The sequence below is a fragment of the Adiantum capillus-veneris genome, chromosome 10 (assembly GCF_014529385.1).
Source record: "Adiantum capillus-veneris isolate H3 chromosome 10, ASM1452938v2, whole genome shotgun sequence".
Classification (NCBI taxonomy): Eukaryota; Viridiplantae; Streptophyta; class Polypodiopsida; order Polypodiales; family Pteridaceae; genus Adiantum; species Adiantum capillus-veneris.
Window position 1 is genome coordinate 15,408,772 of NC_140940.1, and position 72,089 is coordinate 15,480,860.

The window sequence follows — 72,089 nt, forward strand, 5'->3', positions numbered from 1 at the left end:
CATTAATTTCCGCTACTCTCAAACTAAATAGGCCAATTCCATTACATCGGTATCAGAGCATTTGGTTTCTCTTTTCTTGCTTAAGAAGAGAGGTCCTTAAGTGGCCTATAAATGGTTGATGTTGTTAATTATATTAGGGTAAGTGGAGCTGGGATCTATTATCGGTTTTGTTGAGCTCACTATGTGGGGGATGGTGCACACCTCGGGAGCTTTGGACTTAATAATGGAGTCTTTTTAGACTTGCCTATGGCTTTACCATTATTGAGCCATAAGAAGTCCGAAAGGAGCTAGCCCTTGGCAACTCTGCTATGTTAGACCTACTCCTCTACTCTCTATAATTAACCACTTCGAGCCGTGGGTGTAGATACTTAAGAGCCGATTTTCAAAGGCTAAGAGGAGTGGCAACTAAGGTTTTGAATTGCCAAAGCATACACTAAGTACATACATAAATTTTGTTAACATGGCTAAAAATAATCAGGAGAGTAGAATGAACATTGATAGCTTTGATTTTGCACATGAAGGTGCTTAATGATGATGCTCCCATGTTTGTGAATTATCTCGTCACTAGATTGCAGCAAGCTATGGGCAACCCTGCTTTGCAAGCCGAAGTTACTCAACAACTTCGTGCTTATGGAATTTCTCTTCCTCTCCAAGAGGAGAGAGAGCTTAGGAGGCCTCTTGAAGAGACCCCCAAAAGAAGACTCTCTCCCATTCGAGAGGAGGAATCCAAAGAGCAAGAAAGCAATGAAAGTTTAAGTTCCTTCGAAGATGTGGCTCCACGAAGACGACGGTCTAGACGATTGCCCACTCCTCCCAAGAGGAAAATATCAACACATAGTCCTTCTCCTCATCACTCTGAAAGGCAAGAGAGGAAACAAAGGAAGAAAAGGGCTAGGAAGAGGTCACCCTCTTCTCCTTCTTCTTCACCGTCCTCCTCTTCCGACGAAAGTTATGGCTATTCTCCTAGAGAATACAAGAGGGGAGGACATCGCAAATCATTTCCTGCATGGCGAAGGTCACAAAAGCTAAAGAAGTTCAAGGAGGGAGGAAAGAGTATCTCTTTTCTCACCTATGATGGCACGTTGTGCTACCGACAAAGTGTTGGCCTTCATCCAGCAATTTGATGCGGCCTTTGGAGATGAGGGCTTCACAGAGTCCTCCAAGCTACGCCATGTAGCTATCCACTTTCAAAAATCAGCTCGTCAATGGTGGGCTAGGCTAGCCTTCGTGGAAATGGTGAAGCCCCAAAGACATGGAAAACTCTACGAGGTTCCATCATGAAGCAATTCCTTGCAAGCGATGCAAAGGACAAAGTGCTTACCGAATGGCCCAGCTTGAAGCTCCTCTCCCATGAGTCTATCCACAAATATGTAGACAAGTTTTGGGATTTACATCTCAAGGCTACTGTCTTTCAAAAGATAGACTTTGTCGAGCAAAGGCAGCAATTCTGTGCATGATTACCTGAAGATATGGCCGAATACATCAACTCTCAACGGCCTGGTACTATTAGCGAAGTAATCCATCACACCATGGTTGCTTCACGCATCAATTTCCATCAAGGGGCTAAACGTAATGTCAAGCCCATGGAAAAAAAAGACAAAAACGAAGCAAAGGGGAAAACCAATGTTTAAAATACTTCCCAAGTCAATTCCAACAACAATAACAATCGGTCCAAGGAGAAGGGAGTTTACAAAGGTAAAAACAAACTCTCTCCTGAAGAGCTTGAAGCTTTTCGCAAGGACCATAAGTGTTTCAAGTGTGGGGAGCAAGGACATGGCTATTGTTCTTGCCCCAAGAATGAGACTCCTAGGGCTTCCACCATCGAATCTCCAAAAGAGGATGCTCATTGCAAAGGATCATCACTTTCCTATGCTTGGGGAAAGGTAAGAGAGCATGATGCCTTCATCTTGTTTGACCCTGGCTCTACTCTCAGCTTCATATCAACAGAGTTGGCCACCAAGTTGGGCATTCAAGATTTTGAGATGAGAGATATAGTAGTGGCTGATGCAGCTTTCAAGGGACAACAAGCCTCCGTTACTCCCTTGATTGGGAAGTTGAGGCTTCATGTCCAAAGCTATGTCGACAAAGAAGACTTCTTTATCTCTCCTCTCCAACATGAGGATGTTATCCTAGGGGCACCATGGTTTGATCGCATGGCTGCCAACATGAAGTTCCCTGAAAGGAAAATCTACTTCATCTACAGGGGAAAGACCATGTATATAGATGCTAGTGAGCGTGGTCGCACTATTCCACTTGTAAATCCTCTTGCTTTTGATAAGTCAATGAAGAGCTCAGTTTCTGCGTACATGATTTTTGTTTATATTACCCTCCATAGTTCCAACAGGCATGACCAAAAAGTCTCGAGCTACAACCCCATTGTCATAACTGACATAAGTGTGCCAGATTCCAAAAACTGCAGTTTTTTTCTTATTGACACCCTTGACTTGGATAATACTCTCAGATAGAGGTGGCTTCCCTAACTAACACCACACCCCATATGATAACAGATTATATTTAGCACCCGTGTCCAATAAGGCATTATATAGCACTTTTCCATAGGTGCTATTTAGCTCAATAGGGTATCACAGAGGTGTGTCAGAGTTCAACCAATCCTCGTTGGTTTCAACGTGGAATGCATGTGTGACTCCAAGGTTAGCCTCTCGTTTTCGTCTTATGCATTGTTGTCTCTCCTTAGCCTCAGCTTGAGCTTGTATCTTCTTCAATTCTATTTGTACCTTGGCTGCCTTTTTTGTATGGATGGCAAGTAGCTCCTCTTGGTTTAAAGGATCATAGTATCTTTTAAATTTGCTCCCATTAAGGAATCCAATGGTTTCAACTCCATCAAGAGTCTCCACACGAAGGGTTCCTTGTGGGGTGATCTCACATACTCTATATGGTCCTTTTCCCGCGTATTCAACTTTTTCTTTTCATTACGTACTCTATACATAAGGAATTTATCACCAACATTGATATCTTTGTTCTTTACATGACGGTCAAACCATTTCTTCCTCCTATATTTCTCCACAAGTGCATTTTGCACAGCTAATTGCCTCTCTTCATCTAGCCTTTCAAGGATATATAATCGCTCAACTAAGGGATTACCATCCCAACCTTCTTGAGAAGCTACTCGAAGACTAGGAACGACAAACTCCCATGGCATAACCGCTTCTTGGCCATACACCATCTTGAATGGTGTGCAGTTAATGGCAACTTTGTACGCAGTACGATAAGCCCATAGAGCTGATGTAAGCTTTAAATCCCAATCTGTGCGATGAGCTTCCACCGTTTTGGTTAAGATAGAGATTAAGGTCTTATTGGTGCTCTGAGCTTGGCCATTTGCTTGTGGATAATAAGGTGTGGACTTATGGTGAGCTATCATAAAGTTGGTAGTGAGTTCTTTTATTACTCCATTTATAAAATGAGTACCATTGTCACTCACAATCTCAAAGGGACAACCAAATCTTGTAATAATGTTCTCAAAGAGAAACTTGGCATTTGACCTCGCATCGGCCTTACGTGTCGCCCTGGCTTCCGTCCACTTTGTCACATAGTCAGTGGCAACGATAATATATCGAGATTGAGTGCTACGAGCTACCGGGACTAATTGGGCCTACAAAGTCCAAACCCCATTTTTCAAATGGTTGAGTCACTTTAACAGGATGTAAGGGCATCCTATCCTTTCGTTGTGTGATCTTGTAACGTTGGCATTCATCACATCCTTTTGCAAAAAGTGATGCATCCTTGAATAAGGTAGGCCACCAATAGGTTGATTGCAACACCTTTCTAGCTGTTAGTTCCCCTGAGAAATGTCTGCCGGCTATACCCATGTGGGCTTCTTGCAGTATGTCTAAATACTCATTCTCACGGGCACAACGTCTAAGAATATCATCCTTCCCTAGCCTGTAGAGTTCCTGCAATGAGAGAGTAAGGTTCACATTCCTTTAATAGTTTTTGAGCTATGTCTTTACGAAGCTCTTTGGGAGGGAAACCATTAACTAGGAAGTTCACAATATTCTCACTCCATTCAGGTATGGTTTTGACTAAGAATAGAGAAGTATCGGGCAACTCATCATTGACTCCAGTAGGGGCTTCACCATTGGGTATGTGAGACAAATGATCTGCCATGACATGTCTTTTACCAGGTCTCACCACAACGGTAAAATCAAACTCAAGGAGAATTAACAACCATCGTGTAATTCTTCCCGTGGAACAAGGTTTATTTACTAGATACAACAAGGCTTGATGATCAACATAGAACACAAACTTGTTGGCCAGAAGGTAGTAGCAAAATTTCTTCACTGCATAAATCATACCTAAACCTTCTCGCTATGTAGTGGTGTAGTTTCTCTCTGCATCATTCAACTGACGACTTGCAAAGCTAATGGGGTAGTCCAGTTTATGTTCTCCTGGTTGAGCTAGAACACACCCAATAACAAAGTTCGATGCATCAATATGCACATGAAAAATTGCATTCCAATCGGGCACTCGTAGAATAGGAGCACTAGTCAAGGTCTTTTTTAATGACTCATAAGCATGGTCACACTCCGCAGTCCATTGGAACTCAATAAGAAGCTTGTACAAAGGACGAGCTATCTCGGAAAAGTTTAAAATAAACCGTTGGTAATAACCAACATGGCCCATGAACCTTTGAACTCCTTTATAGTTTGTAGATGGTGGCAATTCAGCAATGGCTTTAATTTTGCTCTCGTATGAGGAAATCCCATTTTTTGACACCATATGCCCTAAAATGACTCCATGTTTAACCCAGAATTGGCGTTTGAAAGGGTTTAAGGAGATGCGATACAATCTACACTTCTTAAACACTTTTTGTAAGCATGACAGATGTTCTTTCCAAGAGGAATAAACACAAAGATCATCTAAGAAATCTTCACAAAACTCCCTCAAATATTCTCTAAAAGAAGTGTTTATTAATCTTTGAAAGGTAGCCGGGGCATTGGTTAAGCCAAAAGCCATAACACGAAATACGAACACTCCAAATTCGGTTATAAAGGCTATTTTAGCTTGGTCCTCTAGCGCAATTGTGATTTGATTGTAGCCAGAGTACCCATCTAAAAAGCTATAAGCTTCCTTCCCTGCAACTCTTTCAAGCACATGTTCTGAATATGGCAAGGGGTAATGGTCCCTCCTAGTGGCGGCATTGACCTTCTTGAGATCCACGCACACTCTGAGTTTCCCATTCTTCTTTGGCACAATCACTATTGGAGGCACACATTCTGAGTGCTCAATAGGGTATATGAATCCGCATTCCACAAGCTTTTCAATCTCTTCTTGAACGATTTTTGCATATTTAGGATTCATTGGGTAGGGTCATTGCAGAACTAGTTTAGCCATGCTATTCATGGGGATTGTGTGTTGCACCACGGAAGGTGGAACACCTTTCATATCATGATATGTCCAGGAATATATATCCCTGAATTCCTTGAGAAGTTCTTTAAGTACACACTCCTTAGTCCTGGTCACAGATCCTGGGCAATGAAAACAGGTTTAGACTCTTCTCCTGGGTCTGCTAACTCTATTTCCTTAACTATCGTTGGACCGTCATAGACTCCATTTCTCCCATCGATAGGTTTTCTTTGAGCCTGTGTATACACAACCTTACGTTCCTCTCTGATATAGGATTTGAAATGTTCAAGTGTGCAGGGTGTAAGTCTGTGGAGTCCTGTTGTTCTGTGGACTGTGATTTCACTTCTGATTCCTTTTGTTGTTGAGCTAACTCTTGATTTTGTCGTCTCCTTACAGTACGGCTCAACTTTGGCTTCTCTGTAGCCTGTAGTTGTGCGATGTCAATGGGTTGTGGACTACACCACATAACGCTTTGAAGGTATTCACCCCAGTTATCTACCAAATTTCGATGAGCATCACATGCCCCTATATAATTAAGCCATTCTACGGTAGATTTCTTTTCACTTATTCTAGCACGCACATTTGCTCGATATCGTCGCCTCTTATATCTCTTACTCTTCTTGTTTAATTCTCGATTACGGCCGATCTCTAGTGAAGAGTCACTAGATGAATCACTACTTGTGTCTTCTGCTCCCTTGGATAGATTGTCATCTAGGTTACCACTGGGCCCTGAATGGTTTGTCCCCACATTTTCACTAAGATTTAACTCAACTTCTTCGTCCTCAGAGTCAATCTCAACTGATGATTCTGACCCCAAATCATGTGGGCTATAGTCTTGTGAGGCGCTAGTGGTTCCAATGCCAGTCAAACTTTCATCTTGTAGATCATCAGAAGCTATATGCATTGCTTCTAGCATATTTAAGGGTACAAGTGGTCGTATTTCATCCCCCTCAGGTGTTACCCAGGTTGTCCCCCTATTTCCCCAAGTGTCTATGGTTGCTGCTAGGTGGACCCAATCCACATTGTCCGACTCAGCCATCCCCGGTAGTACATCCATATAAGGAGAATCTTTCCCAACATCAGTGTCCGCTTTACACGTGTAACAATACTTCAATGGGGCTGAGTGAACTGTGGTGTCAGATCTATGATCAATTATAAACCTGTTTCCTAGAGGGTGTGCTCGACCTGTTACAAGATCCACTCGAATGACAGAATCTTAGAACTGCAAGTAGACATGGTTTTTAGACCAGTCATGTACCATTTTTGCTTCCCTCATGAAAGGATGTCCTAAGATCATCTCCGATGCCATAGTGTGTTTGGAGAAATCCATAACAATGAAGTAATCCTTATTTTATGTCCAAAGACCTTGATCTTGAGATCTTCTAGCATCCTAATAGGTTTAACAATAGACCCATTGGCCATCTTCACTACTATGGTTGTGGTCACAAGGTGAGGTCTTCCCATAGTTTCCCATCAATTTTTAGTCACAATGCTAATCCCAGCGCCACCATCAAAGATTTCCTTCACAGTTAATCCCTTAGTAGTGATTGGTATGGTCGCATTGGTTTCATCACCCTCAAAGTATTGTCCCAACTTGTTAACAGGTATTTCTATAACAAGGTTCTCACTAGGTTGGGTTGTGGATCTAAGTGTTCCTCCTCTATTGGCATCTCCCTAACTCCATCCATTTGTGCAAATTGTGGTAGCCCAAACTTTAGTTCTCCATTGAGGAAGGCTCGAAGAGCTGAGACTAGCTAAGGGTCTTTATATAGTTTGGACATAATGGTGGTTCTAACTTCTGAAGACATGAAATCCATCAATTTGGCAATGTTTAACAGCACCTTTTGGACCTCAGTCCCTTGACATGGGGAAGATGGGATCTCCATTTCTTTGATAGGATCAAGTAGTCCCTCTGTAAACATTCTTTCCATCAAGAAGTGAGTACGCCCAACTTTCCCATGACTATAAGTCACTTTCTTCTTGGATGACACTAGGTATGGCTAAGGGTCTGTGGTCTTGGTGAGGTTGTTGTTGTGTAGGGAACATGGTGTCTGTAATCTGGATCTTCCTAGGTGCTGGTTCCAAATCCCATTGGGTATCTTCTACCAAACTCCTTAATTGCTTGACTCGCTCAATCTCCTCTGTAGGGTTTGGATAAGTTCCAATCTTCTTCTTGGATCCTGGCCATTGTGGCTCATGAAGATCTTTCTTGTTGGTTTCTATCTTAGTGGTCGTTTTGGTCTCCATGGTTTCTCCTGAATCCTCTTCAGTGCCGTTCATATATACAGGGTCGTCACCAGTCCCTATGTTGGTCTTTGAACTGGGGTCTGACTTCGCTGCTTTTTGCGATCTCTTCCTTCGTGTTTTCTTCTTTTTTTGAGATTGGGCAATTGATGCCGTGTCTCTTTTCTCAAGAATATAATTTTGTTTTTGGAGCATCGATCGTGTGAGTACTTTTACTGGTACCACATGTGTACTTTGTGATGGCTCCTCTGTAACTTCAATCAAGTTTAATGGCGTGATCTTCGGTGCATTTGGATTATTTGGACATTGGGAAATCAAATCATCTATGCCACATCTATTACACATGAGTATCGGCATTGTAGACGTGCTCGCTTGATTGGTTTGCATTAGTGTGGCATTCTTTTGTAGCCTAATAGGATACTCGGCTACACGATGTGGACCTCCACACTCATAGCATTGAAGAGGTGGTCTCTTAGCAATGTAATTGATATTTTGGCCTCTTGCTGCAAGAGAAGCTACTTGATATACAAGTTTGACTTGTCCCCAATAGTCCTCCATGTAGTATTGTGGACTTTCTTCAAGCACATCCATCCCATAGGAAATATTAGGATCTATATCTTCCTCACAGCCTTCCAAATGAGAAATAGATGACTCACAACCCACTTGATTCACAGAAGTGATTCTCGGATGTGGTGGTTGCGGTCCTAGCACTGGAGGTGGTAAAGGTGTTGTTTGAACAACATTTTGGGCCCTAGGGACCATGTGTTGTGATGTTTGTTTAAGAGGTGGGGCCGGCATCAATGCAGGCACTCGAGGTGTGTGTGTCCATGCTAAGGTTTCTCTATTGGCCATCGCGTGCTTAAATACTATGCAATCCTTAGCTTGATGACCATACCTTCCACATGCATTGCAATTCCCATTGAATTTACTCTAAAAGGACATTCACTAGTACTATGCGGTCCATAGCATACTGAGCACCATTGTTGCTCCCTTCTTGGATACATATGATTGTTCTACGGAGCATGATTGTCTCTAAGACTCTCTTGAATAGCCTTGGTGAGATCTGCTAAAGTCATCTCAGATATCTTTGGCTCCTTAGCAATAGGCTTTAGGGTCATTGGCTGATGCCCTGATGCTTGTGAGCTAATAGATTTAGACTCAACAGACACTCTTTCTCCTTGAATCATTAAATTATCCTAATTGGATCTCATTGGTGGTGACTGCTTCCCAAGTGGTGATACCTCTAATGACAAAGCCATTGTAGATATCCTCATGTTGTAACCCCCTAATGAATCTATCAAGCAATTGGTTATTGTTGAAACGCTCATTTGGATTACAACGAGAATTCAAATGGTTCAAGCGACTTATAAACTCTCTCACCCACTCTCCTTCCTCTCGTTGGGCTTTCTGAAGCTGAGAGGCTACACCCCAAAGTACTCCCTCTCGTATGTATTCTTTTAAGAACAGTCTCCTAAGAGTAGGGTAAATCGTTTTTTCTTCCACCCTTAGGGTTTTATACCAATCCCCAACTTTTCCACTTAAGGTTAGGCTTAAAGCATTGCTCTTATGTAGGTCATTGTGTTTCTCCTAGAGAATTGCATATTTGTTCAAACACTTCGATATGCTTTCTCACATCCCCGTCTCCACTAAATGTTTGTGTGAGCTTGGCTATTTGTACTGCCTTACTTCTAGGCTCTCTATCAGGCGTGTTACGCATATTCTCAGCAATAGATCGACCTATAGCTTGAGCAAATGTTGCCAAGTCACCTTAGTGAGCAGGTACCGTGGGTGGAGGTGCTCCAGAGACTACATGTGGAGTAGGTATTGGCATTGGGCTTGGCGCATAGGAAGCCCTTGGGTTCCACGTTGGGTACGATGTTGTGCCATGTGGTGGTCCAAAGTTCATATGTGTGGCCCTAGGCATAGTAGACGTCGGATGTGACATGCTAATGCTAGCCGGTATAGTCTCATGGATGTTAAGTATGGAGCTTGATTTACCCTTGTAATTTTCTGTGGTAAAAGCGCACATTTGTAAGGCCCCCATTATGAGGAGAAGCCATCGTGCGTGAAGGAAAATCACTCACCGAAAACCAAAATTTTCACGGACAAGAATCAGGGGCAACTTTAAAGGCCGGAATATTCTTTTTTGCCGGAATATTATGGCCGGACGACGGCCGAAAAGTGGTCGGAAAACAACCGGTCGGTTGGTCGGTGGCCGGTAGTCAATGGCCGATGGCCGGTGGTCGGAAGTCAATGGCCGGTGGCCGGTGGTCGGAAGTCAATGGCCGGTGGCCGGTGGCCGGTGGCCGAATTCAAAAGCGGACTTGTCTTCTCAAGGGCGGCCACACATGGGCGGATTGGAGGGTCCGATTTGGACTTATTCGCACAAGGGCGGCTACACATGGCTGTCTCTCATAAGAGAGGGCAGCCCTTTTGGCCTATAAAAGGAGGCCATTTCTACACACATTTCATAGTGTGAAGTTGATGCAACAAGGTGAGTGTGAGGTGGTGAGAGTGAAGCAAGGCGGGAGCTCCATTAAGGGTATAATCCCTTTGTAAACTACTTCTTGTTTTGAAGTACTAAAGCCATTGAGTGGATGCTTTCCCGTGGACGTAGCCCACATTGGGTGAACCACGTATATCGTGTGTACTCTCTCTCTCTCTCTCTCCCTCTCTCTCTCTCTACTCTATAATCTCGTGTATATAAATCTGTCTCTCTCCATTAAGTAATCTACTCGATTATCTATTTAACTACGTCTTATTTCCTAACAACTGGTATCAGAGCAAGGTTTTCTCGTAGCTAAATTATCTCAAGGAAAGGATTCCTTGAATTGAGTGGGAGTTATGGCGGAGGAAGGGAAGCTCAAGATTGAGAAGTTCAACGACAAAAACTACCAACATTGGAAGATGCAGATTGAAGACTATCTCTACCAGAAGGACCTCTATTTGCCACTAGGCGGTCTTGCAAAGAAGCCCGCAACAATGGCAGATGAATCATGGATTGTCCTTGATCGAAAGACATTGGGAACAATTCGGTTAAGCTTGGCGTCAACGGTGGCCTTCAATGTTTCGGAGATGAAGACCACGGAGGACTTGATGGAGTCACTTGACGACTTCTACGAGAAACCATCTGCATCCAATAAGGTATTTCTTATGAAGCGCTTGTTCAATCTAAAGATGGCAGAGAATGGTTCAGTTGCAGAACACCTAAATGACTTTAACACAAACATAAGTCAACTTAGATCAGTGAAAATCAATTTCCATGACGAAGTGCGAGCTCTCCTTATACTATCATCTCTACCGGATAGTTGGGACAGCCTTGTGATGGCTGTAAGTAATTCTATCTCTGGCACAAATACTCTTAAGTTTGATGATGTTGTGGGTGTTCTCCTAAGCGAGGAAATGCGAAGGAGAAGCACGGGAGAATCATCAAGTGCTGCACTATCAGTGGAAACAAGAGGAAGGCTTAAGGAGAGGTTCAAAAACCAAAAGGGTCGTGATCGCTCAAGGCGGAGCAAGTCACGCACAAAGTCAGTTCTTGAATGTTGGAACTGCGGCAAGAAGGGCCACGTCAAGAAGGATTGCTGGTCCAAGAAGAAGAAGGAGACAGAGTCTCAAGACAACAAGCCAACATCGGAGGCCAATGTGGCAGGTAAAGTAGAGCAAGATGCTCTAATTCTCTCATTAGACAATGTCTCTAATTCTTGGATAGTAGATTGCGGGGCTTCATTCCATGCGACACCACACAAGCAACATTTCCAAGACTACACCAAAGGTAATTTTGGGTATGTATACTTGGGAGATGATGAAGCTTGTGAGATTGTCGGCAAAGGTACAGTTTCTGTCAAAACTGCTAACGAAAATGAATGGAAGCTTAAAGATGTTAGGCATGTTCCTTCTCTTCGCAAAAATTTGATCTCTACAGGATAATTGGACGATGAAGGTCACAACATTGCATTCGGAAACAAACGGTGGAAGATCTCAAAGGGATCTTTGGTGGTTGCCAAGGGTGAAAAAGTGGGTACACTTTACTTGTGTACTATTAGCACGCAACCTTCAGCTTGTGCAGCAACTACAGAAGTTGACAGTGCGGTGTGGCACTACCGACTTGGCCAAAGGAATGCAAATCCTTCAAACAAAGAAGCTTCTACCAGGTTTGAAAGAAGTGGACTTAGAGTTCTGTGAAGATTGTGTTTATGGTAAACAAAAGAGGGTAAAATTTCAAAAATCAGGAAATGAAAGAAAAAATAAAAAACTTGAGTTGGTTCATTCTGATGTTTGGGGTCCTGCAAGTACACCATCACTTGGTGGCTCATTGTACTATGTAACATTCATAGATGATGTGACTAGAAAAACATGGGTTTATGTCATGAAGAATAAATCCGATGTATTTTCCATATTTCAAAGGTGGAAAGCCTTTGTGGAGAATGAAACAGGTACCAAGGTTAAATGCCTCAGATCCGATAATCGAGGCGAATATTGCAGCCAAGCTTTTGAAAGCTTTTGTGCTAGCAATGGCATTCGGAGGCAAAGGACAACTCCAAGGACACCTCAACAAAATGGGATTTCGGAAAGGATAAAAAGGACAATCATGGAACGAGCACGAAGCATGCGGCTACATGCAGGCCTACCGCTTGAGCTTTGGGCGAAAGCTGTAAGTACGTCTGTGTACTTAATCAATCGGTCACCCTCAACGGCATTGGATGGGGAAGTTCTTGAAGAGGCATGGACAGGTAAACCGGTGAATTATGCATTTCTCAAAGTGTTTGGGTGTGAGGCTTTCATGCACATAGATAGAAGCCTAAGATCAAAGTTAGATGCAAAGTCCAAAAAGTGTTTCTTCATTAGCTATGGAGAAGGAGACTCTGGGTATCGCCTATGGAATCCTGAAGATGGTAAAATCTTAAGGAGTAGGGATGTAATTTTTAACGAACAAAATATGTACAAAGATTACTTGGAAAGAAAACAAACTATGTACAAAGATTACAGGTGATGAGTACATGGAGCTTGAGGACGGTGAAGACTCAAGGACTGCAAATGGTGACAATGTGCAACAACGTCAACCAAATGAGGAGCCTCAACCTATTCCCCGAAGATCTACAAGAGCAAGTAGACCTCCAGAAAGGTTTGTTTCTTCCTTCAACCATCTCTTGATCTCAGATTCTGGAGAGCCGGAATCATATGAAGAAGCTATGCAACATGAATCCAAAGAAGAATGGACGAAGAGCATGCAAGTGGAGATGAACTCACTACATCGCAACCAAACATGGGAGTTGGTTGAGTTCAATGAAATATTTTCTCCTGTTGTAAAAATGAACTCGATTAATGCTTCAACCAAAGGGGTATAAAGTAAAAGGTAAGGAGAAAATGGTTTGCAGATTAAAGAAGAGCTTGTATGGTTTAAAGCAAGCATCAAGACAATGGTACTTGAAGTTTGATCGATGGATGTTGGATCATGGATTCACAAGATGCAACTCGGATCACTGCGTCTACACGGAGAATTTGGGAGATGGGAAATTCATCATCCTAATGTTGTATGTTGATGACATGTTGATTGCAAGTGCTAACATGCAGGACATCAAAGACCTAAAAGAGGAGCTGTCCAAATCTTTTTCAATGAAAGATTTAGGTGCTGCAAAGAGGATACTTGGTATGACAATATCAAGGGACAGGACGAAGAAGACAATAAAGCTATCTCAAGAAGATTACATCAAGAAGGTACTAGAAAGGTTTGCAATGCAAAATGCAAAACCAGTTTCTACACCTTTCGCTGGTCATTTTAAACTAACGAAGGATATGTGTCCAAAGACACAAGAGGAGATAGCCTATATGTCTAAAGTTCCATATGCTGCAGCGGTAGGTTCTCTAATGTATGCTATGGTCTGGACAAGGCCAGACATTGCACATGCAGTGGGAGTTGTGAGTAGGTTCATGGACAACCCAGGTAAAGAGCATTGGCAAGCTGTGAAGTGGATACTTAGGTATCTAAAAGGGACAACAACAAATGCTTTGTATTTTGGAGGAACTGATATTTTTCTAGAAGGGTATGCTGATGCAGATATGGCAGGTGACAAAGATACTCGAAGGAGCACTACCGGCTATGTGTTCATGGTTGGAGGCACAACAGTAAGCTGGGCTTCAAAGCTGCAGAAAGTGGTTTCACTTTCTACCACGGAAGCAGAGTATGTAGCAATGACGGAGGCAAGCAAAGAAATTCTATGGCTTCACAGATTCTTAGAAGAGCTTGGATTCAAACATGACAATTGTGTCTTGTACAGTGATAGCCAAAGCGCTATCCATCTTGCAAAGAACTCAGTCTTTCATTCAAGGACAAAGCACATTGAGGTGAGATATCACTTCATGCGCACTCTTTTGGAAGAGGGACAACTAAAGCTAGGAAAGGTGCATACAAGTGAAAATCCTGCAGACATGTTTACAAAGGTGGTCAACAAGGAGAAGTTGAGCTTTTGCTCGTCTTCAATCGGCATTCAAGTATAAGAAGCCAGAATGGAAAGCAGTCACAGTTTGGTTTGGAGATCAGTCTCTAAGTGGGAGATTGTTAAGTATGGAGCCTGATTTACCCTTGTAATTTTCTGTGGTAAAAGCGCACATTTGTAAGGCCCCTATTATGAGGAGAAGCCATCGTGCGTGAAGGAAAATCACTCACCGAAAACCAAAATTTTCATGGACAAGAATCAGGGGCAGCTTTAAAGGCCGGAATATTCTTTTTCGCCGGAATATTATGGCCGGACGATGGCCGAAAAGTGGTCGGAAAACAACCGGTCAGTTGGCCGGTGGCCGGTAGTCAATGGCCGATGGCCGGTGGTCGGAAGTCAATGGCCGGTGGCCGGTGGTCGGAAGTCAATGGCCGGTGGCCGGTGGCCGAATTCAAAAGCGGACTTGTCTTCTCAAGGGCGGCCACGCATGGGCGGATTGGAGGTTCCGATTTAGACTTATTCGCACAAGGGCGGCTACACATGGCTGTCTCTCATAAGAGAGGGCAGCCCTTTTGGCCTATAAAAGGAGGCCATTTCTACACACATTTCATAGTGTGAAGTTGATGCAACAAGGTGAGTGTGAGGTGGTGAGAGTGAAGCAAGGCGGGAGCTCCATTAAGGGTATAATCCCTTTGTAAACTACTTCTTGTTTTGAAGTATTAAAGCCATTGAGTGGCTACTTTCCCGTGGACGTAGCCCACATTGGGTGAACCACATATATCGTGTGTACTCTCTCTCTCTCTGTCTCTCTCTCTCTCTACTCTATAATCTCGTGTATATAAATCTGTCTCTCTCCATTAAGTAATCTACTCAATTATCTATTTAACTACGTCTTATTTCCTAACAATGGAAATAAGAACTTGGGTGTTGTGGTTGTGGAGCATAGGTAGTTGAAACAATGGGAGGGGTAGGGACTACATGAGTACGAGGACCCATGGGTGTATACGATTGGTACACACTTGTAGGTACTGTTGCAGGCATTGAGCTACCATGTAGCGGTGCTTTACTAACAAATGAGGTCCATGGCGTGTTTCTCGCCATGCCCATCATTGGGGTAGGCATGGTAGCCGTGGTGTCATCAAGGGAAAGATGAGCTAGACTTGGAATGAAGCTATCACTTGTGGGCTCAGATTGCACTGAGACCCTTGGCGAAACAACATATGGAGGATCCATCGGACTTACTGAGGGAGTCAACATTTGCGATAAAGTCGGTTGTTTAGTCTTTCCTGTATCCAAGAATCTCATGAGACCCGTTGAAGGCATGTTGATCCCCTTGTTCTATCTCTCTAACTCAATCACCCTATGGATGATCTCACAAACTCTTTGTTGTTGATCCTCCACACTAGTAGCGCCCATTGTGGATTGTAGGACATCTAACCAACCCACATGATAGGTGTGACTTGTGTATAGGTCGGTCAGAGTTTCCATTTGTAGCTCGTACTCCCAGTTCTCATTTCGGAACACTCCATCTAGGATTGAGGTGCTAGGGGTGTCCTTTGAGCTAGATGCAATGTTGCTTTCTAAGGGTTGGCCCTTAACGGTTGCTAAGTCAGGAGTACTCGATTGCTCTCTTAGCAAGGATATTGACATAGGGGCTTTCGCTTTTAACTCTCTTCGTTGCTCCACCTTGCGTAAGCTCTCGACTTCCTTTTCCCTCGCTGCAAGGATATATCGCTCAACCTCTTGCACTTCGGCAAGGCTTCTACCATCGGGTAATATGACCTTGGAGGGAAATAAATCTGAAGAGTCAGGAGGTGCAGTGAATGAAGTATTCACGTGCACATTCTCTAAGGTATAGGGTCTGCGTTGGTCACGAATAGAGAATTTACTTCCCCACCCCCCTCATTTACATCATTAGCTCCATGTTCGGAGCGAGTGGCTCTACTAAAGGTTTCCTTCAAGCGGCTAAGCACGCTCGGCCCGGACCGCGGGCCCATGGCATGCATGTCTTTGCTTGAGCTATCGGGATTAGGCATTGGGAAACCTTCCATGACATCGTAGTCAGAGGAGGAGTCACTAGCCACTATGTTCGGGTCTTGGTTTGTACTACCTTGGGTCCCTGCCGAGGGCCTGGAACCTAAAGTAGGTGGATATTGAGAACTCGCGTAAGTCAAAATTCTCTCTAGTTGCTCCGTCTCTAGCATACGACGAGAGCACAGATGCATGTGCCTTTGGCACCCTACAAGCGTCGGCGAATAACCTCGAAGATTATTTGCTTACCTTTTTAAAGCGTCCGTTTTCACTCGTTTTTTTTAAATAACGTTTTTAATGTTTTTTAATGTTTGATTTTTTGATTAAAGTGTGTGATGGCTCGTAACGAGTGTATCACTTAGAGGGTCGCTGTGTGCTTTACAACACAATTTTCGGGCATCTGAAGTTCCGTTGGTCCTCAAAAAATCAATTTTTAGCTACATGTGAAGCTAAAATTCGTAATTTTAAAAGGCGACTGAGGCCTAGGCCTAAGCGTGAGCTTGGGCTTGGGTCTGGGCTTGGGTATGGGAGATATTCCCGATCCCGGTCCTATCTTTAGATTGTTTTATTTTTTTTAAATTTAATTTAATTTAATCTTTTTATTATTATTATTTTAAGGATAAGGTCGCCGCGGCTTGCGCGAGAGCACATACACACTCTTTCTACCTACTTTTAACTAATACACCTACTGTTACACACTAACACACTCTATTACCTCTCACAGATCTACTTCCTACTTACTGTACATTACATTACACAGAAAACTAACAACCTTAATACATAGAGAATAAACACAGTACCTTTGAAAACTCCATTAACAAAGAAAACTAACAACCTTAATACACAGACAATAAACACAGTACCTTTGAAAACTCCATTAACAAAAAAAAATACAGTATAACACAAAATCCTTCTTCTCAACACACACACCGTTCTTCTTTACCTTTCCTACAATTGAAATTGCACCACAAAAGAAGCACAGAGTGCCATTCAAGCTTAGTGTATGGCATTACCCGGCAACGGCGCCAAAAATGTGCGCGTATGTTGCATGTGTCAATGCAAGGAACTTGCGGATACACCGCATGCTTGCCACAAATGGCTCCAAGCACACAACAAGCCTAAACTAGTTAGCTCAAAGATGACGATGGTGTGTCACTCACTGCTCTACGCTTGCTTCGTGGAGGATTCCTTGCCACGAAGAAGAGGGAGATGCCGCTACGCTGCGCTCAATCGCCTCGCCACCGTCGTGCCGCCGCAATGCTTGATCGCACACTCTCTCTCTCTCTCTCACGCATACACACACACACACAAGGAGATGAAGAAGAAGAAGATGGAGATGGAGCAAGAGCACTCTTCAATTGCACAAATCAGAGAATTAGGTTTTTTAGGTTTAGATTGACTTTTATATGGGTTCGCCCGTTCACATTTGGGCGCCCACACTTAACCAATCTTACCCAAACGTTATACGTTCCGGTTTTAGAGTGCGCCTCTCATCGGTGATCACTCTTAACCATTCCTATTGGACCGACAAGCCCGGTACCTCACTCTACCAAGTAAATAGTGCAACGTCTATCGTAGGTGATAGGGTGTCCGTGAGCCGTGAGGGTTAACACTACTACTTGCTTGCTTTTATTGGAGGAATCAAGGTGATGCTCTTGGATAGCCCAACAATTGATCTCCTTGCCTTTTCTGACTTCCTCTCAGAAGAGAGAAATTTCTCTCAGAAGAGAGAAATTTTCTTATGGTTTTCAAGCCGCTTTAGATTATGTCATTGAAGAACAAACTCTTCCATTATTGAGAACAGGAACGCCCTCCTACACTTCTAGGAACTCTTCTTCTGTGTACTCTTTTCGGTTGTCTTCCTCCAATCGTCCTTTCCCATTCCTCTTAGTTACCATCAAGTTTTTTGGGTTGGAATCGCAAAGAGCTTCAAAGATGTTAATATAGAGGAACAGGTTTTTTGGAGTATCTAGTGGGGCTTCTTTCATCTACCTAGTAACCCTTGCCTAGGATTTGAACCGCTTGCATGAAATATGTAATGGAAATGGCCTATTAAGTTTGTGAGTAGTGGAAATTAGAGAAAGTATTTTTGGGAAATTACTTTGAGAGCATAGCGGGTGAACTTAATTGATGGTAGCAACATAAACATAGCATTTAATTAACTTGGCATGACCAATAATTTTGCAAGATAGAGAGTTTAGAGAACATGACAACAATTGAGGCTAGATTTATGTGGAGCCGATCCCCCCTCCAATAGGCATTTGTATTATAGTTTTTACCATCAAGAGAGACTTGTTACAATACAGTCTTTGTGTTCCTTATGATGTAGGTGATGCAATGAAGATGGAAAGCTTCATGCATCACGAGCATAACATAAAGTTTGTGGAAAGCATTAACTATCCCAAGCCTCAGTCGCAAGACCTCAAACACCTTCGAAGGTGGAGAGAGCTAGCAGGGAATGAGGGTAGGGAAGAGGAAGAAGAAATATTTCATAGGAGAAAGAATTGGTTCCTCACTTATCATCACTCTTCTTGCTAGCATACATAATAGCATAGTAATGAAGATGGACAAAATGGCAAGCTTAAGCATTGAAGCATGGCTCTTGGTTGGATTTGAATTTCATAGCTAGGAGTGTTGGTGTAGGCTCTCAACCTCTCTACATGCTTGGAGAAGGAGAGGGAGCTCTTGCACTTTGCACAACACACAATGAGTGTGTGTGCATGTGTGTGGGAGAGTATACCCCCCAAGCATGCCCCTAGCTTCCTTTGTCGACCCCCCCTTGTAGCTCATGCTTGACGCTCATTGTACCCCTCCGGCCCTAACCAATCACAAGCAAGAGTCATTACTAGCAACAAGGGTAGTCTTGGGACAAGTGTCCCCCTTTCCCCTTTGAGAGAGAGGACTTGATAAATGCAAGAACAACTAATTAAATCTTCTAAATTATCATTGGACCCCTTGGGTGGCCAACCAATAGGCTTTAGGCACACCATGAGGGCAACATGAGGAGGAACTTGACAAGTGTCCCTTTTTCTTTCTTTGTACCAAGATTTCCTTGTGTGAGGCTGTGTGTGTTCTCTCTCATCCCCCCTCTTGTAGAGCTCGCCCCCTCCTTGTAGGGATCATTGTTGACTTTTGCACACCTTATCCCCAAGCACCTTAGTCAGCAAGCATGACAAAGCACCTCAAGCCTGGTGTTCCCACAAGCACCTTAGGCTCCCTAGTCAGCAAGCATGACAAGCACCTCAAGCATCTTAGTCATCAAGCACAACAAGCACCTCAAGCACCTTAGTAATCAAGCACGACAAGCACCTCAAGCTTGGGCGGGGTTCCCACCTCAAGCTCAACCCTAGCTTACCTAAGGTCAAAGGACTTTTTAACACTAACCTTTGGAGGTCTTTAATGAAGCTAACCCTAAGGTCTTTAAGCTCCATTAGCTAGCCTTGCTCTTTGACATAACATCTCTCATTTGGACCCCTTTTACCATTGGCCCCGTGTTGAGATAGATCTATAAGAACATGTCTATATCCTAACCCTTGTTCCCGTTTATTCTCCCACAGTAAATGATCAGTTTAATATAAGAAAATCATTTGGGATGGTTAGATATTAGATTTTATGACATTAACTCTCTCTTAAAATCATAGTCGTCCTCGACCATGAGGTAGAAGAGATAAAGCCTTAGTCATCAGTCAATCTTGCTTAACGGGTAGAGGACCCTTTTTTACCCTATGACATCTTTCCAAGATGGATGACTAATCCATTTGGTGCTTGGGAGACATAGCTGCCGCAAGCATGTCTGGTCTTTAGTCCATTTCATTCTCCCAAGTAGAGTGACAAATTCTACTTGGTGTTTGAAAGACGTCGTCATCACAAACATGATTCTAAGCACACATACTATTTAAATTTGTGCAAAATGAAAAGAGAACTAGTCTTATAAGAAAGAAACATTGGTCATTTAAAAGAAATTTGAACATTTTCTTACTCTAATGTAGAATTGTAAGCATTGACAAGGTTCATACTATCCTTAAGCTGTATTCCTTGCATCCATCTAGCATCTTCAAAAGGATAATTTTTGAACTTAATACGATACCATCGGATAATCTTACCATGTCGTAATACCTTGTCTTCATGTCGAAGGATAGCTTTGGGTTGTAACACCTCTTCTTGGTCTTCAACTGTAGGAGGGTCTTCAATAATTGGTTCACTTGGTTGCTCTTCTTTGTAGGGCTTAATTAGGCTCACATGAAAAGCACTGTGTATGAGCCAATGGTTGGGCAACTTGAGTTGGTAAGCCATTCATTGATGGGCTTCAAGATTTGGAAAGGACCATAGTATCTTTTTGATAGCTTAGCATAATACTTTTGATGGCCCGTAGGATTTTTGCCCGTTGTTTGCCTCAATTGAGCCTTGGGAAACTTAAGTAAGACCCAATCATTTGCTTTAAACGTTAAGGCCCTTCTGTGCTTGTCAGCAACAACTTTTTGCCTTTGTTGAGAGATGGATATAACCTCCTTAATCTTTTGAAAAGTTCTTGTAGGTCACGGCTATATTTATCGGCAGCAAATATCTTCCCATGTACTTTAAGTAGTAAGGGACTTTTAGGTCTTCCCTCTTTTCTCGTAGAAGTATGTACAGTATTATTGTAGGCATACTCTACAAGAGGTAAGTACTTTTCTCATTATGAGCGTTGATCTACTTTTGTAACATAAGTCTTTAGTAGATCGAGTATCGGAAGATTGGCTCTCACTTTGGTCATCCTTTTGTGGGAGATAGGCTGAAGAGAAATTCAATCTTGTTCCTAGATTTTCAAAGAGACCTTTCCAAAAATTAATGGTCATTCTAGGATCTCTTTTTCACATTATGAATGTTGATAATCCATGGTGTTTGAAAATATGTGATATGAAGAGAGTTGCCATTTGATTTTGGCATACTAGACATTTTGAAACATACTCTTGTATGTCCACTTTCATGGTAGGCCAATAGAAGTACTTTTCTACTCCTCGGAGAGTAGGTTGAATGCCTCTGTGCTGTGCATAGGAGGAGCATGGGATTCATAAATGAGTTTCTCACGAAGGGAGTGGGTAACACATAGCCTATTTTTGTGGAGAAGATAACCATCCTGCAGGGTGAATGGTTCGTCTTCCTTCCCACAAAGCAAGGGCTGACATTATGTCTCTATAGTCAGGGTGATCAGTAGCATACTTATCTATCATGGAAGATAGATAATTGTGAGTAGCTATAGACACCACATTAAATTTTGGTCGTCGTGATAGTGCATCGACCACTTGATTGTGGTTACCAGCAATGTGAACAATATGGAAATTAAATTGCGAAATAAAATTTTCCCACCTCATTTGTTTGTCAGAAAGCTTGGTTTGCGTCATGAAGTACTTGTTGAGACTTTGGTGGTCGGTTTGTAGAATAAATGGAGTCCCCAATAAGTATTTGTCTAGGGCATGTAGAACAACTAAAAGCTCTTTCTCATAAATGCCTAAGACACGTTCATCTGTATTGAGCCTTCGGCTCTCATATGCTATGGCATGCCTTCTTGAAGCAAAAATTGCTCCAAGGCAATCGCCACAAGCATAACATTGGACCTCAAATGGCTTTGAGAGATCTGGAAGCATGAGGACTGGTTGGGAGCCAAGCTTCTCTTTGAGCTTGTCAAAAGTATTTTTCTCCTTAGCAGTCCATAAATACTTAGTTAAGTCGTGTAGTGGTCCTGCTATTTGAGAAAATTTTGCTATGAAGCGTCTATAGTATGCACACATACCAATAAAGCTTCTTAGCTTATGTAGATTCCTTGGATTAGGCCGTGCTTTTATTACCTCTAACTTTGATGGATCCATACAGATACCATCTTGAGAGATAATATGACCTAGGTATTGAATCTCTTGAAGGAAAAATTTGCTTTTCTTTTGGTTGAGAAAAAGCTTGTTCTTCCTCAATGCTTGAAAAATCACTTGGACATGTTGCTTATGTTTCTCCAAAGACATGGAGTAGATGATGATATCATCAAAGAACACTCTAGTGAATTTGCGGTGGGGTCTAAAGATGTTTTTCCATTAGATGATTGAACATAGCTGGTGCATTAGTCAAGCCAAAAGGCATGACTAGATATTCATAAGAACAAAAATTGTGCGAAACGCAGTCTTTAGGATATCTTCATCCACTATCCTTGTTTAATGATAGCCACTTTTAAGGTCAATCCTACTGAAGTAGGTAGAACCTTGTAGCTTATCAAACAGACCTTCTACCCGAGGCACTGGAAATCTGTTTTTGATAGTTATATGGTTTAGTGCTCGATAGTCCACACACATACGGTATGTACCCTCTTTCTTTTGCACTAAAAGGACTGGAGAACAAAAGGGAGACAAACTAGGTCTCACCATCCCTTTGTCAATCAATTCTTGTACTTGCCTCATGATCTCATCTTGTTGAGCTTGAGAAACTCAATAAAGAGGCTTGTTAGGTGGTGACCTTCCTAGAAGGAGCTCAATGCGATGGTCATCATCCCCTCGTTTTGGAGGTGAGTCCATAGGGATATCATCGATCGATGAACACATCTTGGAATCCTTTTAGAAAATTAGACAAGTTTAACTCTTCTTAGTTCCTACCATTTACGTTAGATGAAACATTATGATCTTCTAGGGACTCTTTGACAAAAATCATGTACTCAAAAACTGAGCTCTTCATTGATTTATCAAAAGCAGGAGGATTTACAAGTGGTATAGTACGACCACACTCACTAGCATCTATATACATGTTCTTTCCCCTGTAGGTGAAGTAGATTCTCCTTTTTGGGAACTTCATGTTGGCAGCCATGCGACCAAGCCATGGCACCCCTAGGATAGGATCCTCACGTTGGAGAGGAGAGATGAAAAAATATTCTTTGTCGACATGGATTTGGACAAGAAGCCTCAACTTCCCAATCAAGGGAGTAACAGAGGCTTGCTATCCCTTGAAAGCTATGTTAGTTGTTACAATATCTCCCATCTCAAAAGCCTAAATGCCCAACTTGGTGGCCAACTCCGTTGATATGAAGTTGTGAGTAGAGCTAGGGACAACAAGATGAAGGCATCATGCTCCCTTACCTTTCCCCAAGCATAGGAGAGATATGATTCTTTGCAATGAGCATCCTCTTTTGGACCTTCGATGGTGGAAGCCCTAGGAGTCTCATTGCGAGCATTTTTCTTGGGGCAAGAATGATAGCCATGTCCTTGCTCCCCACACTTAAAACACTTATGGTCCTTGCAAAAAGCTCCAAGCTCTTCAGAGAGAGTTTGTTTTTGCCTTTGTAAACTCCCTTCTCCTTGGACCGATTGTTGTTGTTGTTGTTGTTGGAAGTGCCTTGGGAAGAATTTTGGGCATTGATTTTCCCCTTTGCGTCATTTTTGTTTTTATTTTCCATGGGCTTGACATTCCGTCTAGCCCCTTGTTGGAAATTGATGCGTGAAGCAAACATGGTGTAATGGATTACTTTGGTGATTTTGGTGATAGAACCATGCCATTGAGAGTTGACGTATGTGGCAATCTCTTCAGGTAATCCCGCACAGAATTGTTGCTTTTTCTTGATGAAGTCTATCTTTTGGAAGACAGTAGCCTTGAGATGTAAATCCCAAAACTTGTCTATATGTTTGTGGATAGAATGATGAGAGAGAAGCTTCAAACTACACCATTCAGTGAGCACTTTTTCCTTTGCATCGCTTGCAAGGAATTGCTTCATGATGGAAACTCGTTGAGTTTTCCATGTCTTTGGGGCTTCACCGTTGCCACGAAGCTAGCCCACCATTGACGAGCTGATTTTTGGAAGTGCATAGCTACTGTTGAAGATGATGAAACAGGAAACTGAAGGAAAACAACAACTCAGAGTAGGAAGAAGATGGAGAAGGAGAAGACACAAAGCTTGCGTACGAGATCTCTGTAGTCTATCTCTCTGTATTAGAATAATAGAGTATATACAAACTCAAAGCTACAAAGCTTATATGAAACCCTAAGAGATAAGGTGTCCTTTCACACCAGATGTCCAGGGGGAAAAACCCAGTGGGAGAAAAGTGCCCCTGGTGAAGCGCGTATACACACTAACACTACTACATGTCTACAAATCCCCCCTGTAGTGATAGTGTGAATCCGTACAAGGTAGAAGATCATCATGTGTATGAGAGTAAGCCCAAAGCTTTTCAGAAAGCTTCAAACTTTTCTCGTGATAACGCCTTCGTAAATAGATCTGCAATGTTATCCTGTGTAGGACAGTAAGTTAGTGTGATCTCTTTGTCAACCAACCATGGCTTGGTCTACTGTCCCAACCGTAGTTGGCTAGTTGACCTCATACAAGGAGACTACCACGTCACCAAAGGTCCATGTCATCACCCCATCTCACCTTCCACATCACCATAGTCAATTGCCAACTCATCCACCACCCTCCACTACCACCTTGCATGCCACTTCACCTTAAGTGTCATGTCATTCACCACCTCACATGCCACATGTAAGCATTGCTTGCATGGCTTGCCACATCACCCGCCACCTCATGACCCACCAAGCATGCCACCTCGCCAACTCATCGCCTCCTTTTTTGCCACCTAATCATTACATGTCACCATTTTGACACATCATCATATGACATGGCAGATGAGGGGATCCCATCAACCACCTCATTTTTCCACCTATGCATTCCATGTCATCAATCATCCACATGAGCTTGCCACATGGATGACCATGTCATTCATGCATGGCCACTTGAATAGCCATGCCATTTTTTAATTCTTTATAAAAATAATGTAAATAAATTAAAAATTAAGATATTTTAACTTAATTATTTACGTGATAATTTAAGCAAAAAATTATATTTTTTGGTACTATTTTATGTTTTACAAGTGTAAAATAATAATAAAATTCTATTTATTTGAAATATCATTGGATCACCAAAAAATTGATTAAAAAAAAAAAGCTTTTGGTTTACTTGTGCACACGGGTTCAAGACCTTCCATATCGATACAAGCTGCACGTAGCTCGTGGTAGGAAAAATGCCCTCCGCATCCTTGATCACACCATGGCCCAGGTGCGAGCTCACCGTAGTCGGTGCCCCGGCCCTGGACATGGTCCGTCGTCACTCATTGCCTACCGAGTCCCATCGGCCACCCCGAGTGCGACGAGCCCCATGAGACTCGAAAACGGCCCAAAAGTAGGCAAGAGCCCGTCGCTCAACGGAAGGTAGCCTTGGCACTTGGCACTCGCCCGAGGGGAGGGATCGCATCCTAACATCACAAGAGGGGTGCGGGGAGCTCATTGCCTCACCTCACCCGTCCTTCGCTCCGTGGTCCATCCTATTCCCGTCTCAACCAAGCACCACTAAAAATTATAGTTGTACACAATCAGGTGCGGGCCATCAAACCCCCCAAGAACCATGGAAACCCCATGGTCCATGGTGCCTGAACCCCACAGTCAAACATGAACCCTGCGGTCTCGAAAAAACCCCAAGGCCCACCATGAACCCCACGGTCTTGAGAAACCCCACAATGCATTTGAACCCCACGAGCCGGAAAAGGGGGGAAACTCCCTTGTTGGGAAAAGGCCAAGAGAAGGTTTTCCATGAGAGGATGCCATGGTCGACGATGCGAACGATGCATCCCATTGACAACACTCGGTGCCACACTAAGAGGGCCTGTGGTGCGTGGCTTGTGGTGCGATGAGGAATTGAGCGCACGGATGAGGGCCGATGGGTGCTTGACGGAACCATCAGCAACTCCACCATGACATGGCCGACTATGTCGATGGAGGATAACCGAGGGCATGGATGTGTCGATGGGACAGCATGGGCTGACAGTTGGGCAAACGCTTCGAGTATGTCGACGAGGGCCGACAAGTACGTGAAGCACAATGCGATGACATCACCGATGATGACAATGTGACAGGGCTGATTGAGGTCAAGTGCATTGACGGGGCCGACGATGTCAAGGGAGGACAACCGAGGGGTCTTTCATGCGAGCCTTTGATGATGAGATGGACCGGGCCGATAGGGATGGACAGACGGACGGGTGCTTGAAGCACGGAGCGGACGATGCCACTGTCAACTACACCGTGATGGAGCATTTGAGGTCGGTAGTGCCAACGGAGCCGAGGAGCCGTGCACGGCAAGGGTGATGGGGCGGCGTGGATTAATGGGTGAGCCACGCGAGGGTCGACGAGTACGTGAAGGATGGAGTGAGTGATGCCACTGCCACTGACTCCACCTAACGGGGCCGATAGCGTCGGCAAGGCTGACAAACTGTGCACGTGTGAAACCATGGGGTGGCATGGGAGAATGGGTGAGTTGACATGGTGGGTGTGTTGACGAGGGTTGACGGGTGCGTGAAGAATGAAGCCATATGGCTCATACGTCCCATTTTAGTGCATAGTATGGGCCTTGACCGCCCATACCAGTTTGGATGTGTGTGTAACTTTGCACGTGTGGAAGAATGGTGCTCACCCCTAGCCATGAAAAGTCTCATGGCCATCCTCTATGGTTTGTGCAGTCGCGATCCATACTATGTGCAAAAATGGGCCATATGGTTCATAGTTATGAGTCTTGATCACCCATAACAATTTGGATGGCTATAAAAATTTGCACGGGAGAGGAATGGTACTCACCTCTACTCGTGCAATGTCTCATAGCCATTCAATATGGTTTGCACGATCAAGGCCCATATTATGCTCTAAAATGGGTCGTATCAGCCATACGATCCATTTTAGCGCAGAGTATGGTTTGGGACTGCCCAAACCATTTTGGATGGCCACAAGAATTTTTATGGGTGAAAGTCAGCACCATTCTCCTACCTCTACAAATTTGCACAGCCATCTGATATGGTATAAGAGATAAAGGCCCATGATATATTCTAAAATGGGCCATATGAGCCATACAACCCATTTTCATGCATAGTATGGGTCGGAACCACCCAAACCATACTGGATGGCCATAAAACTTTGCACGAATAGGGGTGAGTACCATTCCCCCACCCCCACACATAGTATGGGTAGGAACCACCCAAACCATATTGGATGGCCATAAGACTTTGCACGAATAGAGGTGAGTACCATTCCCCCACCCCTAAAAAGTTGCAAAGCCGTTTGATATGATGTGGGTAGTCAAGGCCCATACTATGTGCTAAAATGGGACATATGGCTCATACAACACATTTTAGTGCATAGTATGGGTCGTCAAGACCGCCCAAACCATATCGGATAGCTATGTGACTTTTCATAGGTGGGGGTGAGTACTATTCCATCACCCATGCAATTTCTTGTGGCCATCCAATATGGTTTGGGCTGTAAAGGCCCATACTATGCGCTAAAATGGGCCGTATGAGCCATACAACCCATTTTAGTGCATAATATAGGTCGAGATCACCCAAACCATATCATATGGTCACGAGAATTTTCACGGGTAGGGGTAAGTACTATTACTGTATCCATGCATAGTTCCATAGGAATCCAAATTAGTATGGGCAGTCAAGGCCCATCCTATGCGCTAAAATGGTCCGTATGAGCTATATGGCCCATTTTATCATATAGTATGGGCCTTGACCGCCCATACCAGTTTGGATGGCTCTGCAATGTTGCACAGATGAGACAATAGTACTCACCTCCACCTTGTAAAGTCTCATGGTCAACCGATATTGCTTGGGTGGTCCCAACCCACACTATGTGCTAAAATGGGTTGTATGGCTCATATGCCCCATATTTGCGCATAGTATGGGCATAGACCGACCATACCACTTAGAATGGTTGTGCAAATTTTCAAGGGAGGGGAATAGTGATCATCTCCACCCTAAAAGGTCTCGTGACCATCCGCCGATAGGGCGATCTTGACTCATACTATACACTAAAATGAGCCGTATGGCTCATACGGACTATTTAAGCGCATTTCATGGGTCTTGATGTCCATACCGGTTTGGATAGCTGTGCAACATTGTATAGGTGAGAGAATGTTCTCACCTCCACTCATGTAAAGTTTCACAGCCATCCTTCCTTCATAGCCATCTGATATGGTTTGGGACGTCCCAACCCATTCTATACGCTAAAATGGGCCATTTGAGCCATATGGCCCATTTTAGCACATAGTATGGGCTGAACGCCCATACCATATTGGATGGCTGTAAAAGTTTGCATGGGTGACGAATTGGTGCTCAAACCCATCCATAAAATTTTTTAGAGCCATCTGATATTTGGGTAGTCCCAACCCATACTACGTGCTAAAATGGGCCGTATGTCTCATACGGCCCATTTTAGCACATAGTATGGGCCTTGACCGCCCATACCATATCAGATGATTGTGTACCTTTGCATGGGTGGAGAAATGGTTCTCACCCCCATCCATGAAAAAAATTCACAATTATCGAATATGGTTTGGGTGGTCCCGACCCATACTGTGTACTAAAATGGGTCGTATGAGCCATATGGCCCATTTTAGCACATAATATGAGCCTTGACCATCCATGCCAGCTTGGATGGCTATGTAACTTTTCACAGATAGAGGAATGGTATTCACTTACACCTAATATGGCTCGGGACCCCCCAAACCATATCGAATATGTAACTTTTCACAGATAGAGGAATGGTATTCACTTACACCATGAAAAGTCTCATGGCCATTCGATATGGTTTGGGGGGTCCCGAGCCATATTAGGTGTAAAAATGGGCCGTATCATTTTAGCGTATAGTATAAGCCTTGACCACCCATACGTGTTTGGATGACTGTGAAACGTTTGGGGGGGGGGGGGGGGGATGGTTCTCACCCCCTCGTGTGAAAAGTTTCACAACCATCCAAACTGGTATGGGCAATCAAGGCCCATATGAGTGACACTTAGCCTCTCTAACCTTCGGCCTTTCACTATTTGACACTCATCGAGTTTCAGCACAAAAGCAACTTTTGTGCCAAGCACTACAAAATAAATAGTGCTAAGACCTTAAACTTCAGCTTCTATGAAAAGAATAATACCAAAGAAAAAAGTAAAGTGTGTCACCTTCTTCAGGTAACTCGTAAAATCTAAGCATGGCTTCTTGAAGCCTTCTAAGATCCACGAAAATATTGTTCCACAATGTGTAAGGAAAGCCCTTATTCGAAGGTCTTATGGATTGTTTCTTACCTTTTCCCCTTGTCTTTGTTGCGCACGAAGCATAAAGGGAAGTTGGCATTGTGTCCTCAATGTGTAGGTATGTCCCAATGCAGGAGAACACATCTTTGTTTGTGGCCTTCTTTGCGAGCTTGACCTTGTGAGGAACGGGAAATAGGTTTTCCACAATGCCATGTTCTTTGAGGGCATCCTTTAGGAGTTGAAAAATAGCCTGATAGGCTTTGGTGCTGATTCCAGCCTCATCACAAGCTTGTTGAACGTCATCATCATTAACCACATTTCTTAATTTATGCATAAGGTCATTGGTGACTGCATCCTTAATGTGCTTACCTCCAGGTGATTGTAAGATAGAAATAACGTCCTCGGTATTGAGACAACTAGTGAGAAGGTTGACTCGATTATCTTGGCTTGTTCCACCGCATGCCTCCTGAATGAAGTTTCTAGCAACAAATAAACATAAATGTTAGAAAATAGTGTGAAGTAAAAATGCAGCATGCAAGTAAAGACCAAATCACCTTGTGGCTGTAACTCGTCGTTTGCGTGCTCCTCCGGAATGTGCAAGAGTTTCAATGGATGAATACGGGCGTTTGCGTTCCCTTGCACCAAGGGGTGTTTCTTTCAAGTATGTGATGGTGTTGGTAAGCTTCTGGATGTGGGACTCCTTTTCTTGCATTTGTTGTTCAAGACTTTTAACTACCCTCTCCGAAGAGGCAACACTCTCTTGTAATGCCGTTGTCTTGAGGTGAAGAGCTTGACATTCGTGCATCCACATATGCAAAGAAGCTCCTGCACCCATACACAACCGCTTGCAATAGCCTAACAAGCCTGCTTCTCCCCTCCCAAGAAATTGAAGAAATGTGGAAAGTCTATTAAACGGTGGATGGAAGCAGCTTATAGGATCGTAAGGGTACAAATGGCCATCCACCCAAATGTCAACATTGGTCTCACAAGCTGTGCGACGTTCCTGTGATGACCTTTGATCCCCTTCACTAGTGGTCTTCGGTGCAAATGCCGTGGGTAAGCGAATATGTATGCTTTTGGTGTGCAGAGTACGTAGTGGTGGAAGCAAACCATTTATGATGTCCGTGAGCACCATGGAAGCTGTTGCGTGAGGAAGCAAATGATGAAAAGATAGAGGGGGAAGGGTAGAGAGGCCGAGCAGGATGGGAGGAGAGAAGGAGGGAGGGAGGGGAGGGAGAGATTGGGGAGGAGGAGGAAGGTAGGGGCAGAGAGGGAGAGGAGAGGGAGAGGGAGAGAGGAGGGAGGAGGGAGGAGGATGAGAGAACAAAATGTTTATTACTTTTTGGGGGAAAAGATTTTTGAAAAAATGGACTTTCTAAGCTTGTGGGTTAAAAAATGGGTCAAAAAATGATTTTTGGATATGTATATATGTTGGGAGGGAGTTTTAAGTAAAAAACAAATAAAAATGATTTTTTTTATAAAAAGTCAAATTTTGACTCTTTTTGACCCACGGAATTGCTGATGTGGACACACCCCTATGCTTCCTTCACTTTAAAAAAAGCTAGAGAGAGAAAGAAACTCTTTAGGTCCACATCCTACATTTGTCTAAAAAAAAGGCTAGAAAAGCCTACTCAAAACTACCTTCTTCAATGCCCTTGCCCCCTAAACCCCACACAACATTAGCCTTAATCCCTAAAAATTAGGATTCCTTACAAGGCCCATGCAAGGTTCATATTTCTCCTAATGGCTTGGTTGAGGAGTGTAATGGATGCATACCATGTAATGATGCCCGTTATGTTTGCGATCCGCAATCTTGATCAAAGGGCACCAAACTTGGGCAAAGTGTGGATGACATACAGAGTCTTGAAAATCTTGAAGAGCTGAAAGAGTCTGTAGTAGAGAAGGAGTGGCGATTACCATTCTCTAGCAAACATCGAATTTTTTTGGCTAAGTAGTTTCATGCAAGGTGGAAGAGCGCTCATAGTCCACTCCATAGTGTTGCTTACATGCTCGATCCAGAGTATTGGAATTTAGATCTGATGTCCAATACAGAGGTGGTAGGCAATTTCTATCACGTGGTCAACACGTTCTACTCCAATGTTCAGGACCGAATTGATTGCATCAAAGAAATGAGTGCGTTTATATTAAAAGAAGGTCCTTTTGCGAATGATTTTGTACAGGGAATGGCAAAAGAGCAACCTGCATGGAAGTGGCGGATGATGAATGGTGGAGAGCATTACTCTACCTTATGTACCCTTGCAATGAAAGTACTCGCACAATGGGCAGCAAACTCAAGTTTAGAGAGAAACTGGAGTATGTACAAATATGTTCACAACACTATTCACAACAGACTATTAGTAGACAGAGCAGAAAAATTAGTGTATATGTTTTGCAAGAAAAAGATACTGAACACATCGAAAGTGCTGGCTACAAGGAGGAAATGCAAACCTCGTTGTATGATTATCAAAACGAAGATGAAGAAGAGTTCAATGTTGGTGTATCTCAATGCACTGTAGACAAAACAGAAGAGAATTTGATAATAGATGTGGAGGTTGAATTACAAGGAGAACCACAACACTCAGACTTAGAACTAGATAACAAGTCAACTGATTCAATATAGCTTGACAATAGAACAAGTAAATGTCAAAACCATTGTAAAAGGCCTTGTATCAAATGTGTTTTGAGTAATTACAATCCTTATATTCGCGATAGTACATAGTTTATCGATCTCAATTTTGTTGCCTTGAAGCAGCATCTTGCTCATCAAACAGATTTCTAATTGTGCTAGGGGTATCTGGGCGTGCTTACTTGAATTTATATTCATTTGCCATGCCAAATATAATGTATATTCCTTGTGGAATATCTTGTAAACAGATTGCACATCGACTACTATTTTGCATCAAACGAGTAAGACAAACTAAATGATAATAATGACCACATGTCAATGTATAATATCCACTCCATCCATCAAAATTCTTGTAGCAAACTGGACATTGGGAAGATGAGGATGCATCTGAAATAGACAAGGGAACCAACTCCGGATGCATGACAAGGTGGCTAATGTGTGTCCCTTGTACAGGTGTTGGATTCACTCGTTGTGTCAGATTTTGAATGTCCTGACTTAAGCGATAAATGCTTTTCTCCATTCGGACTTGTGAGGGTTGGGGTGTCTCGGTGGCTATAGAAAGCTGTGTTATTTCTGCATTTTTTCTCTTCCAACTGTGTCGTGTAAGTATCCTTCTCTCCTTTTAACTGTAGGTCGGTGCCTTCCACTATCAATGCCAGCTCATCTCGGGTGAAAGTGACACAAATCTCCCTTAAATCATGAGTGGCAACAGTTGTCTCCTTTGACGAGAAGTCTACTAGTCGCTGTTGCACAAAGTGAACATATAACATTTTTGCAAAATATAGTGCACAATCTGCATTGTGCAGGGGATGGCCATAAACCTCCAAATAAATCCTCTCAGCGTTATCTTTGATCGCATCATGGTTGCACTTCGAAACCTTCCACCTTCCTTTCTTGATCTCTGCATCCTCACATGGCCATATTGTCTTGATCATGTCCTTTGTCACTTCTTTATTGATCTCTTTCCATTGCATATGGTTTGGATTTTTCCACTTTGAGAGTCGATGAGCAGTACGCGTCGCTTGTTGTGCCGACATGCCGTGTGCCAGAGACTTCATGCGCTGAAATGCATTAACAACCGCTTGTTATTGATCATCAGACAGTGATTGGGTGCCAATATCTTGTTCTTCATCGGCCATTTTCTCTTAGAGCTGCAGTCAATAGATAGACAAATATTCAATATCATTGGCAAATATATACTCTCACTCATTGGGACACTACGCAGAATCCACTAAATCAAACCACGTCAAATGCGACTAATTGAAGCACAAGGCAAATTTGAAATACTGACAGTTAAATGACAAATTTGAAATGACTAAAGATAATTGACTCAACTAGGTGAACCACTTCAAACCAAATAATACACTTCATTAAAAAAAAGAATACCCTGGACAAAACATATGTATATCATAGAAATGTTTAAATCGAATAAAATGATGGTGCAAGTTCAACAAGTGGACGTTGGACAGGGTTAGGGTCTGTCTTTAAATGTTCTTTGAAAAATATCAACACATCAGAAGCATTCCTTCTTTGGTCCCGCTCTTTTAACTTCATCCAACAATCTACTTTAATTCGAATAGCCCTCATAACATCTTCATCTGGGTGGTGCAACACTTCTTCTGGAAAATAAACTTTTCTGGCTGCACTCCAAAAATTTTCCAGCATATTAAATAGGTAGCCCAATGCATAAATGTCGCTCGCTTTTGTGTATGCATCTGTGCACCGTGGATCGTATAGTTCGAGAGCAATCCACGGTCACTTAGCCATCTCAGCATTCCTGCTCTCTGTGCATTCAAAAATGCTTCTTCCGACTCTGCGCTTGGATGTAGATAATTATTTGCTGCGTGCTTAGCTGGTGTTCTCAACATCATACCCCAATCAATGATTCCAACGTGGGGTTTATTGGCGCGAGTAAAGTCAAACATTATGTTGAACGGGTGCATGCCACTGTGCACTAACCGTCCGAGTGGGAAGCCGCAACGTCATCGATTAAGGCATGACAAATTGCTGGCATCTTCTCGATCATTGCTTTGATCCGCACCGTGTCTATCTTGCTTACAAGAAGATTTGCAATAGGCAATGACCTCCAGCCGTGTTGTAGCTTGTGCATGTGTCGTCTGAACAATCCGTGAGCGAACGGTAAGCGACACATCATGTCGCCCATGGTACCCCCATTGTAGTATGGGAAAATCGTGATCAAAGGAGCTTCTGTAGTAAACCCAATGTAACTTACAATGGAGGGGTGAAGCGTTTGCATTCCTTACTCTGTCTCAAAGCTGTCAAATTTCACCTCACTCCCTCCCTTGTAACATTTTCGCACATATGTAATGCGGTCTAGAAAAAATGAGATGCCTTTGATGGTGTACAATGTGCACACACCAAAGGAGCCTCTGCTCCAATCCTCATACCTTCTACCAAGGCTTCGTGAGGGATGCTGACAAGATGAGCACACTTTGCATTCAAAGCAGTGCGCATGATTGTGCCGGTGCCGTTGGCATCGGATCGGCCTCCCAAAGCTGGTTGCGCATCTTGGGCCATCTTCAATCTCTTGGGTAAGGCTACTTGGTCCTGCGCTTTCACACGCTTCATCTTTACCTTCTGTTCTTCCCACAATTTATCCCAGAGCTCTAATTTTGACATGTCGTAGGTAGGTGGGATATCTTCCTTTAAGTCTCTACAACATACTTTAGTATTGCCCAACACTGTCCTGACCTTGTGGTGGGGGTCAAATTATCGTATCCCTGCTAGAAGCAACAACTCATATTGGCCTTCAAGTCGCAACCTGCACTCTGTGTTCTCCCATATAGCGCTAGTGATCTCTTTGATGTAGACATTGCTTTCACTAATCTGCGGTATGCGATCAACTGCACATGATGAGATTGCCAAAGTACATTCTTTATGAATGGCATGCATAATACATTTCTTTTGATCTGACATCATATTTTCACTAGACAATTAAAAAATAGCATATCAAATACAAACTCATGGTTGCGAATGACACTAACACTCTCACACTATCTCAGGTAAATTCTTAACCACCACTTGAAGACTTTAACAAATGTGTAAGGAAATATTGATAAAAATTGAAAATAATCTTCACTTAAAATTGCAATCTGTTACATGTGTAAAATGCAATTCAAACAAGTGTTTTATAAGAACTTAATTAAGATCAGACAATACATTTTAACAGTCTGGCACATTTCAGTATATACTGAATTTTTAACTTATATTTTTCCCCGTGCGCACATACAAATTCAAACAAAGCACACACCGACTTAAAAACTTCAAAAACATTTAAAACATTGGAAGTATACAAATTGGACTAGCAAATTGTGTTCACACACTTTTTTACAATTTATGTAAATCCCGCCCCGCGGTTGACAGTTCTTCAGAGGACTCGTCTTCAGGTATTTCAGACTCTGACGACAGCAACTTTTATGCAAAGAAAAATAATTTTTATAAAGCCAACCAGTATGACTTTCTAGAAGACAAAAGCAAGAAAGTCTGAGAGTTTAAGGAAGGTGGACAGTCAATTAAATTTGACACGTTTTCTGGTTATAGAGATGCTTCGAAGGCTTTGGCTTTTATACAGCAGTTTGACATAGCTTTCTCAGGAGTGCGTTACTCAGAGCACTCAAGATTCGGAGGGCTGCCTCTTAATTTAAGAGGAATGCTCGAACTTGGTGGTCCACGCTTCTATTAAACAAGATAGCGCCAGTTAAATGGTTGAATGTTGATAATTGATGCTCTTAAAAAACATACAAAAGAATATTTAGCATGCAATTTGTGTGCATTTAGATTTTTTACATAGAATTTATGTAAATGAAGCATTAAAAATAGCGATAATGCTTGAGAGTCCTTTAAAAAGATTAAAAAAGAATATTAAACATGCAATTTGTGTGCAAATACTTTTTTACATGTAATTTATATAAATGGAACATTTAAAATAGCGATGATTGATGAATAAAGTATTCTTTTGAATATGATTAGCTAGTATATAATTTCAAATGGACAGTAAAAACACAACAAAATCAAACAATTCATACATTTTGTATATGAAATACTCTTCACAGCCACGTTACCGACCAAGTATTTCATATAATTAATACTTAAAAATTAACTGCACATGCACATACAAATCATATGACGTTTGCATGGCCGGGTTAACAACCTGAATGCCACATTTATGCAAAAACAAATGCTTCTAATAAACGACACTCTATTAGCCGCGTTACCGATCGAGTGCCGCCTGAATCTAAGGAAAAACAATCGCCTGCATACGAACATCATATAGCCACGTTACCGATCGATGCCCATATGTTTCGTGGGAAAAGGGAAGGGAAGTTGACTTACCTTAAGGATACTAGATTCGCTGCGTTACCTACGTAGTACCCAGACAGTAAGCCAATACTTACCACAAGGACACCATCTTCCTCACGTCACCGAGGTGATGCCCCCGTGATAAGCATTGTTCCATAGAACAGTTTACACACACACTCCCATTGTGTGGTAAGGTACCTTATTACTGTCGCGCACTACGACAAAAGGCACGCTACCACACAATGCATACACACACACACAACACATACCCGAATCGTGTGGTTGTAGTGGGGATAATGTGTCATGCTCTCTACAGTGTGGGTGCCCCTCAGTGCAATGTGCGTGACAATCTCACTCAAACAAATGTAAACTCTCTGAAACAGAATAAAACATAGAAACAATGGATAACAACAGAGACACAACAGTGGACCAAAACATGTGGACTCGACTAGCACAAACAACCATGTACAAACTCTGGCGTGGCAGCACACTCAGCTCCATCCCAGGACTCACAGGTACAAGTGGGGTGTTGAGGCTCAGATGTGCAAGGATGGTGAAGCAGTGCTCTGTGTAAGACTCGCTACCTAGACGATGACCCGACCATCTATATAAGATAATGATAATGACCCAACGGCTACTACTCATAGATACAATCATAAAGAGCCACCAACGGCTCATAAATGTCAGCCAGCTAAGTGTGACCTGGCCACATGTCTACTAGGCCACCATTCGTATCCCTGCCACGTGTCACTGCCCAGAGTGTCCGTCCAGTGTGAACAGACCAGACCAACTGTACTAACTGTAACTGTGTCCTGTGAAAGTGACATTGTAGCCTGCTACTACAGGTTGCCCGCCACAAGACTGGTCACCATCTCGGTGAGCCAAAACTGAATGAAATTGCAAAAGCAACTATATGTACAATGAAAGGTGGGGCAAGAGCACAGTCCTGTCACCCAAGGGAAAGTGTCGTCACCACTACTGCTCCAGAAGTATCCTGATCGGGAGGAGCCATCAAATCGATTGTATAACTACGCGGTTGCTATACTGTGCTCTGCATAACTTGGCTTCCTGTGGTTGTAGCAATCTGATGCACAACGGATGGAAACACCTGCCTTGAAGTGAACTCCGGACGCCTAGTAACACAACCATGGCGGTGTGCACTAGCAACACCGTCACAGTAAGGAACACTCTGGCTCTACATATGTGGCATCTGAGACCCCTGCTGAGTAAAGTACTGGAACTGGGGCAGTGGATAGTGTCCCATGAACTGCTGAGAGGGCTGAGAGGGACCTGCTGGCGCTGCTAAGCCTGCTGGATTCTGGACCTATATCCCTGGCCCAGTCCATCCATATCCCACAGGAGCCTAGGTAGGGCTGTTACCATACATAATCATTTCTTGAAATCCCTGCACCTGTGCTTTTAGGTCATCAATAATCCTCGACTTTATCTTCAATGCCTGCCTGTAGTGCAAAAATTGTTGCATCTCGATCTGCGATGGCACTCTCGACAACTCACAGAGATCCCTCCATAACTGCGTATGTGGCGGAGTGATGCTGGTGGGTTGCAGCTAGCTGCTCCGTGCCTAGCTTGATGGTGGCAATAGCAGCTCTGGAGTCCTAAAGTAACTTCTTTGAAAGCTGAAACAGAGAAGTGGAGTCGGTCCTTTCGAAGATCCCTCAGATGGATGTGATGCTAGAGGGTGCACATGTGGCACAACAGGCAAGCTAGAAGTAGGTACAGTTGGTGTAGTAGGTGCCTCGGAGATTGTTGTTGTAGGTGGAGCGAGAGATATTGTGACCGGTGTATGAGTGAAGATGGGAGAAGAAGGAAGAGGATCCTGTATGGGTGAAGTGACCATCCTGTCCTGCGGAGCGGCAGTAGACACTGGTGTCGGCACAGCAAAACCAGGGGTAGAAGTAGACGTGTGACACTGAAGATGTACCCTAGTCTACTGGCTCTCAGAAACTGGCAAGGAGAGTAGAGACTTCACTGTATCCTTCACCACTTTGGCCTTGATCTTCTTTTTCTTGGTGACTGTGGGGTCAACTTGCATGCTCACGGTTTTCCTTTTCCCTTTCGAGGTTCCCTGCTCCTCATCCACTTCATTTATGTTAATAGGTATGTTTAGGACCCATACCAAGAGAGGTGCCACAAAACATTTAAAACTTAACTACACAGACTGCACTTGGGCCCGAATTTTTTAGCCCTAGACTGCAAAGAGCTGAAGAGAATTTGGTGGAATCCACATGGGATAGTGTGGATTAAACAGTATAGCCTGTCGTAGTTGGAGAATGTAGTGAGAAGATCAGTTTTATCCTTGTCTTCTTTGGCATCTCGATCCAGAAAGTAATACCTGAAGATTGCGAGAAGCCGTCTGTTTCGCTCATAATTTGGGTGATCCGAACTCAATAGCTCTTGACATGCTTGAATTGTCGCATCCTTGGACAACAAAGAGAAAGTGCGAGTAGTAGACTTCACAGCTAGAAAGTTGGTCATACCCATGGCATGGCCAAGCCTTATAGTTGTTAGCTTGTGGCCCCGAACCTTTGGAAAGTCTTTCAACAGTTGATGTATCAGCTCTGCTGGAACCGTATCAGGTAAATTTGCATCAGCCAATGCTGTGAGGCCCAGAGTCCGTAGCTGAGCAGTCGAAAGCACCTCACTGAGAGATGGTCGAGGTTGCTGCATATGAAAATTTAATGAGAATCCTGTGCGATTTTTTGAAGAAGCAGGCCTCTTGATTTCATGAGTGATGATTGGCTGTTTTTCTTTTTTCTGAGCCACTTTTGAATGTTCCTCCTGATCACTGGAAGCACCTGACTCGGAATTTACATCGGAATCATCAGATGCTGCTGAGTCTTCTTTGTAGCTCTCATCACTTGGGTCATTGGAGGTAAAGTCATCTATGTCATGGCTGCTGCTGCTTGCAGATACTTCCTCTGCTTCGCTCTCTGATTCTGCAACCAGAGCTTTCCTCCTCTTCAACTCTACCTTTTTATTGCTACTCCTTCTGGCTGTTTCTCCTGTTGCTTGCTACCTGCTGCCATGGTGAGGTCGGGTGGATGACAAACAGTGAGCAGTTGATTAGACAAGTGATGGAAAAGCACTCAGTCAGATGCAGACCAAGGTGGAGTTTCTCCAAAACGATTTGGGATTGGATTAGGCAGAGGCTGGACAGAAGGGAGCTGGGCGATTTTGTGGGGCTGGGCGACAGGATTTGGGATTGGGCTAGGCAGAGGTTGGACAGAAGGGAGCTGGGGCGATTTTGTGGGGCTGGGCGAGAGGAGTCGATTGAGAATTGGGTATAGGGGCGAATCAAGAGCTAATAGGCGAAGGGAGTTAGGCTAGGGCGATTAAGTTAGGGTAGGGGCGAATGAAGAGTGCAGGCGCTAGAAAGTTATCTGGGGCGAATTAATAAGGGTTGGGCTAATTTGGGCCAGTTAGAAGAGGGGCGAATCTAATTGTGCTGAGGGGTATGGGTGAATTTTGAGAGGGTGCGAATTGAAAATAGGCAGGGGCGAATTCAAAAAAATAGGGCAGGGGCAAATTGCTGAGAGAAAATGGGTAGGGGCGAATTGCTGAGAGGGTAGGGGCGAATTGCTGAGACAAAATGGGTAGGGGCGAATTCAAAAAAAAAAAGGGCAGGGGCGAATTGCTGAGAAAAAAATGGGTAGGGGCGAATCCAAACAAAAATAGGCCAGGGGCGAGTCCAAACAAAATAGGGTAGGGGCGAATTTTACCAGGCAGGCTGGGGCGAACGTTTTGTGCTGGGGCGAATATTGAAAGATGGGGTGAATTTTGCAGGGCTGAGGCGAGGGGTTGATAGGGTGTGGGGCGAGGGAGAAGGCTGGAGGGGCGAGGGGTTGAGCAATGTCAGGATGGGAACTTTGTAGGAGGAGAGAATGTGGGAATGTGGGGCAGGTTAAGAGATGACAAGGGGCTCAGTAAGCAAGAACAGTGCGGGTGAAAAGAAAGAACAAGGCCTAGATAGAGAGCCATATATAAATGCTGTCAGAGAGAGAATAACGATTTAGGCCTTATCTTTTTATGGGGTTTATTAACCAGAACGGTCTCTAATTAACAGGAGAAAAACATCATTACTGAATCAATTTGAGAGTCTTTTACAAGAGATAGTCCCAAAAAGCAAAGAGAGATTTGATGGTGAGAGAGTGCTTGTAAAAATTAGAGACGGAAAAGAGCGATGCAGTTGAGCTGGTTTAATCGTCGAACAAGATCCAATAATCAAAAGATCTAGTGGATGAGACTAGAATCTCGGAAATTACAGAGGGGGAGCAGAGACAGCAACAGAACAAGAGAGACAGAACAACAGTAACTGATGCATACATTGAAACAAGGGGAGTTTTGAAAGATAAGAGCTGTCATGAGGAAGATTTGAGAAGAGGGGAAAATGGTAAGCCAGGGAGAAATACCGAATTGGGGAGGGAATAATCATATGGTTTTGGGATAGCTATCATCAGTAGATGTGTATATAATTAGGGAGAGTGATAGCACTTAATCCTTGATCTGTTTACCAGTGGCAAGGGAACGCCTTCTAGAGTGACTAATTGGACTGCCCCCTGTGGTAAAATCTCTTCCACCATGAAGGGCCCTTGCCAAGCTGGAAGCAGCTTCTTTGCTTTTTTCAAATATTTTGCCTGATAGAGTAGAACCAATGTTCCTTGCATTATTTTTGGATTTTTGAGGTGGCGATCATGCCACGCTTTGCGACGAAGTTGCTCCGCTTGTAGAGTATGAGAAGCTAAAAGGCGGCTTTCATCCAATAAGGTAAGACGGGATATAGAAGCAGCTTCCATGCCCCAACTTGCACGCAGACTGCCCACCCTAGGGGATCTGGAGTTGAACTCAAATGGAGCTATGGCTTCCAAACCGAAAGCGAGTTGAAAAGGCGTGTGATTCGTTGTTGCTTTGAAAGATGTGCGGTATGCCCAAAGAGTGCTGTGCACAGCCTGAGCCCACGATGCTGGATGGAGATGACATGCTTTCCTCAGGAGTGCGATCAAAACCTTGTTGGTGCTCTCGGCCTGCCCATTGGCTCTAGGGTAATAAGAGCACGACTTGCGATGAAAAATCTTATAATTGGCCAGTAAAGTTGAGATCATGTCATTGACAAAATGACTGCCCCTATCACTGGTGATCTCTAAGGGACATCCAAATCTGCATAAAATATTTTCATATAAAAATTTGGCTACTGTATTGCGAGTGCAATCTACTGTCGCTAGTACCTCCGCCCACTTTGTTGCATAGTCTGTAGCCACTAGCAGATATTTCCGATTACCTGGTTGAGCCGGGGGATATATTGGACCCACAAAGTCCAAGCCCCATCTCTCAAAAGGTAGCCACGCCATCGAGACCTGCAGAGGACGGTTGGATTGCTTACTTGGCTTCGGCCCACAACGCTGGCACACATCACAAACCTTAGAATATGCTATTGCATCCTTAAAAACGTAGAGCCACCATAGACCACTCTGCAGAATCTTCTAGGCAGTTATGTGACCAGGGTAATGGCCACCAGTGGGACCATTGTGGGCATCCTCCAGAATATACTCCACCTCATGAGGTGAGACACAACGCTTCAAAACACCATCTGGTCCTGATTTGTAGAGCTAGCCCCCAATCAGAGTAAAAGGCCTGGACTTCAACATCAATCTCCTCTTTTGCAGTGGAGATGCCTTCTCTGGGTACAGCCCAGTAGATAGAAAATGTAGGACCTCGCCATACCATTCCGGTGTTGTATCGATTTTAAAAAGACTGTTATCTGGAAAGTCATCCGCAATCCCGGTAGCTTCTTCACCTGTGTGAATGCGAGAGAGGTGGTCAACCATTACATGATGCTTACCAGGACGGAGTACCACTTCAAAATCAAACTCTTGGAATAGGAGGAGCAATCGCCATACTCGACCTGCGACCTGTGGCTTATTAAGCAGATAGTGCAAGCCATGGTGATCAATAATAATTGTGAAGTGGACCCCTAGCAAATAGTGATGAAATTTTTGTAGAGCATACACTATAGCCAAACCTTCCCTCTCTGTGGTGCTATAGTTGCGCTCTGTTTTGGTGAGTAGGCGACTTCCATAATGTACAGGGCGATCCAAGTTGAACTCTTTGCTAGGCTGAGTCAGCACAGCACCCACAGCCAGCAGACTGGCATCTGTATGCACATGAAAAGGTAGGGCCCAATCCGGGGCAACTAGAATAGGCGCTTCAGTGAGGCTTTTTTTGAGGTATGCAAATGCTTCGGCCTCAGGTGTTGACCACTGGAAGGGAACAGCAGCACTGGTGAGCCGGGTCAATGGTTGAGCCACCTGTGCATACATACGTATAAACCTGCGATGATAGTCGGTGTGGCCCACAAAGCTCTGAACACCTTTGGGATTTATGGGAGGAGGTAACTTCAAGATGGCCACTATCTTCTCTGGGTCAGGTGCCAAACCTTGAGCAGACACCACATGGCCCAACATTGTGCCCTCTATGACCAGAAAATGACACTTGTTCGGATTGAGCTTCAAACATGCCTCTCTGCACCCGAGGAAGACTGCTGAGAGCTAAGCAAGATGGTCCTTTAGATTTTCTACTGGGGTCGAACATTGAGCACCCGAGAAGGTGGAAAAGTCTTCCATTAATATGCGAAGGTGATCAGTAAGCAAGGGACAAAAGATGAGATATACTATGCGATTGAAAGAAGGCGGTGCATTTTTAAGCCCAAAAGACATTCTAGTGTAGATGAAAATACCCCAGGGAGTCACAAAAGCTGTTTTGATTTGGTCGTCAGGATGTATTCCTAACTGATTGTAGCCGCTGAACCCGTCCATAAAACTATATAGTACATGGCCAACAACATCTTCAAGGACTCTCTCAGTGAAAGGTGTCGGAAATCCATCCGGGATTGTGACCTTATTCAGAGCCCGATAGTCGACGCAAACTCGAATTTTGTTGGACTGCTTCTTTGGGGCAATAACCATAGAGGACAACCATTCTGAGTGATCTACTGGTACAACAATACCTGCTTCTTGCATTTTTTCCAACTCGATTTTGATTGCTTCTGCATACTTGGGATTCAGTTTGTAAGCCCGTCCTCTGACCAGCTTAGCCCCCTCAACCAAAGGAATTGTGGGGACTCCTAGCTCTGCTGGGATTCCTTCCAAATCGTGGTAAGACCAGGCAAACACATCCTTGAAAGAGCGCACAAAAGAGATTACCAGGTCGAGTAGAGCAGGGTGATCCCATAACCAAGTGGCTAACAAGATGGGCTGATGGTTGTCAGGGCCGCCTAGGTTGACCTCTCTGACTGGGTCAGGCGGTGCAGTGGGCGAGGCTGCGTTAGGGAGAGAAGACCTTGCCACCTCTGTTAGCTTCTGGACATTATGAGCTGGCGTCTGATCAATGTTGAAATCAGCATACTCTTCCTGCAACCATCCTGATGGAAGCTTTGCAAATGGTAAATCCTCAGATACCTCAAAGTGCTCTGGCATGGGTGGAGAGTCATATGGAGTAGAGGCTAAAGAAGGAGCTGGGGTGTTGGCCAACTCTTGCAAGGGAGACTTTTTCCCCCTTCTATGGTGGGTTATAGGCTCACCCCGGTCGACGGTTTCCATCAAGGGACCCTCTAAAGGATGGGCACCAGAGACCGGTCCACTTGGTTCTGGCTCACTTGGCTGACTGGGATTACTAGCTTCAGCTGTAGCTTCAGGTTTAGCTTCAGGTGTAGGATCAGGGGGAGAGGGTGAATCTGTTGGCAAAGGTTGAAGAGAGACTACATAGCATGGCATCGAAGAGGTAGCTTCTAACCACTACAGTAAGTCTTCATCGGACCCATCAGGAGGGACCGACTGCTCCAAGTCAAGGTTGGACTCTACTTACAAAGAGCTATGCTGAACGACCGGATCCATACCTCCTTCGAGACGAATTTGTTGCATTGGAGAGCCTAGAGTATGTATCCACATGACGTTGTTTCCCCAGTTGTAAAGTGCTTTCGTATGTCGCAACCATGGCCTTCCAATCAGCAAGGGATAACCTCCCTCTACTTGGGGAAGATTAACTACCACAAATTCCAAGTTGAAAGTGAAATCTTGTACCTTCAGAGGCACCTTTTCGACTATGCCCACTGGGTAGACTGTTCTCTGATCGGCCAATGTAACAGTGAAAGGAGCAGGTCGGGTAGGCTTTAGACCTAAGACCATCATAGTGAATTCGGGCATCAAATTGATTCCAGATCCACCATCAACGATGACGCCGGATAGCTGGTGCCCAAGAATAGATAAAGTGAGACAAGGACTTTTATAATCGGTGAGGGGAGAAGATGGATAGGAAATCAAATAAGACTCTGAGGGCTATATAGGGAGGTGCCCGCCACTAGGCCCAGCCCCCGGGTATAGAGACTGAATGACTGACAGGGTGTCACTTCTAAGTGTTGCGTTGAGCTTTAGCATGTCGTATAGTGACACCCGCTGAAAAGTATTTTTCAAGATGGCTTCTGCTATGGGCTTGGCGCCTTCAAACTGGGTTCCCTTTGGGACCTTAATCTGTTCCAAGTCAGCCACTGCTTCCAAGAAGGCTCCATCAATGTCAGATAACAGGAAAGTTGGTTTTCTCTGAGCAATTTTGAAGGACTTGTCCTTTGGGTCAAATAGACCAGCTTGAGGAAGTGGGGACTTGCGAGGTGGACCTGTGGGAAGACTGAGACCAACTGAGACCAAGAGCTACTCTTTGTGCCCGAGTAAGGACACCAGCAGGCTCCTCCACTTGCAGTGGCTTAACTACATGAGTAGCAGGCGATGGTTGAGGCACAGTGTTCACAGTAATCAAGTCTATCTTCGGGAAGGTGAATTCTTGCTGGTTCTGAGTCGAGCTTGAAGACGTGGATGCCCTTTGCGTGGGACAATCCTTACTATAGTGATCCTTCAAATCAGGGCAATGACGACAAGGAGGGGACCCCTCAGGTAAAGGACACTTGCTCTGATAATGCCCATATTCTCCGCATCTGGAGCAGAGTATGGGCCAATTGGAAGGACGAAACGGGGGACAAGGTGGTTGCTGCATAGAGTTGGAGGCTGAAGTGTAGAAGCTCTGAGGGGTTGAGGTGGTATTAGCATTATAAAAACTTTGAGTCGGGAAAGTACTTGACATACCTTGGATAGCAGGGGTATTGAGCAAAGGTGGCATGTAGTTGGGATGGCTGTAGTGGGAAACCATGTTGGATGCTGGTGCTAACCCCTGTTGAAGAGGAGGACCAAGACTTTGTTGTATTTTGTGCAATCCCTTTATATAGTAGCAATCCTTATCTTCATGACCCGATTTTTTGCAGAAGTGGCAATAAGAGCGAAGGGGACAGTCCTGTGGAGGGTGCCTTGGAGAGCGGCATGAACTACACCATACCATAGCCATAGTCTCCTGCTGAGCCTTGAGCTCTTCTAACTCTCTTTTAAGTTGATCATAAGCCTCTTGATGTGGAGGCTTCTTCTGTCTGAGAGAGAAGGATCTCTCTTTGTGCGCTCCTTGCCGCACTGTCAAAGCAAGGGCCTTGCGTAACACTGTGTGCGAGCCACAGACGGCTCCAAGCACACAACTACCTTAACTAGTAAGCTCAAAAGAGGGCAATGGTGTGTCACTCACCGCTCTATGCTCCTGCCGTGGAGGATTCCTTGCCGCGAAGAAGAAGGAGACGCCGCTATGTCGCGCTCAACCGCTTAACCGCCGTCGTGCCGCCGCAATGCTCGATCGCACTCTCTCTCTCTCTCTCTCTCTCTCACACACACACACACACACACACACACACACACACACACACACACACACACACACACACACACACACACACACACACACACACACACACACACACACAAGGAGGTGAAGAAGAGGAATATGGAGATGGAGCAAGAGCACTCTTCTATTGCACAAATGAGAGAATGAGTGAATTTTAGGTTTAGTTGGCTTTTATATGAGCTCACCCCATTCACACTTGGGCGCCCATGCTTAGCCAACTAATCCCTTGAATGTCCCAATTAGAGTGCGCCTCTCATCGGCGATCACTCTTATCCTTTTCCTATTGGACCGACAAGCCCGGTACCTGACTCTACCAAATAAATAATACAATGTCCACCGTAGGTTACAACTTCCGTCTCGTTGGTGATAGGGTGTCCGTGAGCCGTGAGGGTTAACATGTCCCCCTTCCTGATGTAGATTCCGTCCTCGAAAGCTATTGAGTTGAAGCTCGTTGGTCGAGGTGGAAGAGCATTTGAGATGAATGTCCTTAGCCTTCATTAGTCACTGAAAAATCAAACAACATTGCATAGTAATTGCATTTTCATAAGCGATTAAAAAGCATCTGCAATTTTAGGCAGACAATTGATTGGTAACAGAATTTTAAACAATTTGTCAGCAATAAGCATTAAATTGCAATGTAATCAAATGCATAAACAGATGTAAAGGTAAAAAATTAAACAAGTCTGGGGTTGCTAATTTAACGGTCGAAAGGCACTAGAGATCGACTATTAATACCATGGGTAAGCTTCTTAATTTTCTCTGGTCAATTAAGTTGTTTAATTGCGAGAGCCAAGTATTTCATGTTCGAGGGCTGACTCTAGGCTATACCTAGAGGACCTTGTAGTTAAGTTACGAAAAAAGGAATTTCTCATGAAATCATCGCGTGACTGATTACCTTTTCTTTGACCCCCCAAAGTGTTTTCACAGTGATTCAATTTGATGTGTGTGCTTATTTTGTATGCCTTGTGTTTTTTGCTTTTCAAGGAAAAGCGCCCACACTGGGAACCTCTAGGGCTCTAGTACCATAGGCAATACATGTGAGTGAAGTACCAAATCAAGCTGAGATTTCTCTTCCAACATAAGATTTTACAGTGTGGCACTTTGATTTTTTGTTTGTTCATTTTCAACATTTTAATTTTGTAACTTTGGGGGGTCATATAACACTGATACACTTCCCCAGGCTCATCACACTAGTAAACTCCCTTTATAATACTTAAGCGAAAGGTCCATAGGGTCAAGCCCACTAGAAAGCCCTAGTACATATCACACAATGCTGCCTAAATCGGATTAAGAACCTAAGTAACCATTGATTATTAGGAAGGCATTCCCCATAGTATGAAGAGAAGATCTCTAACACCTAACTTGGTCAAACTAGCTTAGTCGGACTGCTTGATTTTTAAACCTAGACAAGTGATTATGACAAAAAGTTACATTGAATTAAATGTTTGATACTAAGCAAATGCGGTGAATATTAGGCTACCAATCACAATTAAAGCAGACAATCATAGATGCAAAAAAGATAAGGGGCAATGCTAATGGACAAGAAACACCTGTTTGTGTCGATGATCACGCTTGATTTGAAGAGTGAGTCGAGATAAAGATTCCATGAAGGTCCAAATCCTATCAATAGCAACACGCTCCTGTACACACTAGGAAACAAAATGAATACCTCCAGGAGGCACATTAGTGGGAAAAGGTACCAACACTTATTAAGCACAACAAAAAACATAAGGAACCCTAACCTAATTATTTGCACTCCCCCTAGAGAGTCAAGGGAATATGATATTGTAGAGGTTGGGGGGAAACCCTAAGGCTAAACCCCTATCCTCATCGTCGAGATAAACAAAGTCATCATCCATGAGACCATATGTGCCATCCGTGTAGTCCTGTAAATTTTCTTCTTCATCATAGGTGCCCATGTTTACTAAGAAGTTCACTAGACGCCTATAGTCATCTTGGTCAAAAGGGTAGGCTTGTGCAATGGGAGAAACGCTCTCTACTAAGTATGGATCAGACGTGGTCAAGAGACGTATCAGCCATTCTAACTCCTCAAAATTCCTCTCACATGCTAGCGTACCTATCAAATCCCATTCACATGCAAGCACTGGAAAGACCATGTGAAATATTTGTGAAAAGTAACAAGTGTACCTCTCACCCAAGGCAGGAGTGGATGACTCTAGCGTACTAGCCATATCTGTACACGCAAATAGATGATGATTAGAGTGAAAATATTACAAGGGTCGTGTTCTTGTGCATAATTTGTTTTTATGATTTGTGTTATGGCTCTTGCTCTTTTACTTTTTTATCTTGTTTTTGTGAGTATAAGGCTTTATATATACATTCCCTAAGATTGGACATTAAGAGGTCAGGGAGAAAGGTTGAGAGGGAAGCAAGTGAATAATGGATGTCCACAAACACTCCCCCCTTCATTGGGTAGATCATACCGTTTGAAATGATGTCGTCACCCTTTGAAACCAATTGTTCCAGTTGGTAATAGGTGAGGATTTTTGCCAGTAGTTTTCTATTACCCTAGGTGCCTCGTCAAGTTGAAAGGGTGGTAAGGTACTCTCCCAGGATCGAACTTGAAGTGGTTCATCAAGTGATTCTTGAACACTGGGAGGTGTGGATTCTTTTGTAGCTTCATGGAGGTCCACTATTATAGATGGAGGCTGTGTAGAAGCTTTTACCTCTATGGATGTATTACATGAGGAGCTAGAAGCTTCATGGAACTCCCCCCTTCCTGAGCTAGGTGGAATAAATTGGTTTTTCCTTGGAGCCCAAACTAGCTCTGGACTAGGTGTGTAGCATTCTGTGATCTTTCCCTTCCCACGGTCTGCCATTGGCTTTAGCGTTACACTGTTTGACTCATATGGGTTTGTTGTTGATAGGGAAGGACACATTTTACGTTTAGGTACCCAAATTTGCTCATTTCCATCATAGTAGCCTTGGGCTTCTAATAGTTGTTTTGGAATCCATCGTGATTTGGTCTTGACTCTCCTAGGGCGTGCTCTTGGTTTTTCGGGGAAATTTTTTCTTGGAATGGATGGGAGGGTTGAGGTAGTTGGAAGTAAGGCATTGGGGACCCATTGATATGTACTCTTAGGTCGTGCAGGTTGAGTACTTGCAATATCACTGCTTGCTGCAACTACAAGTGTTGAAGTGCTAGGTTCATGGGTAACCGGCAAAGACGAGTTAACCACCTTGGCTTGTGAATGTTGGCTATCCTTCAACTTTGCTAGAGTTTGCAACGTAGGTGACTTTGCTTGAATGATAGGGGTAAGAGTTGGTGGTCGCGTCGTGACACTACCAGTATCCCAATAAATAGTGCATTTGGTTGCCAACATCCACGTGCGTCCCAGGTTTACGTTGCCTTCCATAGCTCCCACGGGCATGACTAGAAACCTCTGCACTATGCTTCCATTGTCATAGACAACAGGGGTCTGAAGGACTCCAAGAATAGCAGTTTTCTTTTTATTAATGCCCTTGAATTGCATCGTACTCGGAGATAGGGTTGGTTTCCCTAATTGACACCAAACTCCATAGGATAACAAATTGTGTTTAGCTCCCGTATCTAATAAGGCATTGCATAGTACTTTCCCATAGGGGCTATTTAGCTCAATTGGGTATCGTAGGGGTGGCTCAGATTCTAATGAGTCGTCATCTGTGTCCTCGAAAAATACTTGCGTGATTCCCAGATTAGCCTCTCGTTGGCGTCTAAGACATTGTTGTCGTTCTCGAGCCTCAACTCTTGCTTGGATTTTTTTAAGCTCTGCTTGTTCCTTGGAAGCCTTCTTTTGATGGATGGCTTGCAACTCTTCCTGGCTTAGAGGATCATAATATCTTTTGAATTTACTCCCATTAAGGAATCCAATGGTTTCAACTCCATCTAGAGTCTCCACATGAATGGTACCTTGCAGGGTAATTTCACACACTCGATATGGTCCCTTACCAACGCATTTCAATTTCTTCTTTTCATTACGTACCCCGTACATAAGAACTTTATCACCAACCTTGATGTCTTTATCCTTTAAATGGCTATCAAACCACTTCTTTCTCCTATCCTTCTCCACTAGAGCATTTTGCACAGCTAATTGCCTCTCTTCATCTAGCCTTTCCAGGATATATAATCGCTCCACTAAGGGGTTACCATCCCAACCTTCTTGAGAAGCTACTCGAAGACTAGGAATGACAAACTCCCATGGCATAACTGCTTCTTGGCCATACACCATCTTAAACGGTGTGCAATTAATAGCAACTTTATACGCAGTACGATAAGCCCATAAAGCTGATGTAAGCTTTAGGTCCCAATCAGTGCGATGAGCCTCAACTGTTTTTGTCAAAATGGAGATGAGAGTTTTGTTGGTACTCTCAGCTTGGCCATTTGCTTGGGGATAATAGGGTGTAGACTTGTGGTGAGATATCATGAAGTTTGATGTGAGTTCTTATATTACTTCATTTATAAAATGAGTTCCATTGTCACTCACAAGTTCAAAGGGGCATCCAAAACGTGTGATAATGTTCTCAAAGAGGAACTTAGCTGTTGTTTTTGCATCCGCCTTTCGTGTTGCTTTTGCTTCAGCCCATTTGGTTACATAGTCGGTAGCCACAATGATATATCGTGATTGCGTGTTACGTGCAGCCGGACTAATCGGTCCTACAAAGTCTAAGCCCCACTTTTCAAATGGTTGGGTTACCTTGATGGGATGTAGAGGCATCCTATCACTTCTTTGTGGCTTCTTGAAGGCATTCATCACATCCCTTTGCAAAAAGTGATGCATCCTTAAACAGAGTGGGCCACCAATAGCCTGACTGTAAGATCTTTTGGGCAATCAACTTTCCTGAAAAGTGACCACCAGCTACGCCCATGTGTGCCTCTTGTAGAATATATAAATACTCATCCTCGATGGCACAGCGTCTAAGAACATCATCTTTTCCTCTCTTATAGAGAGTTCCAGCTAGTAAGCAATAGGGTTCGCATTCCTTGATTAATTTTCGAGCTATATCTTTTCGCAGCTCTTTGGGTGGAAAACCATTAACTAAGAAGTTCACAATTTTTTCACTCCATTCAGGCATTGTCTCAACAATGAACAAAGGAGTATCAGGCAATTCATCATCAACCCCCGTAGGAGCTTTGCCATTAGGGATACGAGATAAATGATCCGCCATGACATGTTTCCTCCCAAGCCTCACAACAACGGTGAAGTCAAACTCAAGAAGAATTAACAACCATCGTGTAATTCGACCTGTGGAACACGGCTTGTTTACCAAATATAGCAATGCTTGATGATCAACATAAAACACAAACTTGGTAGCAAGAAGGTAATAGAAAAATTTCTTTACTGCGTAAATCATAGCTAGACCTTCGCGCTCTGTAGTAGTGTAGTTCATCTCGGCATCATTTAATTGGCGACTTGCAAAGCTAATAGGGTAGTCCAATTTTTGTTCTCCTGGTTGAGTTAGAACACACCCAATAGCAAAATTTGATGCATCAATATGCACATGAAAAGGTACATTCCAATCATGTGTTCGCAGGATTGGAGCACTTGTTAGGGCCTTCTTTAATAACTCATAAGATTGATGACATTCTTCCGTCCAGTGAAACTCGATAAGAAGCTTGTACAATGGACGCGCTATCTCGGCAAAGTTTAAAATAAACCTTCGATAATAACCAACATGGCCCATAAATCTTTGAACTCCTTTATAGTTCATAGGTGGTGGCAAATCGGCAATGGCTTTAATCTTACTCTCATCTGTGGATATCCCGTTCTTGGACACTATATGCACTAGAATGACTCCATGCTTAACCCAAAATTGGCATTTGAAAGGGTTCAATGAGATGCGATAAAATCTGCACCTTTCAAATATTTTTCGTAGATATAACAAATGCTTCTCCGAAGAAGAATAAACACAAAGGTCGTCTAGGAAAGCTTCACAAAACTCCCTTAGAAATTCTTTAAACGCAGTGTTTATTAATCGTTGGAATGTAGCAGGGGCATTTGTTAAGCCAAAAGCCATAACACGAAATGCAAACACTCCAAACTCTGTGATAAAAGCAGTTTTAGCTTGGTCCTCTAATGCAATTGTGATTTGATTGTAACCAGAGTACCCATCTAAAAAGCTATAAGCTTCCTTGCCCGCAACTCTTTCAAGCACATGTTCTGAATATGGCAAGGGATAATGATCTCTCCTAGTAGCTGCATTAACTTTCTTGAGGTCCACGCACACTCTTAGTTTCCCATTCTTTTTTGGCACAATGACTATTGGAGAAACCCATTCTGAGTGCTCAATAGGGTATATGAATCCACATTGGATAAGTTTTTCAATCTCCTCTTGTACAATTTTGGCGTACTTAGGATTCATTGGATATGGTCGTTGCTGGACGGGTTTAGCAGTGTTGATCATGGGAATTGTATGTTGCACCACAGAAGGTGGAACACCCTTCATGCCATGATATGTCCAAGCAAAGATATCCTTCTATTCCTTGAGGAGCTCCTTAAGTACAACCTCTTCATTTTCGGTAAGGTCTTGAGCAATAAAGACTGGTTTAGACTCCTCACCTGGTTCTGCTAATTCTATCTCTTTAACTACCGCTGGACCATCAAAGACTCCACTGCTTCCATTGGTAGGTATTCGTTGGGCTTTGGCATACACAACCTTTCGCTCCCCCATGGTATAAGATTTAAAATGTTCAGGAGCCGTATGTAAGTCAGCAGGCTCTTGTCCTGACAGAGACCTTTCTTTTAGTTCTGCCTCTTTTTGTTGTTGTGCTAACTCTCGGTTTTGACGTCTTCTTATAGTTCGACTCAATTTTGGCTCTGTAACCTCCAATTGAGCGAGGTCAATGGGTCGCGGGCTGCACCACATGACACTCCGGAGATGTTCACCCCAATTGTCTACTAGCTTTCGATGAGCATCACATGCCCCTAGATAGCTAAGCCATTCTGCAATAGATCTTTCCTTGTTTATCCTAGCTCTCACATTTTCTCGATATCGTCGTCTCTTATATGACCTTTGTTTCTTGTTAAGGTTTTGATTTTGGTAAATGTTTGAACTTGACTTGCCTGATAGGTCTTCGCTTGTATCTTCTTCACTCTCATATAAATTACCATAGACGGTCGTACTAGGCTTTGAGTATTTATTTTCTATACTTGGTTCACTCGATGTTTCCTCAGGTTCTGAATCTATTTCTTCCTGAGATTCCATTTCCGATGTGTATTGGCCTGAAGCCTTTGAGGAATCATCAGATTCACTCTCAGGTAGGTGTGCCTCTTTTTTATCATCGGATGTTACATGCGCTACACCTAACATGTTTACTGGTGCAATGTGTGGTATCTCTTCCCCATCTGGTGTTACCCAAGTTGTTCCTCTTGCTCCCCATGTATCTGTAGTTTCCGCTAGGTGTACCCAATCGACATTGTCTGACTCAGCCATTCCGGGTAGGATATCCATATAAGGAGAGTTCTCCCCAATATCCGTTTCTTTGTTACACGTGTAATAATACTGTAATGGAGTTGAGTGAATTGTTGTGTCTTATCAATTATCAATGATGAATTTATTTCCTAGAGGATGCGTTAGACCACTTAAAAGATCAACTCGAATGACAGAGTCTTGGAACTGTAAGTAGACGTGGTTTTTGGACCAGTCATGCACCATTTTTGCTTCCCTCATGAATGGACGTCCTAAGATCATCTCAAATGACATAGGATGCTTGGAAAAATCCATAACAATGAAAGTCTGCCTTACCTTGTGTCCCAAACCTTGATCCTGAGATCCTTTAGCATTCCAATAGGCGTAACAATAGATCCATTAGCCATTTTTACCACTACGCTTGTGGCTTCAAGGTGAGGTCGCCCCATAGACTCCCAACAACTCTTTGTCACCATGCTGACTCCCGCAACACCGTCAAGGACCCCCTTTACAGTTAATCCTTTAGTAGTAATTGGTAGAGTAGCATTAGATTCATCACCTTCAAAGTATTGCCCCAACTTGTTAACGAGTACTTCAATTACAGATTCATGTCCCGCTAGGTCAGATGATGGTGCTAAATGTTCCTCATCATTCATTACCGAGTCAGGTTTCTTCATATGTGCAAACTGTGGTAATCCGGTCTGTAATTCTCCATTGAGAAAGGCTCGAAGAGCTGAGACTAGCTCGGGGTCTTTATATAGTTTGGACATGATGGTGGTTCTAACTTCTGAAGACATGAAATCCATCAATTTGGCAACATTTAATGGCATCTTGTGGGACGTAGGACCCTGACAAGAGAATGGTGAAGATGGAATCTCCACTTCCTCAAGGGGGTCGGGCATTCCCTCACCAAACATTCTCTCTAGTAGGAAAGGTGTGTGTCCACTTTTAGATGTCCTACCCTCACTCTCTTCCTGAATGATACTGGGTATAGCTAACGGCCTGTAGTTCTTGTGAGGTTGAACTTGTGTGGGAAACACTGTGTCTGACATCTGGATATGTTTGGGTTCAGGTTCTAATGTTCGTTGAGTTTCTTCCACCAAACCCCTCAGTTGTTGGACTCGTTCAATTTCCACTGTTGGGTTTGGATAGGTTCCAATCTTTCTCTTGCAATCCTCATTTTTTGTCTCTCGTGGCTTATCTTGGGGGTTCGCAACTGGGTGGTTTAACTTTGAATACTCTTTTGGTGTTCGTCGTAATTCCCTCTCGTGATCCTCCTCACCTGCTTTTTCCTTTGTAGTAACAGTTTTGGTCTCCGTGGTCTCTATCGAATCTGAGTCATCCTCAGGGTCATTCATATACACGGGATCCTCTCCTGTCCCTATGTTAGTCTTTGAACTAGGTTTTGAGCTAGAAGCATTAAGGGATTTCTTTCTTCGTGTTTTCTTCTTTCTCGCTCGGCCAATGGATGCAGCATCTCTCTCTTCGAGGATGTAATTTTGCTTTTGGAGCATCGACCGTGTGAGTGCATTCACTGGTGCTATGTTTATAGTTGGTGGTGTCCCATCAACAATCTCTATTATGTTCAATGGTGTGATTTTCGGTGTGTTTGGGTTGTTAGGACACTGTGCGATCAAATGATCTATGCCACAACGATTACAAGTGAGTATTGGCATTGCCAATGCACTCCCTTGACTTGTTTGCATTAGTGCAGCATTCTTTTGCATTCTAATGGGGCACTCAACTACTCGATGTGGTCCACCACATTCGTAGCACTGAAAAGGTGGTCTCCTGGCAAAACTACTAATGTTTTGGCCTCTTGCTGCTAGCGCAGTAGCTTGATATACCGGTTTGATTTGTCCCCAATGGTCTTCCATATAGTACATGGGACACTCCTCAAGCATGTCGACTCCATAGGTGATACTAGATTCTATGTCCTCTTCGCAATCTACATAAGTACTAGATGACTCGCAACCTATTTGGTTCATAGGTGTAACTCTTGGATGAGGGGGTTGCGGTCCTAGAACTGGAGGTGGCAACGGTGTGGTTTGGACCACATTTTGGGTTCTAGGGACCATGTGCTGTAATGGCAATTGTTGCTCCATGGGTGGGGTAGGCATCAATGCAGGAACTCGAGGTGAGTCTGCCCAAGCTATAGGCGGTCTATTTTCCATGATGCATTTAAGCATTAGGCAATCCTTCGCTTGATGGCCATACCTACCACACGTGTTACAAGTCCCGTTAAACTTTACTCTGAAAGTAGGGCATTCACTCGTAGTATGTAGGCCCAAGCAGATTGAGCACCATTGCTGCTCCCTTCTTGGATACATATGAGTGTTTTGTGGAGCACGATTACCCCTAAGGATTTGTTGGATGGCCTTGGTGAGATCTGCCAAAGTCATCTCAGATATCGTTTGCTCTTTCACGATTGGCTTTATCTTCATTGGCTCATGCCCTGATGCTTGCGAGCTACTAGACTTCGGCTCGGCAGACACTCTTTCTCCTGCAATCATTAAATTATCCTCCAATTGGATTGCATTCATGGTGACTGCTTCCCAAGTAGTGATACCTCTAATGACTAGGCCATTATAAATACTTTCATGTCGTAGTCCCCTAATGAATCTATCGAGCAATTGGTTGTTGTTGAATCGCTCGTTTGGATTGCATCGAGAATTCAAATTCTTTAGGCGACTAATGAAGTCTCTCACGGATTCACCTTCTTCTCGTTGGGCTTTCTGGAGCTGAGAGGCTACACCCCAAAGTACTCCCTCTCGTATGTATTCTTTTAAGAACAGTCTCCTAAGAGTAGAGTAGATCGTTTTTTCTTCTAATCTTAAGGTTCTATACCAATCTCCAGCCTTTCCGCTTAGGGTCAAACTCAAAGCCTTACACTTATGTAGCTCATTGTGCTCTTCCAAGGAATCGCACACATGTTCAAAGACTTCCATATGATTTCTAGCATCTCCGTCTCCATTGAATTTCTGTGTGAGCTTAGCTACTTGAACTGCCTTGCTCCTAGGCTCTCTATCAAGTGCACTACGCATGTTTTCCGCAATAGAGCGACCGATAGTTTGAGCAAATGCTGCCAAATATCCTATTTGAGCAGGTATAATGGGTGTATGTGCTCCTGGAACCACATGTGAGATGGGAGTTGGCCTTGGCCTTGGCATACGCGCGGCTCTTGGGTCCCAAATTTTGTATGGTGGTGTACCAGACGGTGGTCCAAAGTTTACAGGCGTGGCCCTAGGCATAGGGGGTGCCTGATATGGCATGTTATTATTAAATGGCATGGCTCCACTTGTATAAGAGCTTGGATAATTCCATTGTGGATTGTAAGCTCTTGGAATAATCAGAGGTGTAGGAGCTACATGAGGCTGAGCTACGATAGGTGCACATGATTGATACATACATGTAGGTATAGTTGGGGGCACTGTGCTACTAGGCATCGGCGCAGTATTAACAAATGAACTCCATGGTGTACTTCTTGTCATGCTCACCACTGGGATATGCATGGTAGCCGTAGTGTCATTAAGAGAAAGATGAGCTAGATCTAGGAAGGTAAAGCTGCCACTTGTGGGCTCAGATTGTACTGAGGCTCCTGGCGAAACAACATATGGAGGATCAATGGGGCTCACTGAGGGAGTCTCCATTTGTGACAGGGTTGGTTGGTTGGCCTTTCCCGTATCCAAGAATCTCATTAGGCCTGTTGAAGGCATGTTGATCCTTGTGTTCTGTCTTTCTAACTCGACAATCCTATGGAGGACATCACAGACTTTCTATTGTTGCTCATCTATGCTAGTAGCACCCGATGTGGATTGTAGAACATCTAACCAACCCACATGATAGGTGTGTCCTGTGTACAGATCAGTTAAAGCTTCTGCTTGTAGGTCATACTCCCAATTTTCGTTTAGGAATATCCCATCTAGGCTTGGCATGCTGGAGGTTTCCCTCGAAGTGGAAGCATTATTGCTCCCCATCGCTTGCCTCTCCATGACTGCTACCTTGGGAGCACTCGGTTGCTCGGCTGGCATGATTGTTGTCATAGGAGCCTTTGCTTTCAGGGCTTGACTTTGTTCTAGCCTTCGTAGGTTCTCAATTTCCCTCTCCCTTGTTGCTTGCATATAGCGTTCGATCTCTTGCACTTCGGCAAGACTCCTACCATCGGGTAGTAGAATCTCAGAGGGAGATAGTCCTAAAGGGTCAGGAGGTGCAGTGGATGGAACATTCACATGCACACTCTCAAGAAGCATAGGGTCTATTTTAGGCATGAATGACGAATTTACTTCCCCATTCCCTTTATTTATTTCATTAACCGCATGTTCGGAGCGAGTAGCTCTACTAAGGGTCTCTTCTAAGCGGCTAAACACGCTGGACCCGGGCCGTGGGCCCATGGCATGCATGTATTGACTTGAACTATCAGGGTTTGGTGTAGGATACCCCTCCATGACTTCGTAGTCAGAGGAAGAATCACTAGACGCGATATGAGGATCTTGGATCGCGCTACCTTGAGTCCCGGCCGAAGGTCCAGAACCTAGGGTGGAGGAATAATGGGTGCCCGCGTAAATGGAGGCACAAGCAATATGCTCGTGCTCTAACACTCGTCCAGAGCGTAGGTTCATATGACTTGGATCCCCTAGAAGTGTCAGTGAGTGCCCGTGAAGGCTGCTCACCTAGTATTTTTGGGTGTTTTACAACCCAAGTCTTTTCTTTTTTTTTTTTTTTTTTGATTTTTTGGTCCTTTTTGTCTGACCCAGTATAGAATAGAATGTATGATAGCTCAAAACGAGCGTTTCGGTCAGAGGGACGTGCCATGCTTTACAGCCCTCCATTTGGTCACTTTATGCCCTCGGAATCCCTAAAACCGTCAATTTCTAGTAGGGAACTAGGCCCAAATTAGAAAGTCTAAGGGTGCAAGTGGGAAGAGAAGGGAGGAGTGTGGAGGATTTGCCCCACATGCTCTCATTCCCTCTTGAGGGGGTAGGGTATATATATAAGAGTGAGTCTAGTATATATCATAAAACTGAGGTCTGAGGCTTGGGCTTGGGCTTGGGCTTGGGGAAATGATCCCGATCAAAATTAAAATTTTTCGGTTTTTTTTAAAATTTTAATTATTATTATTATTATTATATTTTATTTTTTTTGAGGCGACGACCGCGCGCGGTTTAGGTGACCCTTTCTTGGCCACACACACTGTCAACACCTACCTAACCTCTCTGTCAACAGCTCACAGCTCACAGACAGCTCACTACCTTATCTACTTACTAACAGTGCTGCTAACCACTAACTAATCTGTTAACTGCTTACTGACAATGAGCTAACTGTCCACCTACTTCCTCTCTCACTACCTTACTGTGCAAAGACTGTGTGCAGGCAAACCTTGACAGAAAACTGTGTACAGACTGTGTGCAAACAGAAATTGCTAACTGCCTTCCTACTTATTCATTCACTGCAAACAAGCTAACGACTACTAATTGTGCAAAGACTGTGTGCAAACAGAAAACACAACATTATGCAGAAATCACAGAACTTGCAGACAATACAGAAATTAACAACTTGCAGAAAAACAACTCATTCCTCTTCCTCTTCCTCTTCTTTCCTACTACAAACAACTCATAGGAGAAGCACAAAGTGCCTCTTGGGCTTAGTGCAGGGCGATTCCCCGGCAGCGGTGCCAAAAATGTGCGCTCCTTGCCGCACTGTCGAAGCAAGGGCCTTGCCTAACACTGTGTGCGAGCCACAGACGGCTCCAAGCACACAACTACCTTAACTAGTAAGCTCAAAAGAGGGCAATGGTGTGTCACTCATCGCTCTATGCTCCTGCCGTGGAGGATTCCTTGCCACGAAGAAGAAGGAGACGCCGCTACGTCGCGCTCAACCGCTTCACCGCCGTCGTGCCGCCGCAATGCTCGATCGCACTCTCTCTCTCTCTCTCACACACACACACACACACACACACACACACACACACACACACACACACACACACACACACACAAGGAGGTGAAGAAGAGGAAGATGGAGATGGAGATGGAGATGGAGATGGAGCAAGAGCACTCTTCTATTGCACAAATGAGAGAATGAGTGAATTTTAGGTTTAGTTGGCTTTTATATGAGCTCACCCCATTCACACTTGGGCGCCCATGCTTAGCCAACTAATCCCTTGAATGTCCCAGTTAGAGTGCGCCTCTCATCGGCGATCACTCTTACCCTTTTCCTATTGAACCGACAAGCCCAGTACCTGACTCTACCAAATAAATAATACAATGTCCACCATAGGTTACAACGTCCGTCTCGTAGGTGATAGGGTGTCCATGAGCCGTGAGGGTTAACACTCTTCGTGAAGGGCCCACTGTAACTTTAGGGCTTCCAGTTCCCCTCTTAAAGAAGTCAAGGGGTCTGATGGACTGTCCATGAGTATAGGGGTAGTATCTAACTGAGCAGAGTCATTGAACTTCCTTCTTGCTCCCTCTATTCTAGTAGCAGTAGCAACAAAGTCCTCCAGACTGGCTTCAGGACGAAGACTTTCTCTGAGCTTTTGTTGAGAAGTCTTTGGCAGATCCTTCTCTACCCACTTCTTCACCATGAATTCCCCTGGTTGCTGAGGCAGCTTGGCAACCAGGGACTTTGTTCTGGTCATGAGCTCTGCAAATGTCTCCTTGGGCTAGAGCAACAGGTTGGCCAACTCATCAAGAATCTTCTCCTAATAATCCCCTTGTCGGAAAGCTTCACAGAACTGCTGTCTTAACATGGTCCAAGTAGTAAAGTGGTTTTCAGCAAACTGACTGTACCATTTATCTGCAAGACCATTCAAGGTGGACAGGAAGAGCACTAGGTATGCGTCTTCTCTGTTTAGGCCACGACCTTTGCAAAGAGAGACAAACCTCCGATCATGGTCGTTTGCATCTTCTGCGGAGAGACCTTTAAAGGTAAGGAACTTGATGTTCACCTTTGCCAGAACACTTGTGACCTCCTCCATGGCCTCTTGCTCTTGAGTTTGTTGCTCACTAGCTTGCTGTAACAAAATGGGGGAGAGCCTTACCGGAGAAGGTGACCTGGAGGATGTAGAACCGGTCGAAGGAATGGAGGTAGCCGTATGAGTAGGTATGGGTGATGGGGTTAATATGCTTCTACTGGGCACCAAGGGTTGACGACGTCTGTGGTAGTACTTCAAAGGACTCAGTAGTGCACTTTGACGCTCCAAAGACCTCCTTGTATGTGTCATGCAGTAACCGCCAACCCCACCAAGCTTTGGGCAAGAAGACCTTCACTTGGGCAAGACAACCTTCACTTGGCTGAACATTGGTCTAGACTCTACTAGACCAGGGCGAGTGACTAGACCACCTGGCCTGGACCAGGACGAGGAGGGACTAGACCAGGGATGAGAAGGACTAGACCAGGATGAGGACTGGGTGGACCAGGGCGAGAGAGGACCAGACCAACAGGCTGCACAGGCGAAGCGAAGAAACCAGCTACTCAACAGAGTGAGACTTCAGTTGAGGTCCCACCGTGATCGCCAAAATGAGAGCACCTGTAGCACGGATAATGTGTCGTGCTCTCTACAGTGTGGGTGCCCCTCAGTGCCATGTGCGTGACAATCTCACTCAAACAAATGGAAACTCTCTCAAACAGAATAAAACACAGAAACAATGGATAACAACAGAGACACAACAGTGGACCAGAACATGTGGACTCGACTAGCTCAAAGAACCATGTACAGACTCTGGCGTGGCAGCACAGTCAGCTCGAGCCGAGCACTCACAAGCACAAGTGGGGTGTTGAGGCTCAGATGTGCAGGGATGGTGAAGCAGTGCTCTGTGTAAGACTCGCTACCTAGACGATGACCCGACCATCTATATAAGATAATGATAATGACCCAACGGCTACTACTCATAGATACAATTATAAAGAGCCACCAACGGCTCATAAATGTCAGCCCGCTAAGGGTGACCTGGCCACATGTCCACTAGCCACCATCCGTATCCCTGCCACGTGTCACTGCCCAGAGTGTCCGTCCAGTGTGAACAGACTAGACCAACTGTACTAACTGTAATTGTGTCCTGTGAAAGTGACATTGTAGCTTGCTACAGTGGTCAGGTACTCTACTGTGCTGCCACGCACTGCGACGCAGAGCACACTCCCACACGACCCCCTCTCTCCCTCTCTCTTCTCTCCTCTCGAAGTACCTGCAAAGGTGGTCGACGAGCTCTCTCTCTCTCTCTCTCTCTCTAACTCCTAACCCCCCCCCCTTTTTTTTTCGTTGACTATACCCCCTCTTCCTCGCCCTCTGTCGGCTACACCGCATCTGGGCCTCCCGCTCGTCCACACCCTCTCTCACTCGCGCCCTCTGCAATCGCCACAGCCACACAAGCACTCTATCTCCCCTCCTACTCCTTATCCTCACCATCACCCTCCCAACCCCTCGTGCTCTCTCGCCCTATATCGAGCAGCCCGTGCGGGTGCATCAGTAATCGGAAGCTCTCTCTCTCTCTCTCTCTCTCTCTCTCTCTCTCTCTCTCTCTCTCTCTCTCTCTCTCTCTCTCTCTCTCTCTCTCTCTATCACACACACCCCACACCCACACCCCTCCCTCACCCACTCACCCTCCCCGGCGCATATTGGCCCATCTTCCGCCCTCTCTCCCCATCGCGCTCGCTATGAGCAGCCCGTGCGGGCGCAGGGTAATTACACACATGCGCGCGCGCGCACGCACACACACACACACACACACACACACACACACACACACACACACACACACACACACACACACACACACACACACACACACACACTTCACCTCCATTTCAATCACTACACACCCCTCGCACACCCTCTCCCTCTCTCACTCACGTCTCTACGTCGCCGATACTGTGCAGTAAGAAAAAACATATAAAATATATATATATATATATATATATATATATATTTATCATCACTCTCATTCCCACGCACATTGGCCGACACACATATACACACACACTCTCACGCTCATGCACTCACACATATACACGCACGTATATACGCACACTCACAACGTAAATAAATAAAAAAACCAAACGACATCGACATCGACAAAGAAGGAAGATGATCAAATCTCGCGACATCGACACCAAAACAAGCAAAGGTGCCGAAGGCATGCCCCGGCCGACCCGGAAGTGATGAACGCGCTACACCGACGCACCAGCAAGGCTGCCATTCACCGGCATCGCGTTCACGATGCCCTCTTAAGTAAACTGTAGGTTATCATCATTTTTCTCAGTTTCAATCGAATCTTGTAAAAAATCCCAAACTTGTAAATTCTCATCTCTCTAGGTGATGGTCACAAAGGCCCACCTAGAGGTTTTCCTTATAATATTTCCCAAGACAAAGCAAGGGTCAGCCACCCAGGGCCCACCGCCTTGCTTTGTCTCCCCTGATTAGATTACCCTAATCACACCAGATTATCCTAATCTAAAGCAGCCAGCACCTATTAAAAGGCATTGAGAGGTCACTATCAGGGGGGGGGGGGGGGCAAGTTCATTAGAGGTCAGCACTTGGTAGTATTTTGGTGGGAGGATTGGCAACAGTTTCATCACAAGAGAGGGGACTTAGCGTAGTGATTTTCTTTGGGAATTGTACTATGTAAAGGAAGCTATGTCCACATTTCGACTCCAACGATCGATGCACACACACTCATGTTAGCAAGCTTTCATGTCAGTGAGTCATCTCTAGAGAACGCACCACGTAGGCTCACTATCTTTCCCTCTATCTCTCTATCACCATGATTTTCCACGTCGCGAGAAATAAGGTTGCTGTAAATATTGCAAGAGAATAATTCTCCCTCACACCCCCAAGGGTTTTCATCACCTGTCGATTCTCTCTCTCTCTCTCTCTCTGTGTGTTTGTGTAGAGTCGTGATATTTCAAATCACTGTTGTCTGCATCCTAGCCACTCAAAGCTAGGTGGTGCCCCCTGTTCGCTTCACTGTGACCAGCTCACGGCGTGCATCGGCTCCCGGTGTTTTAGAGGTCATCGGGGTCCGTATCGCACTTTGCGCTCGTCATTTGGTGCCCCCACTGAGGAGGGATTCTAAGAAACCTTCAGTTTAAAATTGTGAAAGCAACGCACCTCATCAATCATGGACGAATGGCTAAAGGAGTTCTCTAACTGGAGGACGAAAGAGGGGGAGACTAAAGAGGCTCTAGTTTCCTTCATTGAAGTACTACTGCCAGGCCGCAGTGTTGTCAGTATTCAAGAGGTAAGCTCCCCATCTCGTGTTGCTTGTTCTAACCACAAATTGAGAGCATCAGGTGGGAGACCTATGAAGTGCCATCACTGTTGTCAACCAAAGCATTCTGTCAATGAGTGCCAAAAGAGGAAGTGAAGGAAAAACGGTGAGTTTCGTTTTTGAAAACTGTGGCACTCTCACGACAGTCAGATTTTTTGTAGCACCAAGTGTTTTCTCTCTAATGGTTCAAGAGGAGTTGTCAACTACATCAATCACAAAGTCTAAGTCCGGAAGCCTAAAGCATTTTGTGGACGCAAGTGGGCCTACACTCTCTCTAGGCTTGGAGAGTTCAAATGAAGTTCAACCACCCAAGCGCCGTCGCCGCATGTAGAATGGAAAGCTGATTGAGGTAGACTCTTCTCGTCCAGTCTGTTTTGAACCTGTGCAGGATTGTGCATATTTTTTTAGAGGTAGAAGCATGTGGTGAAGGTGTCACCTCGTCAACACCTGAGGTACGCAACCCTAGTGGTCAAGATCCTTGCCCTACACCCGGCATGGATAATAACAATAGGCCAGAAGTATTTCCTTTCCGTTTCTTGCAACACATGCATGTAAACGTGTATATTGATAGGAACATATTCTACCAGCAAAAGATTGTTTTCCTATTCGGAGCCGAGATGCTTGATGAATCCTGAGATCTCCACGTCCCATCATCTTGCTCTTCTGGATTACTACCACTCTTTTGATGTAAGCCTCTTTATTATGTTCTAGCTTTGCGATCCATTCTTTATCCTGTTTTACTCGAATGGATAATGGTAGGTAGACGTCGTGCAAGAGATTTACGAGGAAAAATACCCACGCACCTTACTGTTATACGCATCCGTGCCATAAAAGCTCCACTACTTATCGTTCCTAGAGTCCTATCACCGTAACTGATGTGGCACACATGCATTGGCTAATTCTCTCCATCTTCTCTAATATGATTACCACTAATAGTTCAACTGACCCTTTTTCCCATAAAGGTGAAATTGATTTCGACACTTTACTGATTTTGATACTGCCATGGTGTTATTGTACTGAGGCTTTTCTGACCTTTTTACTGGTTCTGGAACTAGCTATACATAGAAGAGGCTTAAAATAGCTGATTGTAGATTTTCCTCGTCCTCAATTCCCAGAGTACCAGTTCCCTTATTTCTAGAATTCTCTCTGTCTTTTGAATAATAAAGCTTGATTTTAGCCCCATTATATACCTCTGGCAATAGTAATCCTGATATATCTTTCAATCTAACTGTACCATTGGAGAACACCCAATCAACTTCGTATGGACCTGCCCAAGCTATTTTTAAGTTCAATTTCTTAGGGCCTAGATTTGACTGATATAACATAACCAAATCTCCTTTTTGAAACTCCCTTACTCTGATTCGTCTGTCATGCCAGTGTTTCCTTCTTTGCTAAACAATTTCTTGTTCCAGCATAGCCCTCTTCCTTAAATCATCCAATTGTGTTAACTCCTACAGTCTCTACCTTAGATTGTGATTAAAATCTAACCCATACTCGACTGCCATCTTGAGACTGGGTATGACAAATTCCATAGGCACAACAGCTTTGATGCCATACACCATTCTAAATGGTGTCAATCCCATGGTGACCTTATAAGCTGTTTGATAAGCCCATAGAGCTGTTTGAAGTTTCAAGTCCCACTGATGTGGCTCTTTCTGCACAATCTTAGTGAGAATAGTCTTGACAGTCTTGTTACTTCTTTCGACTTGCCATTGCATCTAGGATAATATGGTGTGAATTTCCAATGCTTGACTAAAAGCATATCCATGAGAATATCCATAGTGTCATTGATAAAATGCGTACCCTTTTCTGACACAATCTCCACAGGACATCCGTATCGGCAAAAAATATTTTCAAATAAAAACATATCAATAGATTTTGCCGTGTTGTTGGGAAGAGCCTTAGCCTCTACCCATTTGGTTACATAAAGAGTGGCCATCAATATGTACCTATTCTTCCTTGGAGTAATTTTTTTGAAGGGACCCATAAAATCTAGACCCCACTTCATAAAAACACCCAGTGGTTGAACCGGTGTGAGAGGAGTCATATCTGCTGTCGTGGGTCTGCCCATTCTTTGGCATATATCACAAGTTTTACAAAAGATTTTGACCTCAGATATTAAAGTCTTCCACCATAAACCAGCATGCAAAATCTTTTTGGAAGTAATATCAATAGAAAAATGTCCTCCAGAATCCCCATTATGTGCCTCCAAAATGACTTGCATTCGTCCCTCCATGGACACACATCTGCGAAGAACCCCATCAACTCCCAATCTGTAAAGTGATCCTCCAATGATGGTGAACTTCAAACTCTTAATAATCAGAGCCTTATTCTGATTCCTTGTCCAGTTATATAGGAATCCTCCTTTAGAAAGAAACTGATATACCTCATACAATTGTGGATCAGTTGATTCTATCTCTATGAACTGGAATAGTTTTGCATCTACTAGCTCGTCTCTTAAAGACACTTCAGAGTAGCCATCTATACTCCTTGACAGGAAATCAACACCACAATGGTTCTTGCCAGACTTATGGAAGATACAAAATTCAAATTCCATTAGGAACATCATCCAACGTATTAGTCTGCCTTGGATAATGACTTTATTGATCAGAAATAATAAGGCTTGATGATCCACATGAAAATGAAATAGCTTGCCCAACAAATAATGTCTGAATTTGGTAGCACTGAAAACCATCCCTAAAGCTTCTCTTTCAGTAGTTGTACCCTTTTTTAGCCTGACTGAACCTGCGACTGGCAAAGTATACTGGATAATTGGTTCTACCTTCGGGTTGAGCCAGTATTGCTCCCATCGCCAGTCTTGAAGCATCGACATGTACATGAAAAATGACCTCCCAATTTAGTTGTCGAAGAACTGGATTATTGATAATAGCATTCTTTAAATTCTAAAAACTCTCCTCACATTCATCTGTCCAACTGAAGTTGCTGGTATTCTTTGTAAGTTCATACAAAGGTAACGCCTGGGAAGCAATCTTGTGCACAAATCATCGATAAAATTTGATATATCCCAGAAAGAGCTTAACTTTGACACATTCCGAGGCACCTTGGCCTGTTGGACACTCTGGATCTTGTCATTGGCCATTTCTATACCATTCCTGGACACTACGTGTCCCGGTAACTGTCCTTTCCAGACCAAGAAAATATATTTGAATGGATTTAAACAAATCCTCTTTTCCTGACAGCGTTGGAAAACCATTTCGAGAAAAAGTAAATGATTCTCCTCCGTTGACTATATAGTAAAATCATCCATAAATACGACAAGGAATTGGTGAAGGAGTTCATTGAATATTTCCATCATACATCGCTGAAAAGTGGCTGGTGCGTTGCAAAGACCAAATGGCATTACCAGATACATGAATGCTCCCCACTCAGTAATGAAAGTGGTTTTACTCCGATCTTCAGGAACAATCCGGAACTGGTTATAGCCACTATAACCATCCATAAAGCTATACATTTCATATCCTGCGATTTTATCAAGCAACATATCCATAAATGGTAATGAAAATGGATCCTTAATTGTTTGAGCGTTTAGCTTCCTATAATCCACACACACTCTGAGCTTGCCATTTTTCTTGGGTACCACCACAATAGGGAATAACCAGTCACTACTAGCTACTTCAGTAAGGAACCCAGCCTTTAGAAGGTTGTCAATCTCTTCCTTGACCTTCTTGGTGTAATCTGGATTCATTCAGTATCGCTGCAGCCGTACTGGTCTAGCATCTGGTTTCAATGTTATTTGATGTTGACATACCTCTGGATCTACTCCTTTAAGATCAGTACGTTACCATGCAAACACATCCTTGTACTGCTGGAACATATGTCGAGCCTTCTCTTTCATCTTAGAATTCAGATGCTTGTTGTCTTTGATCAATCTCGGATTTTCCTTAGAACCTAAATTCCATTCCTCTATATCCTAGTCATCTAGAAATAACCAGTTAGGCCCTTCGCCTTTTCTCTTGGTTGATTCCTCAACGTAATCCTAGGATGGTCCTCTAATTTCTGAACTGCCATTCTGTTTTGAACTACCATTCTGATTCTCAGTAACTTCTTCCAAGTGTTCAGAATCCAGTGGTATACCAGAATTAATTGATTCTTCTTGTCTTCTAGTTAGCTGAACTGGCCTTTCTCCAAAGTTCTGCTCAGTGAACTGGTTTGGGAATTGCTTCTTTTGCGTTTTAGCCTGATCTTTGTCCAGTAACACTGTGTTGAGATCTATCTCGGCGAATGGAAAAATATTCATTGCTGCCAACATTCTCTCAATTTTCTTCACCTTATACTTCTGGCAAAGCTCTTCAAGTCTCAGCTCCTTTTTCCAGCTCCTAGTGTTGTTCATCCGAATCTGAATTCTGCTAATGGCACCTTGTATTGTCAGTGTCTGATTAGCATAGTTGTGAACAGCTTGTGCCATCCGCAACCATGGGTGCCCTAACAACATTCCATATGCGCCTTGCACGTCTAATACTAGGAAGCTCGTTTTGAACTTCTCCTTGCCCACTCTTATCTGCATGCATTCTATCATACCAGTTGCTTGCACTACCCGATGGTCTGCCATTTGAACTTTGAAAGGTGCAGGTTTCAAATTTGTAATTCCCATCCTTTGCTGAAGATGTGCCCCCATGATGTTTACCCCTGCTCTGCCATCTAGTATGACACCAGATAGTGGCCCCCACTGTTTCCTAACTTTATAATCTATGTGGATCACTGGCACTTCATCATCTTTGATAGCAGCCAGGTCAACCATTCTGGCTTCCACCTCAGCCCTTCTTCGCTGTCTGATGAAATTCACTACTTCATGCAAGGTTTTTCTAATGTCCTCTAACTCCACTGTGAGTTTTTGAATTTTCTCACAAATTTTGACATGAATTTCCTCCTTATCATGATCGGAGTTATTTTTAGAACTTGAAGAATTGGTAGTATCTGCACAATACCTTTCCTTTGTTTTAGTACTTTCAGCTCCCTTGTCAGTCTCCAATTCTTCCATCAATCCCTGAACTGCAGCCAACATGGTCTCATGTGTTCCAGACCTTGACTGATCTAGTTGTGCTTTCTTAGAAGACTTTGTTGGTATCTTCTGAATGACCCAAGCATCAGAATTCTTTGGTTGCTTTGGTAGCTTCTTGGCTAAATCCTCTATGATTTTTTCCACCAATTCTCTCTGCTCCTGCCATTCATCAACCACCTTTTCTTTACCCTTGGCTTTCCAACCTCTCTCTATTGATCCCATTTTCTACTTTCAGGATTAACTGATTTTGCTGGAATTTCTGGGATTTCTTGAATCACTACCCCTTTACTGTGTGTAACTACTCGTATAGGAACTGGTTTTGGGGCTTTCGTCTCAATAGCCGCAGTAACAGGTGTTTCTAGACACTGAGCCGCGAAATGCCCATACTTGCCACAAGTATAGGAATTCAGACTTCGACTCTGAAAATTACCACAACCCCGGCCTCGGCCAGTACCTCCTTGGTATCTGTCGCACCCCGTACCAGCACCGCTGATACCTAATTTCTCTTCTTGGGGTACACTGGTAGTACCACTTTTACTGGTTCGGCATTAGTAAATGCCACCATAGACAGATATTTCCCCTTCTTAAAGTGATGAATACGGATGCCACAGTTGTTCCATAGATGGCCGTAAGCTTTGCAGTAAGTACACTGTGGACATTAATTGGAAACATGGTCTTTGGATTTACACTTTGAACACCAAGTTTCCGCTCTTCTTACCGGTTGTCTGGTCTAGCTGATTTCAACAATTTCGGGCCATCTCATCAATCTTCCTAGACCAAGACCCCTTCTTAGTCTTGTCTTTGCTCCTCTCATTTGAGCTTCTTTCAGAACTACTGGAGGTATTACTAGAATCATAGTTCTTAGTAGAAGTACTGCTATCACTGGTGGACCTCCTTTTCTTATGACTTCTTTCCTTCTTAGCTTGTTGTTCCAGCTTCAGGGCTCGCTGCACCAGATCATTAAATTGGTGCAGGCACCTCCTGTTCCCTCAGCTTCTTACTACGGAAACCATTTTAACCATACCTGCAACCATTTTTTTGATGGTGGTTCTTGTAGCTGCCTTGCCTGTTCCTTGATTTTCTCAACATAGCTTCTGACTGATAATTTCCTTTGCTTTATCTTATCTAGTTCACAAAGGATATCCTCATCTCCTCTATTATCTGAATATTCCAGTCAGAAAGCTTTGAGTAGTTTGTTATATGATCTGAGTTGGCAAGCTGGGTAATGGTAGTACCATTTCCTGACTGCCTCCTTCAATGTCTGAGGAAAGTATTCCCCCTTGTCCTCTTCATCAATGGTTTTTAACTCAGCATACTATTCGAAGGCTTGGATATGAACATCTAGGTCATCTCTCTTACCACCCTTGAATACTAGAAATGAAATTTTCAATGAAGAGGTGTAATCATGTCGATCAGCATCATTTCGGCCTTTTCTCATCTTAGGAACCTGACTCCTTTTTGAAGATTTCTTGTAATGATCTATATCTGCATCTCAGCCAATTTCTTCTGCAGTCTCAGTTTTTGTCGCTTCCCTGGCTTTTTTGTTGGAATTGTAACGACTACCTTTACTGCCTTTGGCTCCTTCATCCCCATGTGTGGTCCGAGAACTCCGCCTTGCATTCTTCCCTTTCAGCCCTCCTTTGTCTGGACTGACTGGAGTGCTGAGAGCCCTTAGCCTCATCAGCTTGATTGTCCTCCTCTGGAGCCTCGATCTCAATCCCCGGTTTAGTCTTAGGATCAGAATCTCTTTCTGACTCCTCGGGAATAGGGTCAACATGGTAGGATGGTTTCGACCACGGCTGGTTTTGGGTGCCATATCTTCAGCTGAAAATTCAAACTGGGAGAAGCGGTTTGGTCAATGAGCAAACAGCTCTAGCCACCGTGATCACCAAAATGGAATTGGAGCTGATCTCTTCAAATAATCGATTCTAGTGTTAGAATTTACAGCTACTGGAAGTCGTTAATTCATTTAATGAGATTGAAATGGGGTATAGAAACTGAGCTGAAATAGTTACTGAACTAAAATACTGTACTGGAATTAGAGAACCAGGCTGAATGATTGGAAAAGTGTTTCAAATCCAGATTCAGAGTTTATAGATATAAGGTATTACAGAATGAAGCTTGATGGACCATTGTATTAATGATTACAGAGTAGAGTTACAAGTGAAGAGACTAGAACCAAAAGACTAGAAGTAAGAAGTCAAAGAGTGCTAACAGCCCCAAAGTACAATGAGCCCGATTACAATGTAATGGGTCCTATTTATAGCTTCTTGAGTTTACTATGGTAACCGCCATGGTAATTATTGGTTGGTCCGCTGTTCGGCTTCTTGGAGATGATTCCCACCTGTTGAGACTATCTCCGCCGTCTACAATAGCTTTTTCTTTGACCCATTTGGTCAAATAGTCTATGGCTAATATAATATATTGAGCTTGTGTACAATATGTTGGAGGTGCTATTGGCCCTACAAGATTGATGGCCCATTTGAAAATGCTCTTGCCCCCATCATAGCTCTTAGAGGCATTTTGCCTCTCCATGTTAGTGCCTTGGTTTTCTGGCATTTGTTACATGTCTTCATATATCTTCACATATGATTCAACATCCATGAAAAAAGTAGGCCACTAGATTCTTGCAACAAGAATTGCCTTCATTGTTCTATTTGCAGAAAAATATCCACCTGCTTGTCCACCATGAGCTTGCTCTAGAATCTGAATGTATTCACTTTCTACGACACACATCTGCTATCGATTATCCTTTCTTTTCTTGTAGAGGTGATTATCAATTAACACATAATTCTTTGCTTCAGTCTGAATGGGGTTTATTCTTGCTTTGCTTAACCCCTTAGGTAAGGTTTCTTTCATCAAGTAATTCACAATGTATGAGCACCACTTGGGTGCTACCGTGACTTTGTGCAGTGTTGCATGTTCTACATGTGCCTTAGTTGCATAAATGTTGCATGAACTAATGTAGTCATAAACATTTTTCTGCATTCCATGCTTGTATATACCTAGTCTCATTAATCTTTGATACATTTGTATTTTTCCATTGTGAATCTTGGTCCTTTGCACATGAGCTTGGCTCAAGTACACTTTTTTCTCATTTGGCTCTATACATAGCCCCAATATCCTATCATTTCCTTATTTGTATAGCTTTCCAACTATTAGCATAAGTGTTTGGGTTTCCTCAATGATGATTGGCTATTTTCCAATCTATAAAGATCCAATGGTGAGTAAGTGTAGAACATGTTCACTCCATCTTAGAACCATCTCAACGTTGAAAAGGTAAGAATCTGGCAAGTCATCATCTACCCCAATGAGTGCTTCTCGATGAGTCAACCTTAACAAATGGTCAGTCCTCTGATGTGTGGATCCTTTTTTCACCACCATGAAAAAATCAAACTCAAGCAATGTAATGAACCATAAAAAAATATGTCCTATATTGTAAGGTCTATTCACCAAGTATAATAGTGCTTGATGATCCACAAAGAGCATAAGCTTGTTCACGATAAGGGAGTGTTTGAACTT